Source organism: Hippopotamus amphibius, chromosome 4 (assembly GCF_030028045.1).
Source record: "Hippopotamus amphibius kiboko isolate mHipAmp2 chromosome 4, mHipAmp2.hap2, whole genome shotgun sequence".
Taxonomy (NCBI): Eukaryota; Metazoa; Chordata; class Mammalia; order Artiodactyla; family Hippopotamidae; genus Hippopotamus; species Hippopotamus amphibius.
In genome coordinates, this window is record NC_080189.1 from 165,056,583 (window position 1) to 165,128,671 (window position 72,089).

Sequence of the window (72,089 nt, forward strand, 5' to 3'; positions counted from 1 at the left end):
CAAAAATATAACCAAGTTGAGTTGAAGGGCAGAGATTGGAAGCTGAGGCAGGTAGAATTTGTGGGGAAGATGGCTAGAAATGAGGAAGAGCTCCAGAAAAATGCAGAAGAGTTGACTCAAGCCTTTGCCTGAGTACTGAGTTGAGGGTAAAACATTCCATGAGTCCAAGCAAAGAACCACCGTAAGCGAAAAAATTCCCAGAGCTCACATAGGGTGCGGCAGGTCAAGTTTTGACCTGCGAAGTGTAGAAACCTTATTGAAGATCCAGGATATTTATTACAGACCTCATAATGATCATGATTTATTTGTAGATGTGAGCTAGACAGGAGCAATAGCTCTCAAAGTGTGGTCTGTGGAATACCAGGGAAACCTGAAACTCTGACAGGAGTCCAAAATATCAAAACTATTTTCTTAATAAGACATCACTTTGCCTTTTTCACCATGTTGACATTTTACATTAAAGGTGCAAAAGCAATTTTGGGTAAAGTTATTGATAATTTAGCATTAATCAAGGCAGTAACACACACTGTATTAATCAGTCATCATATTCTTCACCTCAATGCATGTGTGGTTTAAAAAAAGAAAAGCAAGTTTCAATTATGAATGTTCTTGATGAAGCTGTAAAAGTAATTAATTTTGTTTAATCTCATCTCTTGTTTACACATATTTTTCTTATGCTAGGTGACAAAATGAGATGTATACATAAAGTACTTCTGCTATATACTGAAGTGTGTTGATTGTCTTAAAGAAAAACATTTGTGCAATTGTTTGAATTACCAGAACAAGTCACTTTTTGCATGTAACTCAAGTAGAGATTTCTTAAAATTTATTTGCAATGTGGCATCTGAAGCCATATCAATGAACTTGTGAATAGTAGGGAACTTTGTCAAACTATAAAAACTACAAAAACCTACAGCCAACATCAGCATCACATTGGATGGTAAAACACTGAAATTTCTTTCCCCTTGAGATCAGAAATAAAGCAAGAGTGCCCACTTTTGTCACTTCTGTTCAACATGATGCTGGAGGGCCTCGCCATTGCAATAATTTTTTTTTAAGGAAAGGCATAAATATAAGAAAAACTAAATTGCCCCAAATTAGAGAAGAAATTATTGCTTACACAGAAAATCACAAGAAATATCCAAAACAACTATTAAAACTAACAAATAATTCTAACAATGTCACAGGATACAAATGTACTATATAAAAATTAATTATATTCTTAAATACTATAAAAATTGGATAGAATATATTTTTAAATTATATGTTATAGTTTCATAAAACATGATACCTAGGAATATATTCAACAAGGGCACTCAAGACCTCTACATTGAAAGCCACACATTATTGAGAAAAATTGAAGGTGACCTAAATAAATGGAGAGATGTGTCACCTTCATGGATTAAGATCCAATATTGTTAAGGTGACAGTTTGCCCCCAAATGACCTATTGTTTTAATGCATTCCCAATAAAAATTCCAACAGGCATTTTTATAGAACCTGCTGAACTGATTCTAACCCTTATGTGGAAATTTAAAAATCCTAGACTAACCAAAGCAGTTTTTTTTTTTCCAAAGCAGTTTTTAAAAGGAACACATTTGGAGGACATAAAATGCCGGATTCCAAGACTTAAATATATAGTTGGTAATCAACACAGTTAAACATTGGTTAAAAAGAGAGAATCATATAGGTCAATAAAACAGACAAGAGTCAAAAATAGAAATCCCACAAATATGAACAATTAAGTTTCAGCAAAGTTGTTAAGACGATTTATGAGAAAAGATTTCAACAAATAATGCTTGACCAACTAAATATTCAAATGATAAAAAAGTGAGTATTGATCCCTATCTCACATGGTGCATAAAAAATTAACTTGATATTGATTATAGATCTAACTGTAAATTCTAAAACTGTAAAACATCTAGAAGAACATGCAGGAGAAGATTTTTGCAGCCTTGTGGTAGGCAAACTTTTTTTAGAAATAAAAAATCATAAACCATAAAACAAAAGTTTAAGTTTAATTAATCAAAATTTAAAACATTTGCTCTTTTAAAGGCACCATTGAGAAAACAAAATGCCAAGCCACAGAATGGCAGAAAATACAACACAAATATTAAACAAAAGACTTGTACAAAGAATTTTCACAACTCAATAATTAGTCAAAAAATCTAATAAAAATATAAGCAAAAAATTTGAGCAGCCACTTCACAAAAGAAGATAATCAAATAGCCAAAATGCATTTGAAAGGCACTTAATATCACTAGCTATCAGAGAGACACAAAATGAAACCACAGTATCAACTAGAACTGACTAAATACTGCTGGAGAAAAGGTAAAATGGTGCAACCACTTTGGAAAACAGTTTGGCAGTGTCTTAAAAAGCTAACTATAACAATTACCATGTGAGTGAGGCATTCCATGTCTAAGTACCGAACAGAAATGGAAATACAGTCACCCAAAGATTGACATACTGATATATACAACAACATGGATAAATCTCAAAATAACTATACTAAGTGAAAGAAGCCTGACAAAAGAGTATGTAAAATGTGATTTTATTCATATAAAATTCTAGAAAATGTGAATTAATTTATAATAGTTGTAGACAGGTCAGTGGTTGCTTAGGGACAGGAGTGGAAGGAGGCATGCATTACAAAGAGGCATGAGGAAACATTTGGGGTGATACAAATATTTGCTATCTCAATTATAGTTTTTCAGGTGTTTGCATATGTCAAAACTGATCAAATTGTACTTTTTAGATACTTGGAATTTATTTTCCTTTAATTATACATCAATAAATTTGTAAAAAATATTTTAAAAAACATTTTCATCTATTTCCACTGCAGCAGCCTAAAAACAATGGCAAACCCAGTAGTGATGAGTGCCACTAGCAATCACTAAGGGAATCAAGCTCCTTGGGAAATATGGTAGGTTCCAGGTCTAGAGTAGGAACTCAACGTTGAGCCTGCAGCATGTTATCATATCAGAGAAGAAGGAAGCTATCAAGGACTATTAAAGTCCTATCAAAAGGAGTCATAACTATGAATTCATCACTACATTAAAAAAACACAAAATCCCTCGAGCCTCCAGATTCACCACCAATGTTTGGGAGATGGAGGGTACAGGCACCTCGGGGATGCAATCAGCCAAATGCAGACTGTAGGAAACAACATGGTTTATCTCATACAGAAACAAAAATTAGTTAACTCTTTCGTTACTTTAGTGAAAGAGAGATAAAATAGCAACTATATATTTATTCCTTTTTTTCATGTCATGAATGTGATTCATTCATTCTTTTTTTTTTTTTGGCTGTGTTGGGTCTTCGTTGTTGTATGTGGGGTTTCTGTCGTTGTGGCAAGTGGGGGCTACTCTTCCTTGTGGTGAAGGGGATTCTCAGTGCGGTGGCTTCTCTTGTTGTGGAGCACGATCTCTAGGTGCATGGGCTTCAGTAGTTGCAACACATGGGCTCAGTAGTTCCAGCATGCAGGCTCTAGAGTGAGCGCAGGTTCAGTAGTTGTGGCATAGGGACATGTGGGATCTTCCCAGACCAGGGACTGAACCCATGTCCCCTGCATTGGCAAGCAGATTCTTAACCACTGTGCCACCAGAGAAGTCCCTCATTCATTTTTTGACGATTGAAATTTCAATATATTTAAAGTACACAACCGGATAATTTGATACATGTACTATACTCTGTGAAAGAATTCCCACCATTGAGTTAATTAACACATCTGTCACTTCACATATTTCTTTTGCTGTTGTTGTTGTTTTCTAGTGAGAACACAAGTTCTACTCTCTTAGCAAATTAATTTCAAGTATACAATACAGTATTATCAACCATAGCCACCATGTTGTATATTAGATCCTCAGACCTTGTTCATCTTATAAATGAAAGTTTGTATTGTATACCAATCTATTTCCCACACAATCCAGCCCCGGCAACCACTTTTTCACTCTCTGTTTCTATGAATTTGCTTTTTATTTAAGATTCCACATATAAGTGATATGATGCAGTGTCTTTCTCTGATTTATTTCACTTGACATAATGCCCTCCAGATTCATCCATGTTGTCACAAATGGCAGGATTTCCTTCTGTTTTGAGGTTAACATTCCACCTGTTTATCTATTATCATCTATCTATCTACCTATTTAATTTTCTTTATCTATTCCTCAATCGAGGAATACTGTTTCCATAACTTGCCTATTGTGAATAGTGCTGCAATAAACATGGGAATACAGATATCTCCTCTTGATAATGATTTTGTTTCCTTTAGATATATACCCAGAAATGGGATTGCTGGATCATGTGGTAGTTCTATTTTTAACTTCATGCTCTTTTCTGTAGTGCCTGTACCAGTTTACATTCCCACCAAAATGTACAAAGGTTGTCTTTTCTTCACATCCATGCCAGCATTTTTTATTTCTTGTCTTTTTAATTTTATAATGGACATTCTAACAGATGGGAGATGATATCTTGTGGTCTTTGCTTTGCATTTCCCCGATGATTAGTGATGTCATGATCCTTTTCATGTACCTGTTGGCCATTTGTAAGTCTTCTTTAGACAAATGTCTATATAGGTTCTTTGCCCATTTTTTAATTGGGTTGTGTTTCTGCTATTGAGTTGTATAAATTTCTTCAATATTTTGGATAATAATTCCTTATTAGATTTGTGGTTTGCAAATATTTTCTTCTATTCCATAGGTAGCTTTTCCATTTTGTTGATTTTTCTTTGCTGTGCAGAAGCTTTTTAATTTGATGTAGCAGCCCCACCCCCCATTTGTTTTTGCTTTAGTTACTCTCGCTTTTGGTGTCAAATCCAAAATTTTATTGCCAAAGTCAATGTCAAGGAGCTTACTCTCCCATGTTTTCTTCTAGCAGTTTTCTAGTTTCAGATATTGCATTCAAGTCTTTACTCCATTTTGTATTGATTTTTGTGTATGGTGTAAGACAGGGATTCAGTTTCACTTTTTTGCATGTGGTTATCCAGTTTTCACAACACTTTTTTATTAAAGAGACTATCATTTCTCCATTGTATGTTCTTGGCTCCTTTGTGAAAATATAGGTGACAATATATTCATGGGTTTATATCTGGGTTCTCCAGTCTTTTCCATTGTTCTATGTGTCTGTTTTTATGCCAATACCATACTGATTTGATTACTATAGCTTCTTAAATATAGTTTGAAATCAGGAAGTGTATGATGCCTCAAACTTTGTTATTCTTTCTCAAGATTACTTTGGCTATTCAGGATCTTCTCTGCTTCCATGTGAATTTTAGGTTTCTTTTTTCTATTTTGGTGAAAACTGCCATTGGAATTTTGATAGGGATTGCTTTGAATCTATAAATTGCTTTGGGTAGCACAGACATTTTAACAATGTTAATTCTTCCAATCTATGAGCACGGAATAACTTTCCATTTATTTGTGTCTTCAATTTTTCATCAATGTTTTATAATTTTCAGTGTACAGATCTTTCATCTCCTTGCTTAAATCTATTTACTATACAGCAACGACCTACTGTATAGCACAGGGAACTCTGCTCAATATTATGCAACAATCTAAATGGGAAAACAATTTGAAAAAGAATAGATACATGTATATGTATAACTGAATCACTTTGCTATACACCTGAAACTAACACAACATTGTTAATCAACTATACTCCAATATAAAATAAAAAGTTTTAAAACATTATTCCTAAGTATTTTATTCTTTTTGATGCTATTGTAAACAGAATTTTCTTAATTTCTCTTTCTGATAATTGCTAATCTTATACATTGTTAATGTGTAGAAACAAAACTAATTTTTGTATACTGATTTTGTATCCTGCAACTTTACTGAATTTGTTTATAAGTTCTAATACTTTTTTTTTATTTATCTAATACTTTTTTGGCAGACTATTTAGGATTTTCTATACATAAAATATGCCATCTGTAATCAGAGAAAATTACACTTCTTCCTTTCTGATTTGGATGCCTTTTATTTGTTTTTCCTGCCTAATTGCTCTGGATAGGACTTTCAGTACTCTGTTGAATAAAAGTGGTAAGAGTGGACATACTTGTTTTGTTCGTAGTTTTAGATAAAAAGCTTTCAGCTTTTCACTGCTGAGTATGATGTTACTTGTGGGCTTGTCATACATGGCCTTTGTTATGTTTAGGTATGTTCCTTCTATACCCAATTTGTTGAGAGTTTTTGTTATGAAAGTATATTGAATTTGGTCAAATACTTTTCTGTATTTATTGAGACGATTATATGATGTTTACCCTTTATTTTGTTAATGTGGTGATAAGACACAGAAAAATTAAGTAAATTGGTCAGAGTCACACAGCTAATAAGGCGTGGTCTTTCCACTACATCACATTGTGAAATTCTCTAGCCTTGATCAGCAAAGCTTTGGCCTCCTGGGCTTTAATGTTTTTTAATTACAATACATCCAGGTGTTCTGTCTTATTTTCTTTTCCTCATTTTTATTATTCTTCTATTTATCACTATTGGTACTAAGAATTTACTTCTTGACTGGATTCGTCATAAAGGAAGCTATAGTTTAAATATACATTAATGGTATTTTGTTCATCTTTTGTTTAGTACTTGAACTTCAAATTTGCAGGACTGCTCTTTCAGAAAATAATACAACTTTCAGAAAGAGGATTTTGTGGTATCCTTTTTAAAAGACATTTACTATCTTCCTAGCTATATAATTTTTTTCAAAAGTAAGTGAGTTGTTTAGTAAGTACTTCATATCAGCCAATTCCCTTAATAATCTCAGGTGTCTGTCTGGCTGATTTATAAATGTGCAAATTTTCCAAGTTCTGTATTCCCTCACCTGATTGTTGCCAATAGCTATTTGGCAAGGTTTTCATTATATCCTAATAGTCCAAATTTGTTTGCTTCATTTTTCCTGTTAAAACTAGATTCAAAGAATGAGTTCAGTCTCTCAGCCCCTTTAGAATCGTCATCAATTCCATACCCATCCTCACTGTTTAGCAGCCTTAATTTCCTCCGTCCCTCTACTTCCCTGGGCATATTTATAAAAGCCTTCTTTTGTACTCCACAACCTGTGTTAGCAGTAGTCATTTCACTACCTTTATCTTTTCCTACCAAGTTTTAACTGATGTGGAGTATTTTTACTCCATGTTCTCCTCTTTAGTCATGTCAAGCAAGAATTTTGCTCTCTCATCAGCCTACTGTGATACTACTTTGAGCGTGTCAGGCAGTTAGCATTGCTGTTTTTCAGAAGAATTGAAGCACTATCCTGATAATTTGGGCTCGAGCTCCACTTCTGCCTGAAGTGTCTAGATAATTGCAGCATATGTGGGTGTTGTGGAGTTTCTTTCTGCTTGAATTATCCAAATTGTTGCTTTACTTCTCCACTTTGCTTTACATATAGAGACACAAACACAAAGAAAGCAGATCTAGAAAATGGAGGAAACAAGGGAATTTTTTATGGGATCTTTATTCTGCTAAAGGCTATGGTCTTATTGCTGAACGGAAGTGTGTGCCTTGGGTCACCACAGTGCACTTGCCTGGTATCCTTCTGTGTTGAGTAGTCCTTGCGGTGTGAACCACTGCTCAGCTGGCTGGGGCTCAAAGGGTCTCTCATAATCCAGAATTTTTTTTTTATTATCTTTAACATGTATCTTTGATGGATCATAATATCCAATAATGTCCAAGATAAAAGGAGCCCAGAATATCAACCTCCCTCCACTGCCACCACCATTTTACGGATGTAGTAACTGAGACCTAAAGGGACAGAGTAACTACATACTTTTTCATATAAATTCAGTGCAGAGGCAGACCAAACACAAGTTATAAGTCAACTGTGGATCAAAACAAAACACAACCCAAAACAAGACAAAACAAAAACCCTAAACTGGTTTACTTAATGACCTTTTCTCTAAGTGCTTATGAAATGAAACACCAGTTGAGTCATGTATAAAATGTGATTTAGGGAAAACTGAGATATGGTACCAGAGGTCCACCACCTCCTATACTCTTCCACCTTTTGCTGAGTAATTCAAGATAGAAAGAAGAAAAGAGTGACCTAGGTACATATTTCCTCCAGAAAGTGCATGGCACAAGGTGGCAAGAGCTATGTTCCCATGCTCTTCCTCATCTTCTGTAAGGCTGTGCAAGAAGCCAGCTCTCAACCACCAGCTAAAACTCTGGAGCCAGCCCTACTCCAACTTTGGAAACAACAGTATCTAAATTTAGATAGGACACCCGTGAGGAAGATGAGTCCTTTCTGTGGCTACTTCCAATAGTTAGGGAAAGAGGAAGGTGAGTGTAGACATGAGAAGTCTAAGGCTCTGAATATGGCATTCCTCTCTCCTCTCACACCTTTCTCTAGTTTCTACAGAAGACTCCGTCTTTCTGTCCCCATTCTCTTTTCCTGCCCAAAGAAAGCTGCTCTCCTTCCTTATCCTTCTCCCCCAAGCTTGTTGCGTGTTTGTGTGTGTGTGTGTGTGTTTGCACACCCTTCCATTGTAACCCAGCTCTAGGTGTCCAAGCAAATGCTTGGATTTTTCCATCTTGCCCTTCAACTTGGAATCCAGGCAGAAGGAATTGCTGACAGTGAACACTGCCCACCACTAGAGAGCAGCCAAAGCCAACATTTTCCTGGGCAAAAATCTCTGTTTAATAAGTTATTTTCAAAGGAGCCAGCTTCTTTTGGTCTTCTCTTCCTCTTTTTCACCTTCTATCTTTCTTTGAGCAAAGTACCCCACCAGTCTCCTTCACAAGGGAACATTCTGTATACCTATGCAGATGTTATGGGAACAGTGAAAACTCTGCTCAGAACATTTGTTCTTGAAATCACACTTTTACTCCATCTGCACAATCAAGCTGACCTATGTGAATCATAAAATGTTGAAGATGGAAATAATTTTGCAGTCAAAAAAAAAATGAGTTAATCCCATAAATTCATGAAGAAACAAAATCAGATCCTGGTAGCTTCTTCCCTAAATCTCTCTAGAGGGACTGATAGCACACAAATCTAAGCAGGGTTCTACGCATGACTTTAGGTGGCATTTATTCCCATGGACAACACGGTTTTTCCAACATTAATAAAGACAGAAATTGTACCTCATATAGGCTGTCATTCAAATTTCAGTAGGTCTATGTCTACATTGGTTAGCTTAATGAACAGTAAAAAGAAAATAATTTTTGGTTAGTTAGGCTGTCATTGTGCAGGAAGAATCCCATGGTTTTCGAGAGTGAAAGGTAAAGAAGGAGAGAAAGGATTTCTGGAAGGTAGTATAACTGAAGATTCAGGATGGTGGACTCTGGATTTGGTTTTAGATTTTTTTAGATTTATATTTAAAATTTGTCTCTACCACTTGCCTGAAGTTGATCTCAGGCAAGTTATTTAAGCTCTCTCTAAACCTGAGTTTCTTCCTCTGTAAGGTACCGGTCATAACTGGTTTTTACAATGGGACCACCATGAAGATTAAAGGAAACAATGTACGCAATGCACTTAAAAGATTAACTATGATTGTTCAAAGGGCTTAGCATGTGCCAGGCTCCCCACTGACATTTTCTGCTTTATTCTGCTACCACTTTATCTCCATATATCCCATTTCAATTTTAACTTTGTTAAATATTCATTTAATATATGTTACATTCCAGGTATAACTCTGATCCTCAAGAGGTTACAATATAGTTTTAAAAAGAGACAAAGAAATATGAAGTGAAATACAAAGAAGACATATCTTACACTATTTGATTCTAAAGGGAACGTATTAGACAGAGTTATACACTATCCAAATTACCTTCAAGATGCACAAGTGCCTGTAAAGTTTAGTGTTGTATACATGAGTTCTTTTTTAACTCTTTATTATCCAGTGTTTCTTTATGGCTTAAATTAATTCTCAATATCACCCTTGATACTGTTATCACCAGCAGATTGCTTGACTGCTTGAACAAGTGGAACATATCTCAGTCATGACAGAGAACTCTGAAATCTGTTCCCACATTCCTTCCGAGGCACTCACCAACAGACAGCGTCGCTTTTGGGTCTGATTGCATTCATCGCCTGTTAATATAGATGATGCAATAGCAGCATTGCCAAACGCCTTGAGTTGGATTCTTTTAACTGATGCCCTGAGCAACGTGACTGTACGCTAAGTGCTAAATGAATGTTCAGTCCACGTCTTGTTAGAGCACAAACTAAAGTTCAAACAATTATTACTGCAGTACTTTAGGGAAGTATAGAAGGATAGAGTTTGACTTGAATGATGAGTTGGATTTTAATAAACAGAGAAAGAGGATGGGGAAGAAAAGGAGGATGTACAAGCCTGAGGGAAGAGAATCATTAAAGGCAGTGAGAAAGAAGAAAAAATAGCATTTATCGATTAACTCCTATGTAAACTAGTTAGACACCTTGATGACTTTAACTTGTTTCATTGTCTTGACAAGTCTGAAAGGTTTACAGGAACAGCTCCATTTTGCAAATTGAGGAAATCATGAGACTGAGGCTACAACCAGTAAACAGCAGAACCAGGATTTGTATTCAGATTGGCAGATTCCAACCTACATGTCCATTACACCACATTGCCAGAGGCATAAAGAAGTATAATCACAGAGGGAGAGAAGCTGAAATAAAAGCAAAAACTATTGCATTGTCTCCTTGAAAGACAATAGACATTTTAACAGGGTTATGAGAAAGGGCTTGCTAAACATTAAAAATGATCACCCAAAATTGCTGCTTTTTCCTCTTGTAACTGTGATTTGCTTGTAGGGGATCACTAACCCTTAGCAACTACGGCTGCTCACGGCGCTAGTAAAGGAAAATAAATCTAAAATTAAATAGACTAAAAGAATCATGAGCTAGTTAGAGAATAATATATGATGAGGGGAAAAGAAACTGTGGATGAGAAAAGAACCTAGCCATTATGAAAATATAAAACGGTCAAATGTTAGTAGAACTCATGAATTCAAAATAAGGGTATTTGTTTCCTAATGCTGCTCTACCATTAATTAAGCTGTCCCAAGTCTAAACTCCCACCCCTTCCTTAAGTAGTTACAAAGATCCCATTTTTATGATCCCAAAGATGTAGCCCAAAAGCCACCTCTTCTTGGAAGCCTTATTTAATCCTTTAGAACTGGAATTAATCTCTCATTTCTTTGAACTCCTAAGAGCACTGTTATTTGGATCTATCTTAGTTAAAATGGCTTAATCTATCCTATTAGACTGTAAGGTCCTGGAAGTTATGGTAAGGGTGATTCATTACTGCGTACCTAAGCTCCACCTTACACATAGTTAAACACTCAAAATATTTGTTAGGTGAATGCTGGAAGTGTTTTGCATGGGTTAGTCATCAGTTTTTCAAATCAAACATCATGCATACATGAATTATTTTCCATTGTTTTTTCATTAGTTGTCACATGGTCACTGTACGAATCATAGATGCTATGACACCCCAGGTGATGGACTGTACTTCTGAACCAATAAACTTGCTGAATCTGGATTTTCAAAGACATAAGTGACTTTAAAAGACTCAGAATTCTGCATATACTTAGTTACAGGCAAAGTACGTATTGTTAATGGTCCAACAGTGGTTGTAGCTTTTGTTGAAGCCACCTAATGAAATTTTTGATCCAAATGGTTCCATAACTTCAAACATCAATATGCTTTTAGCAGTGTCATTAAAAAAGAAAAGAAAAGGAAAGCAACAAGACATGGTTATGGTGAAAAACATGATAAATAACTATATGGACAAAATTCCAAGAAATAGAAAAACATATTTTTGCCTGTAATGAGAACTCAGGATTTCCTCGCTTAATAATTTTCACATACACATGTATATAACACAGAGCTGTTTTAATTATATTTTTCATGTTGTACTTTGTTCTTTTAAGCTCTTTTAACAACTTCACACACACACACACACACACACACACACACACACACACACATATATGCTTTAGCACCACATATATACTTTAGCACCTCAAAAGTAAATAATCCATGGCAGACTTAGGTTTTGAAAAATTTGTACCAGATGGGTACTGAAACAACTCATGGAAGAGCATTAACAGAAGCATTTGGATATCTGCAAACAAAATTTGGACCTATACTCTAAGGAAGGTGAAAGTTTCTTAAAGAGAATCATTACTGGTGATGAGATATGGAGTCATCACTATAAGCCTGAGAGTAAATGGAAGAGTATGGAATGGAAACATCCTCAATCATTGGCCAAGAAAAAGTTCAAAAGTCAACCATCAGCTGGAAAATTGATGCTTACAGTTTTCTGGGATTCTCAAGGACCAGTATCGGAATATTATCAGGAAAGAGTTAAAAAATCAACAGGGATCATTACAGTGAGATGCTTGTTGAAAAGCTGAAGCCTGAACTTTGGATTAAATGCAGAGGACTGCTCTCCAAGGGTGTTGTGATCTTACATGACAATGCACTTCCATACACCTCTGCCCACACTGTCGACACTCTGCAAAACCTTCGTTTTGAGGGGTTAAAGCATCCTCCCTATAGTCCTGATCTTGTTATTCGGACTTTCACCTGTTTGGTCCCCTGAAAGCAGCCCTACAAAAATGAAGATTCACTTCTGATAAAGAAGTGAAGACAGCAGTGCATCTGTGGCTCGCAGCTCAGCCTAAAACATTTTTAAATGAGGGAATACAAAAGCTTGTTGACAGATGGACAAAGTGTTTTGAAAAGCAAGGAGATTATGTCAAAAAATGGTGTATTTATCTTTTCTAAAGGTTAATTAAAATAAATTCTACAGCCAGAGTGCAGATAATTTTTGACTCATTCGTGTGTGTGTGTGTGTGTGTGTGTGTGTGTGTGTAACCAAGAGGTTTTAATTATATTTATTATGTTGTATATTACATCTCTGGTACTCATTTATCTTATAACTTGAAGTTTGTACATTTGACTGTCTTCATCCAATTCCTCCCCCTCATCCCTGTCTCTAGTAACCATAAATCTGATTTCTTTTTCTATGTTTGTTTTCAAACTATAACCGTTTGAGAAAAAGTTTCAGAAATTAGGTCTTTTTACCCCTCAATACTCACATTTTTATAACCATAGTACAATGATAAAAATCAGGAATATAACATTGATATAACACTATTCTATAATCTACAGAAGTTATTTGAAATTTGATCATTGTTTTAATGCTATTCATTATAGCAAATGAAGAAAAAAGCTTCAGGGTCAACATTGCATTTAACTGTCATGTTACTTTCATCTCTTAAATGAGTCTCTTTCTTTTTAAAATTGCCTTTAATGACATCAAAAGTCTTGAAGAGTTCAGGCCAGATATTTTGAAGATGTCTATAACTTATGGTTGCCCGATGTCTCCTCAAAATTAGACTTGTGTTATGCCCTCTAGGCAGGAATAGTATAAAAGTGATATTCCATCATCTTCTGGCTTACATTTTTAAATGAAAAGTTTGCTGTGATTCTTATCTTTTTTTTCTCACTAAATAAATGTGGATTTTTTTCTCTTGCTTCTGTTAAGATTTATCACTTTAGTTGTCATTGGTTTTCATGAATTTAATTGCCATGTTTCTTGGTGTGGTTTTCACTGTGAGTGAGTTTATCCTGCATAGGGTTCATTTTGCTTCATGAAAATGTGATTTTATACTTTTCATCAATCTTAAATTTTTTATGCCAGTATTGTTTCAAGTATTTTTCCGGTTTTCCCTTTCTCTGTCATTTCCTTCTTATATTCCAATTATGTATACACTAAATTGCTTGATATTTTCTCCCAGGTTAATGAGTCTCCTCATGTTTTTAATATTCTTTTTCTATCCTCTGTTCAGTTAGGATAGTTTCTATAACTATATACTTAAGTTCACTAATCATTACTTCTGCAGTGTCTGTTCTGTTGTATGTTTTATTACAATAGATGTTTTATTTCAGATATTGTGTTTCCATAACTAGATGATTCTTTCAGTATTCAATACATTTTCTATTTCTCACTTCTATCCTCTTTGTGTTCATATTTTTCTTTAAATCCTTGAGCATGTTATGTATAATATCTATTTAAAAATCCTTTTCTGACAGTTCCATTTTCTCATTTCTGTGTTCGTTCTCTTTACTTGTTTTTCTTCTCATTATGATCTACATTTCCCTGATTCTTATGTCTTGTAATTTTTAACTAGATATTGTACCTTGCAATTTATAAGTTTTTGAGTGCCTGGATTTTATTGTCTTCCTTTAAAGTTTGTTGGGATGTGCTCTGGTAGAGAATCAATTCACTTCAGGTCAGCTGGATCATTTTGAGGCTTAGTTTTAAGCGTTGTTAGGGCTGGTCTGCAATAGCATTTCCTCTCAGGGTTATTTAGTCCAGCTACTAAATGTGACCCATCTAGGGTCTCTGTTGGTTGTTCAGGTGATTAGTGAAAACTCCTAACTCTGTGTATTGGAGCTTGAACAATTCTTCACCTTCTGTGTGCTCTGGGAATATTTCAGTTTATAGCTCCATGGAAGTTTTTCTCTGTTCAGCTTATGGAATTTCATCTTATAAATGTATGGCTTAATAATCAATAAAGGCCCAAGATTACACTTATGTGTGAGTGTAGTAGTAGTTGTAGTAGTAGTAGTAGTAGTAGTAGTAGTAGTAGTAGTAGTAGTAGCAGCTCTGTTTTCCCTAAAACTAATATACCAGCCCTAAGACTTCTGCCTCCTTGACCTCTGATTATTTCCCTTAACTCAGTGAAATTGCCATGTTCTTCTTCGAACTCCTTTCCCTTGCTGTGGTCTAGAATGTGCCTCCAGTTAGAGAATCAGGTCAATCATAGGACCCACTTTATTTCCTGCTCTCAGGGTCCCCGTCTTATGCTGTCAATTGTCCAATATCTGTAAACAATCGGGTAATATACTTTTGTTCAGTTTCCTAGTTTGTTTACCATGGGAGAGTAACTTTATGCCCTGTTAAATTTTCGTGTCCAGAACTAGAAATCTGCCCCTTCTTCTTTAGTCTCCAAGAAGCATTGCATGTCTAAGACAATTTTTTAGGGCTCCACATTTTTTTTATGTCAGTGCTCTGATCTACCAGTTCAGTTTCTCAGTATTTTTGCACTTAGGGTAAACTTTGTCTTTCTGAGTGTGGTTTTACTTTAATCTTCTTTTTTCTGCACACTTTTGCTCTTTTTTTCTTGTTCTCTACAAAGATTCATTGTGGGAGATCAAGAATCAGCTTTCCTCAAAATTACTGTTTATTTTTCTACTTACAGGTAATTTGGGGTTTGTAATGTTTTTCTGTTTTATAATTATGATGAAGTTTGTGATGTGTGTGGTTTTATTTATTCTTCTTGATATTTTTATAGTTATTTTTAGGATATGTAGGAAAGGTGGCTATCACTATCATGGCTTCCTGGAAATTGTGGCTATAGCTTTAAAAATAAGGTATTATTAACAAATTGAAGAATAAAAATCATATGATCATCTCAATAGAGGCAGAAAAAGCTTTTGACAAAATTCAACATCCATTTATGATAAAAATTCTTCAGAAAGTGGGCATATAGGGAACATACTTCAGCATAATAAAGAGTACAAACCCAGAGGTAACATCATACTCAATGGTGAAAGATGAAAGTATTTCCTCTAAAATCAGGAACAAGACAAAGATGCCCACTCAAGATAGTTTTGTAAGTCCTAGCCACAGCAATCAGAGAAGGGAAAAAAAATAAAATGAATCCAAATTGGAAAAGAAAAAGTAAAGCTGTCACTGTTTGCAGATGACATACTATACATAGAAAACCCTAAAGATGCTGCCAGAAAACTACTAGAGCTCATCAATGAATTCCATAAAGTTGCTGGATACAAAATTAATATACAGAAATATGTTGCATTTCTATACACTAACAACAAAATATCAGAAAGTAAGGCAATGATCCCATTTACCATCACATCAAAAAGAACAAAATATCTAGGAATAAACCTGTACTCTGAAAATTATGATGAAAGAATTTGAAGACAACAAAAACAGATGGAAAGATATACTATGTTCTTGGATTGGAAGAATCAATAGTATTATATGACCATACTACCCAAGGCAATCTACAGATTCAATGCAAATCTCTATCAAATCCCAATGGCATTTTTCACAGAACTAGAACAAAAGATTATAAAATTTGTAAAGAAACACAAAAGACCTTGAATAGCCGAAACAATCTTGAGAAAAAAGAACAAAGCTGGAGAAATCAGGCTCCCTGACTTCAGACTAAACTACAAAGCTACAGTAATGAAAACAGTATGGTACTGGCACAAAAACAGACACATAGATCAGTGGAACAGGATAGAAAGCCCAGAAGTAAACCCATGCTCTTTTGGTCAATTAATCTACGAGAAAGGAGGCAAGAGTTTACAATGGAGAAAAGAGAGTCTTTTCAATAAGTGGTGCCACAAAAACTGGACAGCTAACATAAAAGAATGAAATAAAAACATTCTCTAATATCATATACAAAAATAAACTCAAAGACCTAAATTAAAGACCTAAATGTAAGACTGGATACTATAAAACTCCTAGAGAAAAACAGGCAGGACACTCTTTGACATAAATCATGGCAATATTTTTTTGGATTGGTTCCTAGAGTAATGGAAATAAGAACAAATATAAACAAAAGGGACCTAATTAAATTTAAAAGCTTTTGCACAGCAAAGTAAACCATTGACAAAATGAAAAGACAACCAACAGAATGGGAGAAAATATTTGCAAATGATTCTACTGACAAGAGATTAATTTCCAAAATATACAAACAGCTTAATATAAAAAAAAAGCCCAATCAAAAAATGGGTAGAAGACTTAAATAGACATTTCTCTAAAGAAGACATAGAGATGGCCAGCAGGCACATGAGAAGATGTTCAACAACATTAATTGGTAGAGAAATCAAATTAAAACTACAATGAGATATGACCTCACACCAGTCAGAATGGCCATCACTAAAAAGTCTATAAATAATAAATGCTGGAGAGAGCACAGAGCAAAAGGAACTCTCCTAGACTGTTGGTGAGAATGTAAATTAGTACAGCCACTCTGGAGATTAGTATGGAGATTCCTTAAAAAACTAAAAGTAGAGTTACCACATGATCCTATCATCCCACTCCTGGGCACGTATCTGGAGAGAACTATAATTTGAAAAGATACATGAACCCCAATATTCTTAGCAACACTATTTACAATAGCCACGACATGGAAGCAACCTAAATGTCCATCAGCAGGTGAATGGATAAAGAAAAAATATATATATATATATATAAATGATGGAATATTATCAGCCATTTGCAGCAACATGCATGGACCTAGATATTATCATATTCTGTGAATTAAATCAGACAGAGAAAGAAAAATATCATATGATATTATTTATATGTGAAATCTAAAAATTGATACAAAAGAACTTACTTACAAAACAGAAATAGACTCACATACATAGACAACAAATTTATGGTTATCAATGGGGATAGCAGGATGGAAGGGGGCGGGGAGATAAATTAGGAGTTTGGGATTAACATATACACTACAATATATAAAGTAGGTAGACAATAAGGACCTACTGTATAGCACAGGGAATTATATTCAATATCTTGTAATAACCTATAATGGAAAAGATGCTGAAAAATGTTATATGTATATATAACTGAATCACTTTGCTGTACATCTGAAACTAACACAACATTGCAAATTAACTATATTTCAATTTTTAAAATGGTTACTTTTTTTAATTAAAAAAATTACAAAATAAAAACTCACCACTCCTCCACCCCCCCCCCACCCAAGTGTTATCCTAGGACATAGAAGGACAATGTAAAAGCTGCAAAATTGAAATGATTGTTAATTAGCTCTGTATTAACTTCAACATCATCAGAGAGCAGGAGTACCTAAATTCCATTATTAAGACCTGGATCTTGTCTTTAGATCTTTGGGGTTCTAGGTAGAGACTATTAAAGAATTCCAAATCTATATACATGAAGGAGTGGAGGGAACTTTCAAACAAAAGAATGACAGCCAACAAAATCAATAATCAAAACACAAGTTATCTCCTACACACAAAATAATTAATTTCTAGTACTGATTAAGAAAGGCTATATGTTTTAAGGTGCTCAAAGTAATAAAAAGAGAAACAATTCACATTAAAAGTGATTATAAGAAATATGAAACAAAAATAGGAGAAACATAACAATGCAGGAAGAAAAAGAATTAGAAATTTTGGAGATAAAAAACACCCACGGAATCTAGGCTGGATACTGTTGAAATCTACCATGCAGAAACTATCAGCGAATTATTAACATACCCACAGTCATATAATTAGAAACACATATACACCCAAACAAAGATAGGTTTATTTAGCTTACTACAGCAAGGGAGAGCGCACCATGGAAGAACTGCAGTAAAGGTAATGGACGGTGTGTTTGTGTATTGCCTGGATTATTCAAAAGAGGGGTTAGGGAAGTGGGGAAGACTTCTGAATTGGATATCATTAAGAAGGAAGAGAGTCTAGCAATTCAGCATTTGGGTATATTAGTAATTTATTGGCTTATAAGGTGGCGGAAGCTAAGTAGAACTGGGCTATCATTGGTAAGGAAACAACAATAACAGAAGAAACACTTGTCACTTGTCATTACAGCTATAGTATGACCTTGTATAGAAAAGGTTCTTGCTTGCCATTGCCACATGGTAATGAAAATACTGTTTACAGTTTGTTACTAGCATTTCTGATTTTCACCCTCTCTGTCAATTAGTGAATTAGAATATATAGTTTAAAAGAATTCACTCAGGGGACTTCCCTGGTTGCACAGTGGTTAAGAATCCACCTGCCAATGCAGGAGACACGGGTTCCATCCCTGGTCCAGGAAGATCCCACGTGCCGCAGAGCAACCAAGCCCTCGAGCCACAACTACTGAGCCCGTGCTCTGCAACAAGAGAAGCTACAACACTGCAATGAAGCGTGGCCGGGCTCTCCACAACTAGAGAAAAGCCTGCGCGCACCAACAGAGACCCAACAGAGCCAAAAATAAAAAATAAATTTAAATTAGATAAAAAGAATTCACTCAGAATTTAAGATGAAGAGTCAAAGATATACACATAAAGACAGAGGGACAAGGAAGCTTGATCAAGTGTCTCCAAAGAAATGATTAAGAAGTAACATTTGAAGAGATCAGAACTTTTTCCAGAGAATTTTCTGGAATTGAGTAAAACATTATTCCTCAGATTAAAGCTCACTCCAGTACTGAGTAGTAGTAAATAAAAACAACAACACACTAGATGTTAATAACAAGATGAAAAAAGGATATTTCATGTAATTTTAGAGTATTAAGTTTCTGTGTCTTTAGCTTTGTTAGAACAAATTATACAAACCTGTATGTGAAAATTAAGATAATATCTAATATAATACAAACATTATAACTCCTAAATGTGCAGAGAAAAATTAAGGGAATATTTTTAAAATTATCATTCAAAGAGAAAACCAGGACACAGAAGAATAAAAGCCAATGAAAAGAAGAATAAACAGTAAACTTGAGTTAAAATAGTAGAAGTAATCACAAATATGTCAGTGATTATGGTATATGTTAATTTACAGGTCAGAAGACAGTATCCAAATGGACTTTTTACAAAATATATCTCAACAATCTTTATTTTAAAAAAGTCACACAGGTAAGTTAAACATCACAGGGATATTAAAAGGTATATCAGGCAAGTGCTAATCAAAAAAAAAGCTGCTGTAGCCATAATAATATCAGACAAATTAGAATTTAAGATAAAAATCAGTGTAGTGATAGAAGGAAAATACACCAAGAAGGTTTAAAGACCATGAATTTGTATGTATTTAACAATTAAAAATGAAATATACAAAGCAAAAATTGACATAATTACAAAGAGAAATTGACAAATCCACAATGGAGTGGGGAATTATACCACGGTTCGTGGGGAATTATACCACGGTTCTCTCAGAAACCAGTATAAGAAGCCAACAAAGATTAGTAAATACAGTAAATTTGAATAAGATTAACAAGATCAATCTAATAGATTTTAAATACAACTTTATATCCAATAAATAAAATATATATTATTTTCAGGTACTCATGGAATATTTACAGAAATCACCTACAAATGAGGTTTGGCAAATTCCAAGAAAAAATATTATAGATCATATTCTCTAATCACAATTTGATTAGATTAAATAAATGATTAAAATAGCACCTTCATTAAAACAAACAGCAAATATCCAAAAAGTTTGGAAACTTTAAAGTGCACTCATAAAATCCACCTAGTTCAAGATAAACTGCAAACTAAACTCAAATCACTCCCTACCCACTTCACTTCTACCAATGCATGTAATTGATACACTTGATAGTCATAAGACCAGGAACTCTGCTGTTTCATATTACAAAATGAGTTGCAGAAATCAAAGGGCTGTGTTAAAATATGGAGAAATAATGTACTTGCTAATTTCTAGAATCAAAGAAGTTTTGAAAGAACTAAGATTACCTTTGAGAAATGTGGTAGAAATAAAAAAGCCCTCTATTAATAAAAAAAAATGTTTTTTAACATGCTCGCAACATTTTGGTAAATGAGTGCTTTAAAGTACATACCATGGTGTCTTTTAATATTAAGTACTGAAATAATAGTTTAAGTAGTGAAGTTCCTGGATTATTTTGATCTCTGTCCACTTACATAATTACATTTACCCAGTTATAGCTTCAGCCCTCAGAATATTGTAACTTTTCCAAACTGCTGGTCAATTGAACGTTTAGGAATAGCCAACTATTGTTTTTATTAATCATGCCCATGACCATTGTCTTTGTTGAGGTTATCGTGTTGCTAACAAAAAAATTTTTAAAGGCCATATCTTCATTTCCCATGTTGGGATTTTAGGAGATTTTGTTGGGGATTTTTAGATAAGTTAAGAAGTGCATAAGTCAAGTAGTTGGAGATCAAAACATCCCCTTTGTTACTGATAAAGTTATTGGAGAACATGGCTCAAATGTGGATCAGGGATGGGCTTCCTAATATAGCATCCTAGCATTACTCAAACTTTCCCAATCAGAGCCACTGGCAGCAATGAACAAAGATGGGCATCTCAGTTAACAAAGGAGTAAAGCAGAACGTGGGCAGTCTATAGACAGACAGATTCCAAAGTGGGGGCACAGGAAGATTAAGGGGCATGGTAACATGTTTATTTCATTCTTCTAAATTGATCAGTTAGAGAAGAGACTTTGTCTACAGGCAGGAATGAAGAAAGGATGAGAGAGTTAGGAGTGGTATCTGATGAAGCTTTTCTGGTTAGAATGGATCAAAATATTGAAGATGGAAAAAGAAACATCTCACTTTTTCCATTTTCTTTGGTAATCAGTAAGTATTAATTTGTGTGTAAACTCTCATTCCGAGAGTGTTTTTTTGTTTCATCCCCCAAACAAGGTAAAAGTATCCAAAATCCCTCTTAACGACTCAGGCTCAAAGACACTGGGCCTGTCTAGAGTTTCAGAAGGCAAAGTTGGGCATGGTGTGGAGACGGACCAGATGGCATCAAGTGTAAGATCCCAGTTGAGGTTGGACTTAGGAAGCAAAATAGTTGAAAAATTGCATAGGTCAGTGAGAAACTAAGAGTAAAATATAAAAAGAAAATGTTACAGTAAACACAATAGAGAGTTCCTGAAGCATGACTACACAGAGTGGATCTTTTGTGCAGCTACCCCTTAAAATGGGACTATTTAAGGTGCAAAGTCAGTTGGAAAAATATGAAAGACAAAACTGGCTAAAGAGTTAAGTGTCTGGAATTCTAGTGACAGTCAGTTGAGGAGCTTTGGGAAATTATTTCCTTCTCAAGATAATTTCTCAAGGAAGTCATTTCCTTCCAGTTTCCTCATTTATTCAATAAGGAATTCATCATAGATTGGCTTCCAGTTATAGAATTTTCATGGAATAGTCCATTATACAAAGACCACAATGAAAACTAAAAACAGAATTTTGAACTTTTACCAGAAAGATTATTGAAATATGCTTGCAGGAAGGATTCCATTGAAAGAAATATTATTTTATTTTAGTGTTTTCCATAGCTATGTATTCCTCAGGGCCAAGAATTTGCCAGAAAATGTTAAAGTGTTTTTCTTGTGCTCTGGAACGATGTTTTCAGGAAGGTATGAATGTGATCAGATAGACTGCTAAATCTTAACCAGAGGGAAGACACCTTCTTGAAGAGAGTATCAGCATTTCTAAGGTGCCTTTATAATTTGAAAAATTATTTCAAGATGTATTTTTATATTTTAACTTGATTTATATTTTGAAAACAAAAATAAGCCCTACAGTTTTCATAATACAAAATACTGTCAGTGAGCTTTAATGAAATCTTGACTGATACGGTAGGATAGACTGAATAAACATTGACTCTCAAATAGAAATGTTTATTTCAGGTGGGGGCACGAGACAGATTTGGAGGGGCAGACTGGGATATTAAAAAAAGAGGTCAAAAATATATATGCCTTAGCTTGGATTTCCCTGAAAGTTAAACTTGAGGGAGTATGCAGTAAGTTTATTTAGGATTAGTCCCAGGAATTAGGAGCAAGCAAGAGGGAAGAATGAGAAGAGAAAGCAGAAAAAGCCAATATCAGGATGCTTTCTGCAACTGGGGTTCAGTTCTGATGGGACCTTCCAATCAGATTATGAAATACCTTCTAAAGTATGAGAGGCTGAAACATTTATCCATGGACCCTTATCCCCGTTGGATGAGGATTGTCCCATGGGCAATAACTCCCCTTACTTCCGGTGTATGTTCCCATGATGTTGTAAAAGGCCCTCAAAGAGAAAAAAGAAAGCATATGACGTACATTTAAGGTAAGCTAAGTGACCATGAGGTGAAACTGAGCTCACATAGAACTGACCACCACAGCCACAGCACCAGAAGCACTTACTACTATAGGTATTCCTGGCCAATATTTAGAACTTTTCTTTGTTAAGTGAAATGACTTATTATAGAGTCTGATTATCTGGGTAAATGGCTTAAATCTATGCAGGGGCAAACATTCAATATGTTTTCTTTTACCACAACTAAGCTCTAATTCACTTTCCCAATTGACTCTTCCATTCCCAGGTCTATCTTTTATACTATCCCAACAATTTAGAATATTCATTTACATATTTCTATGATCCTCTTTTTCCATTTCATGTATCTCTTCACTCATTCAACAAACATTTATTTGTTTCCTATTATATGCCAGGAAGTGCTTAGGCACAGTGCTAAGCACTTCACCTAAATAATCTTATTTAATATCCTCAACAATCCTATGAAAGAGATATCATTACTGTCCCCATTTTACAGGTGAGAATATTCAGATAGAAAGATGTAAAGTAACTTGCCCAAGGCCACATGGCTACTAAGTGCCTGAGGCAGCCCTATATCCTAGGAACAGAGCATAGCCTCTGTGCTCAGGCTGATTTGGGAAAAACAGTGTAGAAGTTTACACTATTGCTCCAAGTACTTCACCACTTGTATATGTATACCCTCTCTTGTGTGACGTTGCTGATCCTCAGAGTAGAGGCAAGGTATATTTCTTCATCCTGTGAGTATTGGGCCTGACCATGTGATTTGCATTGACCGATGGAATGTTTACAAACACGATATAAGCAAAAATTTTAATTGATTGCACAGTTAAGCTAGTGCTCTTAGACATTCTGCATGCATGTATGCAGACTTAGCACTGAAAGAAAGGTAGGTATTCTCTGAGATTTGCCACAGCTAGAATATAGGGCTGCACAGAAGAAATGATAACTAGGGTGACCAACTACCCCAATCTGTCTGGAGCTGAGGGATTTCCTAGAATATGGAACTTTTAATGCTGTCACTGTGATATCCCTAGGAAAACCAGCATGGTTGGTCACCTTAGGCTGAAAAAATAATATCATGACCAAGTAGGCAGATGGTTTTTCTTTTCACTTAATTGCTTTATCATTCCACATAAAGTAAAATTAAGGAGAAATGAGTGGAACCTAGGTAATCCTGAGTACATAAAGGAAAATACTTGATATGTACATACCTTGCTAACCAGATCTATGTAAAAATGTACCCTTTTAAAAATATCTCTTCTGGAGTTGTAACTTCACACATACGATTGCACATTTTGCTCACTTGAACACACATTTTAAGTATAGGAAACACCTCAGTCAGTAAGAATGGATCATACTGGCAATGGTTCCAAAAGGGGAGAGCGGCATATAAGAATCTAGAGAGAGGCTGGATTCTGATATAGCAGAATAAAAAGTTCAGTAAATTTTCTCCCCATGAGAATACTATAAAACTGGAAGAAATTCAGGGTTATGGAAATTGACTAAAATAATACACCAAATTGAGACGTGTGTATTCTTTTAAAAAATAAAAAGAAAACTGAGTTTTTTATAATAACAGTGATACTACCAATGCAGGGAAATACATAAAACAAGCAGCTTTGTTTCTGGAGGGGATGCCTCAATTTGGATCAGAACACAACCAGTGGCATCATCTAATAAAAATAATGACAAATGGCATATGAATTGGGAAGCAACTGAATTTAAGTGGCAATGAATTGGGAAAGACAAGAGATTCAGTTAGCCTTAGGTTACAGTTCTGGTTAGGACAAACAATGGAATAGCAAACTAGCCAGAAATTTTATAGAGATATATTGAAAGTAAGGCATCCATAGAGTGCCTTGATAAACCCTCCACACATCTGCACAGGAAAGACTGCCCAGGCTATCCACACATTCATGGCTGATCTTGATACTGCATAAAACTGTACAGGGGACATGAGAGAGCTAAGGGAAAAATAAAATCTGGGCAGATTTAAAAATTGCCTGAACTTTAAATGCACTCCTCAGCACCAAAACATCTCCACCAGTATAGGGTGAAAACTTTTTTGACTTGAAGCATTTAAGCACAACTTCTGACCAACCAATGGCTGACTGCTGAGCTATGTGAAAACAGATGTGACTTCTAGGTAGTCAGGCTTAAAAGCAAAAACAAGAATTAAAAAATAATACTGAACAAAGATATCAGTAGCCACACAACATAGGGAAACAAATTCCATAAATATAGTTCAGGTAAGTTACTAAACAAATAAGCAAGAGCAACAACAAACTTTGATTGGGATTACAATCCAGAGTTGCTGCAATATGTTATCAAAAATGTCGTTTCCAACAACAGCAAAAAATTGTAAGATGTGGAAAGAAACAAAAAGCACATCCCATTTTCAGGAAAAAGAAATAAAAAGAAACTGTCTCTGAGGAGGCCCCACATTTTGGATTTACCAAGTAAAGACTTCCAAGGAACTGTTAAATACATGTTCAAAGAGCTAAAAAATTCTGCTTAGATAATTAAAAGATAGTATGATGGCAATAAGTCAACAAATAAGGAATTATGACAAAAGGATGGAAATTTTTAAAAATGGAAATTTGAGAATGGAAAAGTAAAACAATAGAAAATGAAATTTTGGTAGGGGTGCTAAATAGCAAATTTGGAATAACAGAGGAATCAATGAACTTGAAGATATATTAAAAGCATTTATCCAGTTTTGAAGAACAGAGAAAAAAATGAAGAAAATTGAACAGATCCTAAGAGTCCTATGGGGCAATATCAAGCATAACAATATGTGTGCTATGAAAGTCCTAAATGGAGAAGAGAGGGAGAAAAGGGCAGAAAAATTTAAAAAAACAATGATTGAACACTTCCCACATCTGATGAATAACTCAACATAAAGAGACTCAACAAACCTTAAGTAGAATACAAACTACCAAGTTTTATACCTAAACACAATCTAGTAAAACTATTAAAAGCCAAAGAAGAGGGGTTTCCCTGGTTGCGCAGCCGTTAAAAATCCGCCTGCCAACGCAGGGGACACGGGTTTGAGCCCTGGCCCAGAAAAATCCCACATGCCGAGACACAACTAAGCTCATGGGCCACAAATACTGAGTCTGAGTGCCACAACTACTGAAGCCCGCACATCTAGAGCCCATGCTCTGCAACAACAGAAGCCACCGCAATGAGAAGCCTGCACACTACAACGAAAAGTAGCCCCCGCTCACGGCAACTAGAGAAAGCCTGCATGCAGCAGCAAAGACCCAATGCAGCCAAAAATAAAATAAATAAAATTAAAAAAAAAAAAAGTCAAAGAAGAATCTTAAAGGCCTCAAGAGAAAAACAATTCATCACATCCAGGAAATAAAATTACCATTAAATGACTGAATTTTCATAAAAAGTTATGGAGTTGAGAAGACAGTAGTCAAGTACTGAAAAAGTAACTGTCGACTGTGGATTCTATGTTAAGCAATATATAGATATTCTAAGGCAAAGAAAGACTGGGGAAATTTTTTGTTAGGAGGCTTGTCTTATGAGAAATACTAAAGAAATGATACCAGGAGGTAAACTGAATCTACACAAAGACATGCCATACACTGGAAAAGGTAGTATATGTATAAATATTAAAGACTATAAAAAGGAAAAATAGATATATTTATATAAAGATAGACTTAAAATTGCATAAAATGATCACTTTAATACTATAATTTTACTGTTGGATTCATAACATATATGTAGCAATAATAACACAAAGAGGAGGGAGGAAGTAGAACAAAATTGAAGCAAAATTTCTATATTTTACTGGAATTACATTCATATTAACCTGAAGTAGTTTGTAATAACAACATGCATATTGTAATCCCTAGAAAAACCACCAAGGAAAGAACTAAAATAAAACTTGGGGATAAAACCAACAAAATAATTACAATAGTACACCCAAAAGTATCTGTTTAACAAAAAAGAATACATAAAGAAGAACAAGGAAAATAGACATGAGACATATAGAAGACAAATAGCAAAATGCCAAAAGTAAATACAACTCTATCAATAGCTATATTAAGTGTTAGTGGACTAAACATGGCAACTATAAGACAGAGATTGTCAGAACATATTAATCAGAAAAGATACAGCTATTTTCTGTCTATAAGAGGAACAAATAGTTTCTCTTTAGTTTCAGAGACTAAATAGTTTGAAAATAAAAAGATTAAAAAAGGTAAAACATGAAACCATAATCCTAAGAAAGCTGGAGTGGCTATCTTAACAAAATAGACTTTAACACATAAAAAAACTCCCTCCAAAGACAAATATTTAATAATAATAGAAATAATCACAAGGAAAATAAGCAGTTAAAAATATAAATGCACCTAACAATAGAACCTCAATATACAAGAAGTAATAATTGACAGGACTGAAAGGAGAAATAGACAATTCAAAAAAATTGGAAACTTAAATACCCCATTTTCCATAATTGATAAAACAGAAAATTAGCAACAACAGAGAAGACTTGAATAACACTATCAACTAAATTGGCTTAACTAACATTTATAGAAAATCCCACCAAACAACAGCAGAATAGACATTCTTTTCAGGCACATGTGGAACATTCTCTAAGATCTCTAAGATAAATCATATGCTAGGCTATTGAGACTTGAAAAGTCTCAGTGAATCTTAAACTATTACAAAATATGTAATCCAATGACAATGGAAATTACATTAGAAATTAGCAATAGAAAAAATGTTGGAGATCCTTAAACATATGGAAATTAAACAAAATACTTTTAAATGATACATGAGTCAAAGAGAAAAAAACCATAAGGGGAAACAGGATGATTTTGAATAATTAAAATGAAAACACTACTAAATTTATTGAATACAATAAAGAAGTGCTTAGAAGAGTATTTATAGCTGTGGGTTTGTTTTGTTTTGTTTTGTTTTTGAGACAAAGAATGACAACTTTATTTGGAGAGCCAGACAACCAAGAAGGTGTCAGACTAGGGTCCCCAAAAAACCATCTTAGTATTTATAATTTTAAACACATAAGTTGAAAAGAATAAAGGTTTTAAACCAGTAACTTAAGATTGCAACTTACAAAACTAGAAAGAATAGAGCAAAGTATACCCAAAACAAGTAGAAAGAAGGAAATAATAAAGATAAAAGCAGAAATCATGGCATAGAAGGAGTAAAGTTATAGAGAAAATAACCAAAACGAAAGGCTGGTTGTTTGAAAAGGTCAACAAAACTGACAAACCTTCAGATAGACTGACCAAGAAAAAAAAAAGACAGACTGACAAAATCAGGACTGAAAGAGGAGACATCGCCACCAACACTACAGATATTAACATGATTGAAAGGACTACTATGAACAACTTTATACTAACAAATTAGTCAACTTAGATGAAAAGGAAATATTTCTAAAAAGATACAAATAACCACAACTGACTAATAAGAAAATAGATAGGTATATAAAAAAAGAAATTGAATCAGTTAAAAATCTTCCTGGAACAGTCACCACCTACCTAGAATATTGCCAACTGCTGAGGCAGAGGGAGAGAGAGTCCTACATAGGACTGGCAAATCCACTTTAAAAAAAAACAAAAAACAACAACAAAAAACTTTCCACAAGGAAAAGTCCAAGCCCAGGTGGCTTTCACTGGTGATTTCTAGTAAATATTTTAAGGAGAAATAATACCAAAAATTCACAAATTCTTTTGAAAAATAAAGGAAAGTACAATTTCTAACTCATTCTGTGAGGCTAGTATTATCCTGGTATCAATGCCGAACAATTCACACAGAAAGAAAAGTACAGGCCAATATCCCTCATGAACAGAGATGAAAAATCCTTTTCAAAAAATTATCAAATTGAATCCAGCAACATATTAAAAAAAATTATCCACCATGACCAAGTGGGATTTATCTCAGTAATGCAAAATTAGTTTAACTTTCAAAAATCAGTTATTGTGATAAATGATACTAACAGAATAAAGCAAAAATGATCATCTCAGTGGATGAATAAAAAAGCACTTGACAGAATTCAACCACTATTCATGATAAAGACTCTCGGCAAACTATTAAAAAAAGGAACTTCTTCAACCTGATAAAGCTAGGAGTGGAAAGAGACTGCATACAGACAAGGGAGAACTTATTTGGATGATGCAAATGTTCTAAAACTATATCGTGGTTCTGACTGCACAACTTTATAAATTTATAAAAACTTGCCTTGTACACTTAAAACGTATGCATTCGCATTATGTAAATGTTATTTCAATAAAGCTGTAAAAATTAATATCCAGTAAGGGGTAGATATTGGGGAGGTTTAAATGAAACAAGTTAGGGAACATATTGATAATTGTTGAAGCTACGTTACAGACAATGGCAAGTTACTATACTTGTCCCCTTACTTGTGTGTGTGTTTGAAACCTGTCATAATAAAAAAAAAATGCTTTTTAAAAAAATTAAAATGTTGGGGAAAGACAATAACTAGGAGCTTTGGAGGGAGCAAGTGTAATGTGAAAACACCCCTTAGGTCACGCTGATGTTCTTCTGGTCCTTTGGGAACATGTTCTTAACTTTCTAGATGTTTTACATAGTTTTTTCTTTGGTTAGTGCATTTGATCCTAATATTTGAAGAGAAGTGGATAGACAGAATTATTTTTGCTATGTAGATGAAGAAATCACAGTTTAAGGTGACAAAAATAGAAAGGGGTGGAGCTAAGGACAAAATCTGGATGCCCAGTGCTCTGTCCACTGTACTGTGATGCCCCTTGCACTAGGCCTAGGACAAGGCTGGACCCAAGCTAAGTTGTGTAGTAGGTAAGAATTGTCTTCTGTGTCCTCACAATTTCCCACCTCTCTGAGAACTCCTTTCTCCTCACTTGGCCTCACTGAGGTCTCTTAACCTAGGCCTACAGTCCCCGTCCCCTAAAATACATATATGCATTCTATTTTGATACTCTTTGAAAGGTAGTCCTTTTCAGTTTAGTACTCCATACTCTACTTTTCCTCCATCTTGCCTTCCCTACTCTATCAGCATCTTTTCTTTCAATTCTTGGTTGAAAATACTCAATAAAATATTTATGCCAAAGGATTACTAGATTAACGCTAATTTTACCAGAAGTATGTATATTTTAACAGAGGCCAAAAAAAAAAAAATCACAAAGGAATATTTGTCTCACTGAAAAACTTTAAGGTTCTATAGAATGTTAATAGGGAGAATACTTGAAGGTAAGGAAGAAACTTCTTGGGCCTTGTATATTACCTTTCAGCCTATATATTAAGACAAATTTATACCAAGTTATCATTAATAAACATTGAGGATGATAAATAAGCATCAGTACAGTAAACCAAGCTTCTGTTTATTCATGATGGAAAATGATCTTCCATTGTCTAAAGAATATGAAAGTACTGCGGCAAGTCAGCTATAAATGGAGCTAGTGTGGACCTAAAAGGGCAGCAGGTTGTGTACAGTGTTTGGAATTTGTCTAGGGGCCTCCTCCTTCCTTTAATGTGGGGATGTTCAACAACCTTAAAGATCACTCTGACCTTCAAATGTGTCTCAGTGAATAACAGAATTAGATATTTGGTTTAAGATGGGTATTTTTATCAGAATTATCCCCACAGTTCTTTCCAGTTGAGTCTCTATTCTTTGATCCACTCTCTTGAACACTTTGTTCATTGAGGTTACCATGTTGCATTGAATATGTGCATATTTATTTATTCATCCGACAAATATTTTTGAGCACCTGCTATGTGTCAACACAATTCTGGGTGAATGAAAAATCAGCAGTAATCAAAATAAAGGAAGATCTTGCCCTTGTGGAGCGAAGCAAAGTTGAAGGAGACAGACAATAATACTATAAAAAGATACATGATGTAGGATGTTAGGAGCTGGTAGTCACTAGGAAAGATTAACAGTGCATTTGACCTAACATTGCAGGATGCATATGGTGTTTGAGGAGCTATAAAGAGGTCAGTGTGGCTGGAGAAGCCTGAATGGGATGGAGATGGGTGGGGAAGAGGAGTAGAAGATAAGGTTTGTGATAGACTATATGGGGCGTGGTAGACCTCTGAAAGGTCTGACCCTTCCTCTGAGTGTAATGAGGAGCCATTGCAGGTTTTGAGCAGAGGAGTGGAATCATTTTTTTTTTAAGATTTATTTTATTATTTACTTTATTTGGCTGCATTGAATCTTTGTTGCTGTGCACTGGCTTTCTCTAGTTGTGGCAAGCGGGGGCTACTCTTCATTGAGGTGCAAGGGTTTCTCATTATGGTGGCTTCTCTTGTGGAGCACGGACTCTAGGCGCTCAGGATTCAGTAGTTGTGGATCGCGGGCTCTAGAGCACAGGCTCAGTAGTTGTGGCGCACAGGCTTAGTTGCTAGGCAGCATGTGGGATCTTCCCAGACCAGGGCTCAAACCCATGTCCCCTGCATTGGCAGGTGGATTCTTAACCACTGCACCACCAGGGAAGCCCCAGGAGTGGAATCATTTTATTTATATTTTGCAAAAATCACTTTTGTTGCTATGTAGAGAATAAGGAGAAATGTAAAAAGAGAGAGACTAATCATAAGGCAATTGGAAGAAACTAGGTGAGAAGGGATGGTCCAGAGTGGTAGTAGTAGAGACAAGGAGGTGTATTCTTATTCTGGTTGTAGTAAATATAGATTCAAGACAATTTTCTTCACTCAGGAATAGGTCTATCTCCCTCACTAAACTAGAATCTGGGCATTTCCGGAAACACTGTGTTCAATAAAGGTGTGATTAATGCATTAAGAAATGAATGAATGAATATTGGGTATTATGATCAATCTGAAACAGGGAAAGTAAAGCTATTTCAAGACAGCATGGCCACAATAAACATTATCTGTGGGCTGATAATTGTTATAGAGAACAGCTATAATCATCTTTGGAAACAAAGGCCACTGGTAATTTTCACTTGGAAATATCTGAAATAGATATTTCCAGAATAAAATTGCAAAGTTTTCTGCCTGAGAGTTGTCCTCAGTAGATGCATAAAAAGAACCTTCCTTCATTCAGCAGCTGTTATTAAGGAAGTGTGTGCAAGCAACATACAATTCTAAACTGCTATTAAGTTCCTAAAATATGGTGAGTGGTTGACAGGCCACAGCAATAGCCTTCTAACTCTTATCCTACCTCTGGTTTCCCTTGTTTCCGTAGACCTCCTGTACTACTCCCAGGGTATCCTTTCTAATGCACACTTCTGCTTGAGACCTTTCAACAACCTTTCATTGTCTTCTCACTTGGGAATAATTTTCTCAGCCTTGGCATCCAAGGCACTTCAAAATATTTAACTTTACATTTCCAACCATTGCCTAAACTCAGGACATGTATACTTACTGTTGAGAGGAACTTAATGCTGTGCTAAGGGGACAGGTTCTGAAAATGAGCTTCCTGGGTTCAAATCTCAACTGAGCACAAGAATTAACCTCTCTAGTCTCAGTGTCAGCCTTTGGCAAAATGAAATAGTACTAGTTCTCACTTTATGCCTTGCAAAGATTTATTTAGATAACAAATGTAAATCCTACTAGACTGTAAGCTCCGTGAGGGCAAAACCCAAATTTATTGTATTCCACACTGAACCCCAATGCCATGTATGTAGCAGACACTGAATTTATAACCAGTGAATAATTTTATAATTGAGTATGTACCATCTGCCTGGTACTTTTCTAAAATCTGAGGACATTATAGTCATTCTTCCCATGAATTTCACTTTCTGGTTAAGGAAGACAAACAATAAACACATATTCAAATAAATAGATTGAATTTTATATATTGATAAATGCCATTTAAAAAAGTAAAATGGGGTAATACACAGGAGTGCCTGGTTTTATGGCCATGGAAGAACTCCCTGAGGAAGTCACATATGAACTGAGATCTAATATTGGGAAACAAAAGTCATGCAAAACTAGGGGAAATGAGAACATTACAGGTGGAAGGAATCTCAAGTGAATAGGTTCTGAGGCAGGTGTGTTCAATGACCAAAGACCAACATAGCTACATCATCGAGTCAGCGGTCATGGTGAGAATAATACAAACTGAGTTGAAACAGGTAGAAAGGGCCCTTTGGCTAAGATAAGAAGATGAAATTGTATTTTTAGTGTAATAGGAAGCCACTGGAATTTTTTAAGCAGAGGAATGGTCACAGTTCCTAGGCAGTTGTGTAGAAAATGGATTTAGGAAGACAAGAGTAAAGGCAGGGAATTAGTTAAGAGCTCATATTGTAATCTATATAAGAGACTGTGGTGGTTTGTCTTTGTCTGATGCAATGAGAAAAGAAAGATTTAGAATATAGTTTGAATGAGAGGAGTCAAAGATGGTTTCATTCAGGGCCATATTATGTCATTTGTGGGCCCTTCCACCATGAAAATAATATTTAAAAATACATTTTATGACTATATTGGCATAAAGACAAATATAATCCAAGCTGGGTTATATTATTTTTTCTTTCTGGTTGTAAAAGAAAACATTTTCAAGGACCCCTAAAAGTATTGTGGGCCTGTGTGCTCATAGATAAATTGTGCTCTGTGCTCATAGATAAACTGACTCTGGTTCCATTTTTTAAAAATAAGTTTCAGATGTATAGCATTATAGTTCAACGTCTGTATACACTATAGAGTGACCACCACCACAATCTAGTTACCCCACCATACAATTGGCTCCCTTTACCCATTTCACCCATCCCCAACCACCTTCCCCTTTGGTAATCACTAATCTGTTCTCTGTATCTGTGATTTGTTATTTTGTTTTATTTTGTTTGTTAAGGGGATTTTTTGTTTTGTTTTGTTTTTCTTCATTTTAATATTTCACATTTAAGTGAAATCACATGTTATTTGTCTTTCTCCATCTGACTTATTTCACTTAGGTCTATCCACGCTGTCTCAAATGGCAGGATTGTATCCCTTTTTTATGACTGAGTAATATTCCTCTGTGTGTGTGTGTGTGTGTGTGTGTGTGTGTATCACATCTTCTTTATCTATTTATCCATTGATGGACATTTAAGTTATCTCCATACTGTAAATAATGCTGCAATGAACATAGAGGTGCATGTATCTTTTCTAATTACTGTTTTCCTGTTCTTTGGAAAAATACTCAGAAGTAGAATAGTGGGATCATATGGCAGCACTGCTCTCAATTTTTTGACGAATCTCCATACTGTTTTCCACAATGGCTACACCAATTTGCAGTCTCACCAATAGTGCACAAAGGTTCCCTTTTCCCCTCATCTTCTTCAACATTTGTTTTCCTTGTCTTTTTATAACAGCCAGTCTAAGAGATGTGAGATGATATCTCATTGTGGTTTTGAAATTGCATTTTCCTGATAATGACTGATGTTAAACATATTTTCATGTCCCTGTGGGCCATCTGTGTGTCTTCTTTAGAAAAATGTCTATTCAGATCCTCTGCCCATACCCTGGTTCCATTTTCAATGTAAGAGAATACAAAGTTTAGTAGAATACATTTGATAGCAGTAAGACATTCATGCATATTAACTATCACTTTATTATTACTATTATTATATATGGGACATGTACTATGCTTCCTAATCTCTGTGAATTTGCTCATTGTGCTTCTTAAATTCCTCTTTACCTGTCAAAAACTCATTCATCCTTCAATGCCCAAACCAAATGCCAGCTCTTACGTTAAGTCTTTCCTGAATCCTCAACTGGACTTGGTTTTTCTCCTCTCTGACCCCACAAGTCCATACCAATACCTCTCTCATGGCTCTAATTAGAACCTGCTCTTAACTTATGTACTTCTCTCCCTTTTAAGCTTTTTAGCTTTTTTTAATGCTTGGCAATATATTTTACACCACTGCTCTATCTCTTACTGTGCCTAGCCAAGTGTCTTGCATAGAGTAAAGCCTCAATAAATATTTGTTGACTTGAATATCAAAGAAAACAGCCAGTCGGCCAAGTACTCTCACCAAAGTCTGTTGGGGCAAAACAGGTCTCCAGTATTGCTGCCCAGACCCTGGCACATAATTACTTTGAGACCATCTACTAAGCAACAAAATGCTAAAAAATCTAAAAATTTAAAAAAAAAAGGAATGCCAATTGTGACTCCCCACTTTGCAAATGACGCTGCCAGGCTTCTAAATAACAACTTCATGGTGCATCCATCCAAAATACCATCTGGAGTGCAGACAGAGATTTGTACCTTGTTGACTCCCAGAACCATAAATCTAGAGCCTTGGCTAATCTCCATCATAGTTAATGATGACTGTGATCTATGGCACCTGAAAGATAAGGCTTCTGATTATACATAGAAAGGAAATTAGATCCTGAGTAAATGGAAACATTATTCATTTAAATCACATTTCTCCAGTACTTATTTTATATTAGGCACTATGTTTGGTTTTGCGGAAAACACAAAGAGAAGGAAGATCCAGTTCTTGTCCTCAATGGGGCTTTTCTACAGCAGAGGATAGAGCTGGGAGGTGAAAGATACTGGTGGGGTGACAAATGTGAAGATGGCTTTGTGTCCTCAATGAGGAGAAGGTACTATATTTAGCTCTAGCATGGAAATTGTTGTGTGACCTTGGATAAATCAGCCCAAATTCCTAAACTTCAATTTTTCTCTCTGGAAAAAAGCTACTTGTTTGTCTACCAGGAATGCTGTCTGGTTTCATTACTTAGTAAACAAAATAATTTCTGTGCTTCTTAATAACTTAGAGGTTTTTATTGCTCAGTTTTCAGTTAAATACATGAATTGCATTTAAATGTGCAAGCTACTATTTTGGGGAAGGAGAGAAGGAGTAACACCTCAGTAAATTAACAAACAACCACAACTGAAATAATTAATTCATATATTTACCAACAATTACTTATTAAGCATCAACTAACAGCAAGGCATTTTGTTCAGCGTGAATCAGCAGATCTCAGATAGTGGCTATTTCGTTCCTTAGGGAACATTTGACAATGTCTAGAGATATTTCTTGTTGTTTATTATGTCTTATGCTTTCTGACAAATAGGGGTTTTTTTCCATATAGTTCCCTTCTCTTGGAAGATCGTTCTTAGCATCTCCTTTCAACCAACGTTTTCCTATGGAAATAACCAAGATGATTACAATTGACCCTCGAATAACATGAATTTAAACTGCACTGGTTCACTTATGTGCAGATCTTTTTCTATAAATATGTACGACAGTATTACAGGATCCAAGGTTGGTTAAATCAGACAATGCAGAATCAAGGATACAGAGGGCCAACTGTAAAATTATACACGGATTTTCAAATATGAAGAAGGTTAGTGCCCCTAACCTCTGCGTTGCTCAAGGATCAACAGTAATTTTCAACTAGGGGTATGAAGAGAGGAGTCATGTATTGATAATTTTAGGCCAGATAAGCCTTTGTTGTAGAGGGCTGTCCTGGGCACTAAAAGATGTTTAATAGCATCCCTCACCTCTACCCACTAGATGCCAAGTAGCACTTCCCTAGTTGTGGAAAACGGAATGTCTCCAGACTTGTCAAACAACCCCTGGGAGGGAGGGGGCATGAGCACATCTAGGTGAGGACCACTGGTATAGGGGAATTAGAAAGAACTAAGAGGTGTGGTGAAGTTTTGTAGAAACAGACCCTTGTATATACTGCTATGGGAACTAAAGCCATTTTTCAATCTTTGTCAAAAGCCTTAAAAAATGCTCATAACCTTGGAGCTGTTAATCCTATGTCTAGGGATTATCATAAAGAAATAATCCTAAAAAGATATTTTTAAGTGCCTAAATGTCTAATTTTCCTTGAGGAAACAGGTAAGTAAATTCTAGAATTGCTACATTATGGAATATTATGCAAACACTAGAAAATATGTTTAAGAAGAGATTTCTCTGATGTTGAATGAATAAAAAGCTGGTTGTTAAACCACAACCATATAAGCCATACTCAGTAAAAAGCAAAACAAAGCAAAAAATGTCAAAAATTTTTAATAGTACTGTTTTTAGATACAGGACAAATATGGTTATTTTATCCTTTTTATTGCATATTTTAATTCTTTTTATAAATATGATCAATTGTTTTTTTTCTTATTTTTATAAGTCTGAGTCAGTGTGAAATACTTATGGTGTATCATTGGTAATATCTCTCTGTAATGATGGATTGAGCATTACAATGCTTTCTTCAAGCTTCTTATTGTTCTGATGAAAAGGTATTGGTTCTATTGTTGGCATCCTGCTTATTGGTAGAAAAGAGCAAACTATCAGTAGTTAGTTCTCCTTTTGCTCCAAAATTTGGCATTCAAGACAAACCACTGATGAAATGCATTTGCATTTGAATTATGTCCACCCCAGAGCCAATCCCAGGTCTCTTCCAAAAGCTTTTTATGTGTGATGTGAGTTCTTGTTCAGTTTGTTCCAGTAGTGAGGCTCTCTTCAGAAAAATGACTTGCGGTTTAGCTGAGTGAGGATAAGGCCTGCCAGGAGAAAGCCATCCCTTTACAAATATGAAAACTCCATAAAAGAGACAGTTTCAGTAACTCAGTCCTCAAAGGAGATGTTGCTAGTGCCAGAAATTAGAGTGCAAAGGTGTAGCTTCTAATGCCTACTGTAAACACTGTTTTATAAAACATGTAACTGTATATATTTGTTGTCATCAAACATTCTGCTTTCTAGATGCTTATTTATGAACAACTTGGAATCAAGCAAGATGTTTAAAAACATAGTATTAATGTGTAGGAGTTGTTTTTATAATCCATTGAAATTTTTTCCCAATATCAAATTAAATGGTAGGGAAAAAGGCTTGAAAAGGACACACACGTGCACATACATACACACACACATATACACACATACACACATCATATGTGGCTGCTTCAACAGTTACACTTGAAAACATAATTAGTTCCTTTCTTTGTAATCATACCTCATTTACTCAATGCAGCAATAGTTTGAAAACTGATCTTTTCCTTAGCTATGCTGAGTTTGCATGTAACCAGACACATCAAAATATCCATGTTTTTCTTACATGCCATGGGAAAGTGACAACATCCTCTCTTTGTGGTTTTGGTTAACATTTACACACCCTTCCCAAAACACCACTGATGGGAATGCAATGATATGCTTCACATATGAGATGCTCTACTAAGGATGCCGCCCAAGAAGATCAGAAAGCTACTGTGCAAGCAGAGTAAGTTGTTTTCAATATGAAATTGCAGCCAATGCTTGGATTCATCCCCCCTCAGACACAGTGTGCAATGATTCATCCTTTTCTACTCTTAAGGAGATCCTGTCAGATGTGCAACTGGCTAAGCAGTAAGAAGGAATGCTCTGCAGATGCATGGTTACCCAGCCTGGGCACAGTGATGGTTTTAGTGCACGTCCCAATCCCCTTTTCACCTAACATTTCACATTCATGACTGCCTCTCCTTTTTCACACATATCTTCTTTTGAGTCCCATCCTTCTATCCAAAGACGTGAAATGAGATGTATTTCAGGGAACTCCGCATAGGAATGAAGGTAAAAGATTTGTTATTTTGGACGAGTCATGATAAGCATTACACACCCACCATTCATCGGGCTCTTGCACGTAAAGTGATAAGCACATTGCGGTCTGATGTTTTCTGCTTTTTAATCCTTGAAACAAAATCCTTACAAAATTGACCCTATTAGCCTCATTTTACATATTTAGAAACTATGGCACAGAGACTCTCAAGTTCTCATAGCTGCAATAAATGGGATAAGCTGGGATTTTAAGAAGAGTTTGTTGGGTCTCTAGAGAAATAGTTTAACTTTTCTGTGTTTCAGTAACAAAGTTCTGAAATAATCTAGAGTTTATAGCTATCTGTCCCTCCAAAGCACCATTCTCTTCAGGTCAATTGAGCAAGGCCTCTCCTGCACTTGGCTTTGTATCCAAATGCTCTTTAGCTTTCCTGAAAAAATCCAACAGTGAGCCTCCAAAGATGTGGATACATACCAGGGTTGTAATTATGTTTATTACATACTAAGGATGTGCCTCCAAGAGGGTTTTTCAGAAACAAAGGGGTCAGAGATGTAGCTGAGGTTACACTGAAGACAGACCTACATCAGAAGATGAAAATATATAAATCCAAAGTAGTGACTGAAATCTCAGATACTGTAGATATCATGATAGTTTCTTTGACTCTGAAGCATGGTTCCTAAGATTTATTTACAGAGCAGACTTTATCAAAATATGAAGTATAGGTATAACTGGAGCCATCCATCCTTGTCTCTTCTTTCTGTATTAGTATTTTCCAATTTTCCTTCTTCCCAAATTATTACCAGGACATGGGGCTTCAATGATGTATCACTTATATAAATATTTGCATTAAAAATGGGCCATGTGATAAAGCAATTTTGAAACAAAGGAATACATTCTGGCAGCAAGACTTTGGGCATCTGGCTGGTATGTTGGGGACGAGGAATTTCCCAGGACCGTACAAATTACTACCTACTCAGAAAATGCAGGAGAAAGTCTAGAGGCCACTAGACTTTCTATATTCTCTTTTCTCCCAAAACTGTCCTTAAGAAAGTTCTTGGCACACAAAAAATAATCAGCCAGCATATCTTCATCTCCAGCCTTCAAACTCCCCTGAGTTCCTGCTTTATGTGTTTAACTTCCACTACAAGCCCTCACCTCAGTATTATATAGACATCTCAAATGCATGTACACAACTGAATGCAAGGCTTCTGCCCCTAAACCTGACCTTCTTCTTGTTTCTCATTTTCTGACCATGCCACACAAGAGTCTACAACTCTTCTTGTGCCCTTGGAAGGTTCAAACTGATGTTTGAAGTTCTACTCCTGAAACATATCCTATACACCATTGTACAACCTTCATTGTCCAGTCTCTGATTTAAGCCTTTCTCATCTTTTCCTTGAATCTCTAAAAAGCTTCCTATGTGACGTGCTGCCGAAGTCCCTGTCCTTCAATCCACATCCCACCTTGCTACTAGAAATACAGTCGACCCTTGGACAATACAGGGGTTAAGTGTGTTGACCATCTTAGAAGCCGAAACTCCATAGATAAAATTTATAATCAGCTCTCCATGGACGCAATTCCTCCACATCCATATTTCCTCATTCACAGATTCAACCAAAACAAACTGTGTAGTACTATAGTATTTCCTATTGAAAAAAATCTGTGTATAAGTGGACCTGTGCAACTCAAATCTGTGTTGTTCAAGGGTCAAGTGTACTTACAAAATAGAACCAATGATGTTAATCTTCTGCTTGAAACTATTTATCTATAGGCCACACACAGTCCAGACTTTCCTGTGAGTCAAAGCTGTTTAAAATCTGCCCTCATTTACTTCTTTGTCTCAAATAGGCATACTCTTTACTATCTCAGCAGCCCACAAAAACCACGTGTGAAAAACTCTAAGTTTTCTTTTTTTTCCTAAAAGCAACAAATGGTCTCAAGTGACCATTTCCACACTGCACTAAATCTTGAAATTTCAGAGTAAACTCATTTACTTCTGGATTTTCCCCTATTCCAGTCCAGTAATTTCCTAGTCTATCCTAGTTTAAACCTTAATATAATTTGGTATTTTCTCACTCCTCAGTCCCTTCCAAGTGTTCTCTGCTTCTCCCGCTTCTTGGCCTTGATTCTGAGCCTCTGGGTGGTTCAACAATCCCTTTTATGTTACTACAGAATAAGCAGCACACGTTTTGGCCTCTGTTATCATGCTAGCATCTGTAGCTAAAGTCCTCATTCTGTTTCCAAGCTTAGATGATACCCAGTGCTCGTTTGGCAGGTGGCAACTTATCCATCTGACACTTCTCCGTTAACTCCTATGCAGCTTTCTACCGTCTACATTCCAACAAAGATACAGCTACATCTTCATTCACTCCCTGTAGGTGATCCAGGCCCTCACTTTGTATTGTAATCTTCTGATTGGCATTTTAGCTTTCCCTCCCACCTAATACCTAGGTTTTATTCATGGCTTCAGAAGACATGAAATATTCTCAAAGTCACTTGGGAACCATAGGAAATTGAGAAAGAGTGTCCCAGGTAGATATCCATGCCATTAAGTTTTCTACCCTTCATATATTGGGTTCTTCAATGAAGCTGCTGCATTCAAAACCTTCCAGACAGGGAACAGGTTACAAATGTTCCCAAATCTAGAATCTCGATCGTATAGGCAAGTTTATTCCAGGTATGAGTATAGAGAACGAGGCCTCTTCATGGTTTATCATCTCTTCAAACTCCTTCTTTCTCCCTCCTCCTCAGATCAGAGTCCTTCATGTAGTTAAATAACATGAGAAAGGCAAGAAAGATAAATCCCATCTGTTTTCATCTTCTTACCAGTCTATCGGGGTGTGCCACACTGAGAAGATAGAAGAAAAAATCTAGCATCTTTTATTTAAGATCCCTATATTGAAAACTAAAAAACAAAAACAAAACAACAATAACAAAACCATTATCAAAGGAAATGAAATAATGTTTATATAAATGAAAGGATATACCATGTTCTTGGATTGGAAAACATCTAGTAGTGTAATTCTTTCAACTGTGTTCTTTAAGATTGTTTGTCTTGGCTCTTTGATTTTCATATAAATACTACAATTAACTGATTAACTTGTAAAAAGGAATCCTGCTATTTTTTTGAAATTGCATTAATTTATAGATCAATTTAGTGAAAATTGACATATTTATAACATTAAATCTTCGGTAATGTTTAGTGAAAGAAGACAGACACAAGAGTACATAATGTATGACCCATTTATATAAGGTTTAAAAATAGCATACTTGTTTATTCACCATTTCCTAAGCATATCAAGCCCTTCCATGCTTCTAAGCTTTGTACACGCTGTCTCACTCCTCCATCTTATGACAATCTACTCATCTTTCAAGGCCCACTGTAAATGTCACTTCCTTTGTGGAGTAAAGAACCAGATAGCTGTAAAAGCCTCTGAGGTTAATTGGTTGCATCAGTGACTCCAATTCTTCATAGATTCCTGGGTATTCATCCTTTGCCAGGTAACCTTGTAGTGTGCTTCTGACTCTGGATCAGGCCATGAGGTCTGCCTAAGCCAATGAGATGTTAGCAGACCTGAATTGAAAAGAGGCTTGAAAAGCACCTACATAATTGGCCTTCTCCTCTCTTGATTGCAGCCACTGCCATAAGAACATATCTGGCTAATCTGCTGAAACAGAAAGCCATGTGGATCAGAGCCATATAGTCTAGCTGTCTCAGATGAGGCCTCCTTAGATCAGCTATATGCCAGCAGACATTCAGGCTGTTGCGAATGAGCCCAGCCAAGATCAGCAGAGCCATCTAGAAGAGCTGCAGCTGAGTACAAATGAAAGAGCCAGCCTATCTGAGATTATCATTTTACTCCAGATCAGTAGGACCCTGTAGACTCAAGAACTAAATGTTTATTATTGTATACTAAAGAACATCTTGGCAGTAGAATATTATTATAACCTAGAACTCTTTCTGTCTAGCCAGTATTGAAATACCATAAATATGGTTTGTTTTCTTGGGTATTCATGCATTGTTCCTTTAAAATGTGAATCCCCATTGTTTGCATCATACAGGGTCTCAGAAGAAAATATGGCACAATAAAATTAGGATAATTTCATGATGGTTTAGTAAACAGATTATCTATAAGGGGGCAGGTAGAGTATTTTTAAAAACACAAGAGATAATGCAGTATCTCAAGACAATTACTATCCTTTGACCCAAAGGATCTAGGAGAGAGAGCAGTTATTAGACCCTAGAAGGTAAAAGTTATGTGAAAAGGGCACCTTGAGTGGAGTTGTGACTTTCATTGAAAGAGGGCAGCAAGCCTGAGGCACCCTGCAGAGGGATACCAGGTGACTTAATATCTTGGCTTCATTTTTCTCCCTTCCCCCTATCTTTTGCCAGGGATTGCTGTTGGCCTAACCAAACCTAAACCCAGAGAGTTAGAGAGCTCTTTGACGTAATTAACATATGTCATTGTCTGGGGCAGAGTGCATGGTAAAAAATAGTTAAGAGAGAATATGCAGGGGCAAGCAGGAAATATCCAGCAAAAACAGTCACACATGTATGTACAGTGTATGTATGAACTTGTCAATGCCTTCTCGGGAGCCTATTTCATATTGGGGAGGATATTGCCAGAATTAGGCCCCATAAAATAGGGAAAATAAGGTGTGCAGAAAGCAGAGGCAAAGGGGAATGTGTTTAAACTTTTCCCATCTCACAATGCACTTGAGAATGGTCCTTCCCAGAATATGCTACCCGCTCAGTGAGTAGTAAATAAATAATTGCTAAATTTACTTTATCTGAACTAACACAGAAAATCTAATACATGTATATATTATTGGTCTCTTGGCATCAATGGTATAGGGAGTCTTCACATGAGTCTATTTTGTTTTGGCTGTGAAAATGGTATTGGGGATACAATAAAATATTGCCCTCTGTTGTATTGTTATTCCATAGTGTAATTTTCCTATTTCCCTACGTACTTTGAGGCAAAATTTATAAGATTAATATTTCTCTCTTAAGACATAGTTCTGTTTATTAAAGAGGGGTGCTTGAATAGCAGAGCCCTGTTCTGTAGGAGGCAAGAACCAAGCTTTCATTAGTAGACCTTCCAGAGGACAGTCATTATTCTGAGGTTGATCTCAGCAAAGATTAAAAGATGTGAATCAAATTGCTTCTGGAATATTTTTGTTTTGCTTTTAGTCTCAACTTAATTTGAAAAGATAATTGAGGTGAGTCAATTTGGCAGAAAATATCCTGAAAGCGTAAACGCTCTAATCTTAGAAAAAGACCTGGGTTCAAACTCAGGCTATGCTCTGTTACCTCAGGCTAGTGCCAATGAAATGACAACACTCCCACCTCTATCACAAGGCTGTTGTCACTGTTAGGGGACCTACAGTCTCATCCAAGGAGGTATCTTTGATATCCCTCTTGTCACATAGCCAAAACAGGCTGCATGTCCAGGCTCAACAGAAGAAACCAAAGGAATATAGTAGAATCTTGGTACAAACCACCACACTAAGTACTTTTAAGGATCAAGTCCTGTCTCAGTTGCTAGCACAGGACTATATTATTCACCAGTTAGCCTGTCTTAGTCTGACTGGGCTGCTATAACATAAAGCCATAGATTGGGTGGCTTACAAACAACATGCAGTCATTTCTCACAGGTCTGGATTCAGGGAAGTCCAAGATCTAGGTACTGGCAGATTTGATGCCTGGTGAAGGCCCACTTTCTGGCTCCTGGCTGATAGATGTCTGCCTTTTCACCATAGCATCATGTGGCAGAAGAGCTGAGGGAGGTCTCTGGGGTCTCTTGTATAAGGCCACTAATCCCATTCAGGAGGGCCCCACCCTTAGAACTCAATCACCTCCCAAAGGATCCACCTCCAAACACCATCACATTGAGGATTAAGCTTCAACATATGAATTTGGGGGGAATACAAACATTCAGTTTATACCACTACCTTTTATTCAGTGTTGGCCACGAGTCAGAACTGTGGCTCCAGGTATCCCTGAAATAAGCACAGAATTACAACAGACCAACTGAGATGAATTCTGTACCTATACAATCCAACCTCTGAACCTTGGCTAAACTTTCTTATTAAAATTTTCTCATTATCATTTTTTCTCTCTACATCCTTTACAGTATTTATAAGCAAACATGGTAAAGCCATAGTAATTGAATAAATATTATTTGAATGCTGTTGAATGACATGTTCAATGAGAAATCTGGCTAATGGTTGGGTTTGTGTCTTCCTACAACCTGCTTTTAGTCATCTTTGGTTTGCTGCCCCATTCTTTCAGAGTGATCACTTATTTGACAGTGATATTATGATTAATGACACAGAGGCGACAGTTGAGAAGCTTGTCCATAAGTCCTTCATCCTTATTTGAGGTGTGTGTGAAACTATCATCAGGAACAATGTTCAGTGGCAACCAGAGTGTTGCCTATCACAAGCAAAGGCCTATGATTCTTGCCCCAGAACTCTAAGCTGGACTTTTGAGTACACTGAGCCATTTTGGGGAAAAGTCTAGTATAATTAACTTTTTTCCTCTGAAATGATTCTGCAAAATCAGTTGAGTTCTTAATGATGGTGTATGTGAGTGCATGCATGGATGTATGTATTGGTGTGTTTGTGTGTGTGTGTGTGTTTGTGTATTGACCCTTTGTAATACAAAGACAAGCTCTTATCAGCCTGGCCTTTCCCACACGTGTTTATAGAATCTTTTTAATATAAGATATGATTTCAGAAGTTAATTTGAACAAATGTTTCACCCAAGGAAAGACATTATGCAATTCTGTGGCTCCCCTCAGTTATCCCATCATAAAGAGATTATGTAAAGGCTGGGAGATGGCTGCTCATTTCAGTAGTTTTTGTGTAAGTTATTAAGGTTCTTTATACTTAATGTCAGACCTCTGTTCATTGTAATTTTCCATCGGCTGTAAAGCATATTATTTATAAAATTGAAAGTATTTTATTTATAAAATTGGGGGGAGGGGTAGATAACTGCTCTTAATTTTATTAATAAAAAAATTTTAAAGTGCTCCCTGTTTCTTAAAAACAGAGAAATGTGGAAGAATATGGGTTTTAATTTTGTGTTAATGCCTTATTCTTTTTTTATTTTTAGTTAATTAATTAATTTATTTATTGGTTGGGTTGAGTCTTCTTTGCTGTGTGCAGGCTTTCTCTAGTTGCAGGGAGCAGGGGCTACTGTTCCTTGCAGTGTGTGGGCTTATCATTGAGATGGCTTCTTTTCTTGTGGAGCATGGGCTCTAGGCACATAGGCTTCAGTAATTGTGGCTCATGGGCTCTAGAGTGCAAGCTCAGTAGTTGTGGGACACAGGCTTAGTTGCTCTGCGGCATGTGGGATCTTCTGGGACCAGGGATCGACCCATGTTCCCTGCCTTGGCAGGTGGATGCTTGACTACTGTGCCACCAGGGAAGTTCTAATGTCTTATTCTTCAAGAGTAGATTGCATTGTCATTGAGAACGAAATCATTGAGGCCTTGATGTTGTGGTGTTTTGTATTAACACATATCTTAAATATTTCAAGAGATGAGTGAGTGGTAAGAAAAAGTGGTTTACATTCATTGTAAAGGACTAGAACAGACTCAGAATTCAGGAACTGCTTTTCATTCCTGAGAGTGCCCAAATACTTTAAAGTCGTGAGTCAATGTCACCAAATGTCTTTTTCTGTTAGGTGATGAAGAGACTCAGCACTGGTGGCTTTGATGGAAGTACAGCATAGCAGAAATTGAGTAGCCCCAGGAAGGCTTGAAGCAATCGCTTTGTTTTTGGAATGGGTGCCTCATGGAATGCACATATTTTATCCTGAATGTGATAAATACCAGTGGCACTTATGCAGTAACCTAAGAAAATGACAGTGAAAGTTTCTGAGTTCATCTGTTTTCTTCCTCCTTTGCTTAACCTGGATACTTGAAGTGTTGAGTCAGTGTAGGAGTTTTTTTGTTTGTTTGTTGTTGTTGTTTTAACTTTTATTGAGATACAGTTAACAGACAATAAACATCATATATTTAGAGCGTACAATTTGGTATCCTAATCTCCCAATTCATTCTCCCCCAACCCTCCCTGCTTTCCCCACTTGGTGTCCATATGTTTGTTCTCTACATCTATGTCTCTATTTCTGCCTTGCATTTCCTCTTTCATAGTTGTTAGCTTTTGCCTTATATATTGAGGTGCTCCTATATTGGGTGCATATATATTTATAATTGTTATCTCTTCTTTTTTGGATTGATCCCTTGATGTTTATGTAATGTCCTTTCTTGTCTCTTGTAACATTTTTTATTTTAATGTCTATTTTATCTGATATGAGTATTGTTACTCCAGCTTTCTTTTGATTTTCATTTGCATGGAATATCTTTTTCCATCCCCTCACTGTCAGTCCGTATGTGTCCCTAGGTCTGAAGTGGGTCTCTTGTAGACAGCATATATATGGGTCTTGTTTTTGTATCCATTCAGCCAGTCTGTGTCTTTTGGTTGGTGCATTTAGTCCATTTACATTCAAGGTAATTACTGATATGTATGTTCCTATTACCATTTTCTTAATTGTTTTGTTTTTGTTTTTGTTTTTGTAGGTCCTTTTCTTCTATTTCCCACTTAGAGACATTCCTTTAGCATTTGTTGTAGGGCTGGTTTGGTGGTGCTGAATTCTCTTAGCTGTTGCTTGTCTGGAAAGCTTTTGATTTCTCTGTCGAATCTGAATGAGATCCTTGCTGGGTAGAGCATTCTTGGTTGCAGGTTCTTCCCTTTCATCACTTGAAATATATTGTGCCATTCCCTTCTGGCTTGCAGAGTTTCTGCTGAGAAATCAGCTGTTAACCTTATGGGAGTTCCATTGTATGTTATCTGTCATTTTTCCCGTGTTGCTTTTAATAATTTTTCCTCTGTCTTTAATTTTTGTCAGTTTGACTACTATATGTCTTGGCGTGTTTCTCCTTGGGTTTATCCTGCCTGGGACTCTCTGTGCTTCTTGGACTTGGGTGGCTATTTCCTTTTCCATGTTAGGGAAGCTTTCGACTATAATCTCTTCCAATATTTTCTCAGGTCCTTTCTCTCTCTCTTCTCTTTCTGGGACCCCTATAATGCGAATGTTGGTGCATTTAACATTGTCCCAGAGGTCTCTTATGCTGTCTTCAGTTCTTTCCATTCTTTTTTCTTTATTCTTTTCTGCATCAGTGATTATCACCATTCTGTCTTCCAGGTCACTTATTCACCCTCCTGCCTCAGTTAATCTGCTATTGGTTCCTTCTAGTGTATTTTTCATTTCAGTTATTGTGTTGCATATCTCTCTTTGTTTGTTCTTTAATTTCTCTAGGTCTTTGGTAAACTTTTCGATCTTTGCATCCAGTCTTTTTTTCAAAGTCCTGGATCATCTTCACCATCATTACTCTGAATTCTTTTTCTGTACAGGTGCCTATCTCCTCTTCATTTAGTTGTTTTTCTGGGGTTTTATCCTATCCCTTCATCTGGTACAAAGTCCTGTGCTTTTTCATTTTCTCTGTCTTTCTGTGGCTGTGGTTTTCAGTTCCACAAGACAAAATACTGTTGATACTGCTTGATATTGCTCAGTGTAGGAGTTCTTGAAGTTTTTCTACAAGTCCGTGAGATAGATCTTAGAGCATAACTGAAATAACAGTATCACACCTGGAAATCAGAATTTCCCATTAAGTCCTGGAGAGCTTCAATAACATCAGGAATATTTACCTGAAGCTCTTTAAATCAGTGTTCTCCTTAATGGGTGACATTTGTTTTCTTGTCTGTAGCAGTATCCACACTGATGATCAGGCAATGGTAGCTTGGGCAAAATAAAATTCTGGAAAGATTTTTCTATCCACTAGGGATAGCAAGTTGCTGGAGGAGGTGAGTGTGGAACACAGGCTCTAGCTATAGTACATGTCTTGGTCAGCTTGGGCTGCCATGATATAGTACCATAGACTGGGTGGCTTAAAGAACAGGTACTTATTTTTTCACAGTTCTTAAAGAAAGAAGTCCAAGATAAAGGTGCCAGCATGGTTGGGTTCTGGTGAGAGCCCTCTTCCTGGCTTAGAGACATACCTTCATGTCTTACGTGGCAGAGAGAGAGAACACTCTGTTCTCTTTCTCTAAAAGCCTCACCTCCAAATATCATCACTTTGGAGGTTAGGGCTTCAACATATGAATTTTGGGGAAACACGAATATTTAGTCCATAACAGCATCTTATCTGAAGTGACCCCTGAATTGAAGTTTGAAGGATGGATAGGTAAAGTATGGGCAGTAGAAAGAAAAGCATATTCTAGGTAAATGAGTTATTGATAAACAGCAGGATTGAGGATGTGTACTGGTGGCCAGAGGAAGGAGAGGAAGAGAAGAGATGCACATTAAAACTGCCTGTGTTGCTTGTTCATACATGTACATCCCCACCTGCTCCTTCAGTCTTGTCTTAGGAAGAGGGGGGTGGGCTGACTCATATGTAAGCTGGAAACAGCTCTTCTAGAGGACATTTGCTGTTTTTTTCCTGCCAAGCATCTATTCTCTCTTCTTCTGATACTAGCACCCTGGCATTCCTCCACTCTGAATTTATGCCATTAGAGCTAACCCATCCCTGTTTTAATGGAAGACCCATGAACCAGGCTTGCCCTCACAGACATCACATTTCCTGCCACATGACCCAAACCAGGCCAATGAAAATAAATCTCAGGATTTTGGTTGAAACTATTAGGAAAAAAAGGGACTTGCTTTAGCTGATATCACTTAATTGGAAGATTACAAGGCTGAGAGCTGCTGTTGTTCATCTTTATACTACAGAGGGAGAGCTCGTCTAAGAATGCCCAGAGATCTGACATAACATATTTCTGACAAGATATATGAGGATTTGGGCCCAGCTATGACAACCGGTTCTCCCAGACTCTTTAGTTATATGAACAAATTAATCCTTTCCTTTTCCATAAGGGAAGTTGAGCTTTCTGTCCCTTGGAACCAAGAGAAACAGTGTAATACATTTCCTTAGAAGATTCAGATATGTCCTCCCCGACTTAAACACTGTTGCTCTGAAGAGCTTATAGAAAGTTTTTGGCCTAGGGGTCAAGTAACCTGGATTCTGGGCCCAACTCTGCTATTCCCCATTTGCAGGATGGTTGGCAAGTCAGACAAATTTCAGACATTTCAATCTCCTCATCTAAAAGAATGTGACTAACAGAATACTCAGTGTCTATTTCAGAAGGTTGCCATGAGGCTTTAAATAAGGTGATGAATGAGAAAGCGCTTAATATAAGTAGCAGGCACTGAGGCACGATTCGCCAAGCAGTCAGGGGACAATTAATGGTCAGATTGCAACAATAGGTATATTAGTGCTGAACTGGATTAAAGATTTACTTGCGAGCACTTTTCATGGGGTCACAGCCAAAAAAAAGTCCTACACTTCCTATGAATTCTGGCCAAGTGTGTTTTTTTTTTTTTAATCCAATTTTTGGGAGCAAAGAACAGAAGAAAGATAGGAAACTGTCCACAGCCCCTGGTGCACGTGACCTCCTCTTATTATTTTAATTCCCACCATGGGATTTTGCTCTGTTTAGGTTCACAGATCTATTTGCTCAAAAATCCTATTTCCCCTTAGAACAACACTGATCTCATTACCTAGAAGCTATTCCAGGAAGTAAGAGATTAAACAAGCTTTTCTGTGTATTTTGCTGGATATTTTTGGATTTCTTATGAAGGTGTTCACTTACTTCAGCAGTGTCTGTCATCTCCAGTGGGTCACAAATATATGGCATTGACATAGTTGGGGAAAGAGGGAGGAACTCTTTCCACTTTCAAAACCCTTCCCTTTGTAAGGAATCCACTGGCACAGGGGACTACAGAAAACATTAAATCAAGAACAGCCCAATTGTCCTAAACAGACAACCGTTCAAAGTTTTCATGAAAGCCCTTGTGGCTCTTTCCTGAGACACTATTATTCTCTTTTATATACATAATATTGAGTATTGGGAGGCTTGGGTTTCCTTATTAAGTCAGGCGTGTGTCAAATTTAGCTCCCAGGGGACAAGAATAAACATATTTTCATTCTTTTTCCTCAACCAAATTCCATAGTTCCTCCCCTCCCATACTTCTCTGTTTGTCTGAGGAAGTGACTTTTCGCCCACACTGCCCACTTCCCAAAGAGGTAACTATGTTTTTTATGTTAGCTGACACCCACTGCTATAAGAGAGACAGAAAGCAGGAATATGGAGAGAACAGCCAGGCCCGCCAAAGGCCATCATGAAGACAGTCAAAAATATGACCAGGGCTGAAACTGTGCAAACAGTGGGTCACCACTGCTCTCAAGATGGGTAACATTAGAATCCCCAAAGAGTATTTGGTGACTGCAAAAAGTCTATCCTTGAGTTCATGATTCTTGGCCCAATTGCAACATTCCCCTTCAAAGTCTTCTTATTTTTAGACTGCACCTCCTCCCAGTGGCCTGAAAAAGGTCTACCTTATTTCTTATCCAGAGTGGGAGGAGTAGATTTTACTATTCAAGTCTATATGTGCTTTAGGTCCACGAGATGCCAGTCTCTTAGTGTTTTAGTCTCTTCCTCCTCCTATATACACATACCCCACTGGTGGTGATAGCTAATCACTGAGACACCTTCCTTGGAAATTAACTTTGTGTTTGTGAAAATATGGGAAATAAGATGGATCTTTTCTATACATAGCACAGCTACTTTTTTTTCTCTGATCCACTAATACATCAAAGACGTGAACTGTGAATGGACACCTGCAACAGAGTCCTGCTGCATCCTCTCCCAACATGACAGACTCACAGGACCTCTTTGGATTTCCAATTTGGAGTTGTTTGTTTTGGTTTTTTTTCCAACCTCAATTCCGCACTGAGGAAGAGCAAACTTCTTAGAAAATAAGTCACCATGTCATCTACTCTTGACTTCAATGTCTATTCCCAAATCAGGAATATAAAATGTGACTTTCAAGCTAAAGGTAAAGGTAAAGGTCAAGTTCATGTAGCTGCCTACTGGAAGCGAGAATAACTCTGAACCAATTAACCTATTTGATTAAGGAGGCATCAGTATTAGTCAGACTGAAAATTTTAGTCCACAGAAGAAGGCAAAACCAAACGACCAAGTTATCCCCCTGGGAAGCTGGATTCTGGGTGTCAAAAGTACATATGTAAACTGCAGCAATCTAGAAACAACAGCCAAAATAAAAAGCAGCAAGTGACTTATGAATATAAAGTTTTCTGTTGTGAATTTTAAAACATTTCATACCAATTTTTTTATTTTTTTGCTTTTATGGCTTTCAAGAACCAGCTTTCTTAGAGGGTTGATTTATCCCTCTCCCTGGTTAAAAAAAAAAAAAAAACACATAATCCTAAATTAGGTTTTAAAAAAAATAAAGTAGTCTTACAGTTTCTGAGAAGAAAAGAGTACCAGGCTTCGGCACGTGAGACCCACTGGGAGGGCTTGGCTGGTGTGGTCCCATTTGGTCCGCAGGTGGCAGGAGGAGTCCTTTTGCCTCCACTTTGCTCATACCTGGGCACATAAAGCTGTTCCCAAGAATGGAGATGGCCACCATCCTTCCAGAAAGCGTTGAGAGATATACCTTCCATAGACAACCTCCCAGGAGTCTGCTGGGCTAGAAGATCCCCCTAGGGGGATTTGGTCACATAATCCACATGACTAGTAATTGAAAGAAATATTGGGTATCATTTTTTCTTTTTTCAGGTACAGGGATTGAGGCTCAGTAGAGAACCTTGCCCGGGCTCACACAGCTCTAGTTCCAAAGGGTCACCTATGAATGTTGTGAATGGTACACAGCACAGGATGTGGGATCTAGGGCACTCATAGGAAGCCTGCCCCGTTGCTATTTTAATCATGCCACAGCTGGGCAATAAAGGAAGAGGAAAAGAGTAAGAAGGTTATTAAGGGAATGTTGCCAATAGTTAATTAGATTACTCTATTAACATGCAAATTTTCCTCTCTCATTTGAGCCAAGGTACCAGTATGTGGACATTGAGAAGAGTATCTACAGAAGACAGTGGATTTTTTAAATTACAAAACAACGTGTTGGCCAACAAGGAGAAATCTGTGTGCTACTGTGGGAGAAGAGCTCCCTTGTCGCAGGTCGGGCAGGCAAGCAGCTGCTAGAACTTGGGCTTATGTAAGGCACTGCTCTCAGCCCTTGGGCCCTGGTGCCCGGTTTCCAGCCAGGATCCAAGGGGTCAGCGTGCCAGGTGAATGAAATCCTGCCTTTGTTTGACTGCTCCAGCGTCTCTTGCTCTGGGACGTTCCGTGCAACAGAAACCCAGACACACTTATTATACAGAAACCCGGGAGGGGAAGAGGAAGGAGGCTTCTAGGTGCCAAAGGCAGTGGCAAAAACTGAATAGGCAAGAACTTTCTCCCAGCCAAGTCAGCAGAGTGTCCCAAAGTCTCAGAGATTCCACAGTCTATGAGGATGGGAGAGAGCGTTCTGTAAAAGCAATCCAACTACTGTAACAGCACAGCCATCAAAAATAGCACTGTATACAGAGAATTGTTAAGTGTTTTGAAAATGTATTTTGATACAGGTTTTTAATGGTGTGTTAACTAGATTGAAAGTCGTTGGATCCCTACGAAACAGACTATGTAACACAATAATGACATCATTGATCCATTAAATTCAAGAAGAGACATAATTCAATTTAGGTGATGTCACACAAACTGTGTAATTATGTTTATTATAAAAGGGGTAGAGAAGTAGAAAATAAGGAAAGTATTATTTACCATATCACTAACCTAGCCCAATCACCAGTATATGCAGAAAGTTTCAGTGAGGTCTTAACCTCATATTTGAATTGTCTGTTCTCAGTCTTGGCTCTTAAGGAGCCAACAACAGAAAAGAGACGCTCTACAAACACTCACACAAATGTAAACATGACAAATGGCACAGTGAAAATTTCAATCCAGCAAAATATCAGATGTTTATTGAAACCCTACTGTGTGACTGACACAGCATTATTATCATTGATAGTATTATTTTTGCACGTCAAAACATCTGTGGCTCCTATCTTCAAACATAAACAGTATAATAAATGCATATTTGCAAGACTTCCCTGTTTTAGTTGTTTCTTTGATATGTGGTGGAATGCCTGAAGACACATAGCCTTACCTCAAGGTTATAGTTTCACAGGATGCAGTAGAGCTTTAACATGAGATATAAAAGAATAATTAGCCTCAAAAGTCAGGAAGGCAGTCAATAATACTTACCAAGTACCCACCCCATGCGCAGCTGGGGCCTGCAAGAAAAAAGCTAGTTAACAAGCAGTTTCTGACCATCTACTCAGTATGCAATAGACTAAGTGCTGTGAGAAATAAAAGAGAAGGACATTGAAAATCCATGTTCTTGAAGCATTTTCTTCTAAACACAAAATCCACACATGGGAATTGACTTGGGGACACTTACAAAGAAACATGAGATATTAGCAGACTTCAAACTGATTTTAGAAAATACACATAGAACATGTACTAGACGGGCCATCAAGTTTAGGCAGGGTTTGTCCCACATCTCTCAGAGAGAGGGGAGGTGTAGAGGCTTGCTCATTTCATTGGCAAGTCACGTGTTTCACTCTGCACTTTATTTCTGTAATTCAAAGGTTTTACTTTTGTTTAATTGCCAAGTTAAAAATTTAATCTGAGAGCACTATTCTCTGACATACCGTTTGGAGATGAAGCTCTGCACGAACACCTGGAGAGAAATCTTAAGTAACTTGGCACTGCTGGCAGGGGGCTGTAACTCCTTCTAAGCAGTTCCAGAGCTACTCTCTAGGAGGCCTGTCTAGCCATGATTGGTGGCACAGGAAAAGAATGATGGGACTTGAAAGTGCTAAAAAGTCCTCTTTTTTTCCCTTCTGGGATAGCTGTTTTAAATTAAATTACAAATTTGTCGGTGGTTTCAGCTTTAATTTGTCAAATATGTATTGAATGGGTACTGTGGGCTCTGGAGGAGACAGTCTGTGATCCATCCCCACTCTGTGAAATGGAAGAACCTCTGGTAAGCAAAACCAGGCACATCACAGAGGCAGGGGTCTATGGTATCTATGGTCTTCGTGGAACTGTCTGCAGAGAAGCTCCCCTTTCCCGTGCAAAATGAGAGAGTACAATAGAGCCTTTCCCAGATAGCTGAGAGGAGAGACCCGTGGGGTCAGGAAGGACTGCCTGAGGCCAAGGGTCAGAACAGACTGGCTGTGAAGAGCACCAGGGAGGGGCCATGGAGACACACTAGTCTATGAAAACTATGTAGCCCAGAGTTAGTAAGGCAGCACCACCAGTGATGTCACTGGTCCTGGAATTTTGCAAACAAATATCAGAGACCTAACAATAGAGATTCTCAGCAGGCTTTTCTTTTTTGTTGTTTATTATAAGACAAATAATAGATTTCCACGAGTATATTCAAGATATGCACATACCAGCTATAACCCCATTTTTTTTCCCCTGTGTTCAAAAGGATATTCCAGAAAATGCATGAGAATGATTTTCTTATATGGATATTCTTGAATCTGCTTTGGTTTAATATTGTAATTGAGATTAGTTTTCAAAGACACAAATCAAACATTATTACATATAGGTTACTTATAACGATTATGTTCATAGTATATAAAATGTGACTCAGTTGTTAAAGTATTCTACATTTTTAAGTAGGTAGTCAATCATACAGAAAAAAACCACCTTTATATAATAAATTCACTTATGTAAAAATAAACTTGGAAAAAACATTTAAAGAGTTTATTTATATTTATTAAAATATCAAGAATATTATCTTCATCCCTTCTGAAAGGTATTTATGATGTTTTTAAACACCAAAGGCCAGTAACTGTTAAAGTCAGAGAAGGAGAGAAAAACACTGAAAGACTATGCGCATTTTCTTCTTCTAAAACCTCTAAAATATCACATGCACCATTGTTTCCAGCTTATCTTGTCTAACTCCAAAATTATGATCTCTCTTCCCTAATAAGGATTGTATTGGTGAACTGCAAATTCCGTTTCTTCTTCTCTGATAAGAAATGCACTTCTCTTCTTTGTACCTAATTTCACATTCTGTTTTAGACTTCTCTCATTTGTATTTTTAAAAGGGAATTATTTACAATTCTTGGTACTTTATCCATTAGCAATTAGAGTTGCTAATAGCTCATAAATAACAGCAGTACACTGAGAACCACTGTTTCAGAGGACTGTGCTGCTCAGTCCTGTACTGAAGGGCAGAAAGCCAGAGAGAAAGGGCAGCATTGAGAAGCAATGCTAAAGACAGCTTAGGTTAGCCCATTTCAGGAGCTAGGAAAACGCAGATGATCCCAATGTCCTGAAAGGGCAGCAGGAAATATATAGGTTGTCCTATTAGAAAAGAGAAGCAACACCTTTTTAGCTAATGAATGCAATGCCCGGCATGCGTATGCACATGGGAACAGAAACAAACCTAAGGCAAGAGAGTAGTAACCAACATTAAGACAGCACATTGTGGATACGGAGCGGAACATAAATTAGCGTTAGCTAGTTACGTCTAAACCAATATCTAGAGATATGAACCCAACGAAAGAAGACTAAAAACACATAGAGTCAGCAGGGAACAAAGGTAGCCGGATTGGTGTTGAAAATATGTTCCTAGGGAGTTCAATATTTCCTTAGTGAAGAAAGATCCACGATTAAACAAAAATCACAATCCTATTATTCTAGCTACAATCAGTTACATGAGTTTATATCACATGCTGTTTTTTTTAAAATCCAAGATAAGGTTTCCTTAACTTATCTAAATCAAGAATCTTATTTCCAAAGTCCTAATATTTAAGGATTGTAAAAACAGAAACTCTTGAATTTAGGTGAGCCTAAATAATCAAGGTCATGATTTTGGTGCTCAAACAAGATCTACAGTGATTGAGTTTTTCTTAATGGGTGTATATATTTATTTATTCCAAGATATTTTGTGGCACTTACATGATCAAGGCATGATTCTAGACTCTAGGGATGTAGCAGTGAGCAAGGTAGGTAAAATGTGCCCTTATCTGAGACCCAAACAGAAATATTCCTCTATGTGGTTATACCAAATCAGCTTGCATTCGATTCATCTTGCAACCTTCTGCAGTTGCCTTGAGTTGCAACTATCTTAGAAACTTTTTGGCATGTGTTAAACCAGATTTCCAATACAGACTTTAAGCCAGGGTGCAGTGATTTTCTTCTTATGTTATGGTTTGAGAAGAGAGCTACATTGGAGATATGAGAATAAAGACTTTCTACCCTCCATGAACAAGGAGTTACTCAACACCCAAGAAATAATTAGGCTAATTAGTTCCTTCTGCTCTGGCTGGATAATTTGTGTCTGTGTCTGTGTGTGTGACCTTAGAGTGAAAACTAGGAAGCCAGAAGAAAAGGAGCAATGCTTATTGGACATCCCCAAGCCAATCTCCTAAATGTCATTATTTTGGTTTTTTTTTTTTTTTATTGTTTTAAACTCAAATCAGCAAAGGCAAACACGTAAGCAAGAAATGTCAAAAAGAAAAAATTGGGGCTGATAAAAAATACCAGATTTTTATAATAAAATACTTTTCCACTTATTAACCTATCCACAATTTCCTCATATGAAACATTCCCATGGTTGCATGATAGTCTAGATTCTGCTCTAAATTGTGGACAAATGACCTTTCAAGGAACAAATCCTAGTGACACATAATTTGGGCAGCATTCGCCTTATCACACAATTGTGATGGGAATTGTCTTCATGTGTTGTTTTCTCTGGCAACTGGATTTCTTTCTTTGTTATAAGCCTCAGACTGAAGGCAACAAAAAGGGTAATTGTTTGCAATTTTTGTTTATATAATATATGTATGTTGAGTGTGGCTCTGGAATGATATAATGGCAAATCTCTAGAAACGAAAGTGCTGGGTACTGAAATATATATATTTTAGAGTTGTTACTGAGCCATAAGAAGTAATCTCTTACAGACACTGTATAAAAAACAGATTTCGTGACCCACATATAATCTAAAACCAAATAGGCAAATGAAAAGTAGAGCACTTTTTCCTGGTATCATCTCAATAAATAATTGATCATCAACACCTGGAGTTGCTCCAATCTTTGTACTACTTATCAGACGTCAACAATTATATTAAAGTATCCTTAGGCTGAAATCCAATCCCCTTCCCTCATAAACAGATTGTTCTCTCTCTCTGTTACCAAACCAGGGGCAATAAATTCAGGATTGGCTTGCCTCCACCTTCCCATACCACACCCCTGACAGCAGGAAAGGATGCTGTGATTGATTAGAGATGTGCAAGCTATAACTCTTTGAAAGCATTCTCCACATAGCCCTCCAGGCAGCCATGACCACTGGACTAGCCACAGAGGTGAAATCCCTTTGCCATCAAACAACAAACCAAATTGAGAGGATGAGTTTCAATGAATGAGGTTAGCAAATGCTTCCACCAGGAATAGCCAAATAATTATAAAGTTCGATTAATTATTTGCTGAAACATTTAGAAAATCCATAGCACTTTGCTAGGAAAGGCAAGAAATTTTTTGAAAAAGTGTATGTCATAGTGTATGTCAAGAGTATCACAACCTAGATGAGGAGCCAGGATTAACATATAAACAGAAAAAAAATGTGTTCACTGCATAGGTACAGAAAAATCCTAAAGAAATTCAAAACAGATTGAAATCAGCGAGGTCTAGTTATGAGTAAAATTTTCACAGATGAAACTTGAAATGGAATTTAAGCTGAATAAGTTTTAACTAGAAAAGGGGGAATTAGAACAGCATTCCAAGCTACAAGGGGAAAAAAACCTAATAAAAGGCAAGGATTTGGGAAGAGGTATGGAATAGTCTTCAGAAAACAAAAAGACGAATCATTAGGAAGGAAGAAACATGGCAGGAAATCAAACAATAAGTGGGAAATAAGATAAAATAGGTCTAACAATGCAAGACCAGAAACACCGACAGGCATATTTAAAGTTGGATACAGGAAGCAAGGGGCACCTGAGAATGTTTTCCATTTCAAATCAACTCGATAAGTTTTAAATAGGTAAAACCCTGGTATGTGAATTGGAATCCTGGTTCTCCCACTTATTAGCTCAAACATTAACCACTCTGCCTCAGTTTCTTTATCTGTAGAACAGGGATTACATTATCACCACAAGGTAGAGGTAAGGAATATATGAGTTAATATTTGTAAAATTTAAAGCACAGTGCTGGACAAATGGTAGGTACTATATGGATGTGTTTTAAATGCTTGGAAAGTATGATATAGTCTTCAGAAACAAGAATAGATTCTGAGGTGTACAGAGCAGAGCCTCGCCTGTAGTGAACTGTCTTTTCTCTAATTTTTTTTTTCCTACTCTTCTTAAAGTAGTATCAAGAAAGTGACCTCTGGCTGATAGTACATGACTCCTGGATGTGAACACATAAATCAGGCTCCTATAAGCAATTTGGAGTGCTGAGAAATGAAACACACCCATGATTTCAAAGGACACTTTATTTTATGTTCCTGGAGATGAAGGGGAGGCTTAAGCAAACAAACAACCAAAATGACCTTGAATTTCACTGAATGTGGAAATGAATTCTCACATATGTTCTCTCAGTTTCACACTCTCCGTGAGATACTATCATGCCAACCACAGAAGCTCAAGAGGTCAAAAACTCTGTTTATATGGAATCTTACAGTTTGTTTGCATAAACTTGCTTCCAGGATAACCCCTGAATCCCTGAGAGGTGAGTGAGAGGGATTCTCTTGTCCTATTTTACAGAAAAAACAAAAAACTACAAGTCACAGGCAAGGGGTCAGTTCTGCCATCTCCTACTCCAAAGCTCTTATACTTAGCCATTCTATTCCTTAAACCTAGTTCTTCCCAATGTCTTAAATATTGTGTTCTACTTTCTCTTATTCCCAAAGAAATTATCTTGGGGACCCCACTGCCCATCTTGGAGATGTCTTCCTATTTTGTCATCCACCTAAATGAGGCAGCTCAATCTTGCAATAAGTATTTCCATTTTGGCAGTTTCCAGATGGAAACTATTTCAGCACTCTTCATCAGACACCTGAATCAAATAGATATGTTAGTCATATTGGGTGGATGAACTCTGTGACTAGTTGTCATAAAACTAGTCTAGGTCAGATGGGGACCCACTTCAGAAAGCTGAAGACAGGGTAGTGTAGTGACTAAGCATAGGCTTCAGATAGATGTGAGCTTGAATTCAGTCTGCAGCTCTAACATTTAGCTCTGTATTAGCTGTGTGACCTTGGCCAAATTACTTTACCTCTCTGAGCCTTAGTTTTCAACAACACCTAACTTATGGGACAATAGGGAGGAATAAGTAGACAAATACATGTATATATTTTATACATATTTACAGAAACATGGTATGTGCTAAATAAATAGCAACTCCTATTTTCATTACTCTAAAGCTTACTGTTTGCACAAGCAAAATGAAAGATGGTAGATTGCCATCTGCGGAAGGTACTAAGTCTATTTCAGCCTCCCCTCTTAGGGCTCAGTTGCTGGATACCTGGGGTCAGAGTGACATGGTGGTCATAATTCAAGTTCCCTCCGTCCTCCTCTGCACTGGAAACTACTGCGGGGCCCAAACTGCTGGGTCTGATGCCCCTCTGCCACTCGCTGTGAGATCTTGGAGGAACTCCCTACACTCCTCCTAACTTTTAACAACAAACAAAAAAATTCATAGAGTAGAGAGTGGAGGAGAGGTATAGGAGTGATGGGCAGTGCATATAGAACCTGCCCTGCCTACTTCACAGGTGCTACTGAAGGTGAAATGTGATAATGTATGTGAAACTGGCATATTAACTTCAGGAAGGCATGTAAATGCCAGGAATTATTACAGGTAGTTTTGAATATGTCTTCTATTGGCTCTTTGTTGCATGCACTTTTTATAAGGATGTGTTTTCTCTTTAAAAGGAGTAGCAATCATTTGATCAAACTTCACAAACACCTTTGCTAGTAACTCCCTTCCTAGCACATGCTTGATTTTTCTCCCTATCAGCACTCTCCTACCATTTGTGGAGGTGGTCATCTGACCTGCCTAAGAACTGTTCCCTTTGCTCAACTATCAAACTGACCTCAAGGAAACTCTTCCACTACTCCCTATTTTGCTGACCATTAAAGGAACACTGCAAAGAACATCAAGGTGATCCCATCTCCATATTCACTTCAAGCTGTAAAGTCTGGGGCAAAGTACCCAGAAGTGAATGAAAAACTCCATGTCCATCTAGAACCTTGGCAACTTGCTTAGTTGTGGAGGATCTGATGCAGGGAAAACGGGCTCACCCTGCCCAGACATGGTGAGATCAATTAGACTCAGAAAGGTAGTTTATATTTTACCAAAGAGAAATCACTCTTTCTGGTGATGAAATCAATTTGAGAATCCCAAGTTTAACAGATATGTATTGAGTACCTAATATGCACAAAGCACAATGAATACTACAAAGACATCACCCCTGCTTTTAAGAAGGCTGCAACCACATATGGTATATAAAACACTTATGTCATAGATTAGCTTTCGCTGGAATGTAGGATCCTGATAAAGAAAATAATAGGGCATAAGTTTAGAGTCACACTGTAGAACGCTTGGGATACAGACAGCTACTGTTTTTTGAGTACATATTACTTAGTATCTAGTATCTCACTTAGTATTTCCAAAAGTCCTAAGAAATGGTTATCTCATAGATGAAAACTGCATTTATGAGATATGATATAGCTTTCCCCAAATCACCCAGCTACAAATAGGCTGAGCTCAGATCTGAACCCAGGTCTTTCTGATGCCAAAGCTAATGGAATTTCCACACTTCACTTCCTCCCCAAATGCCTGCATAAGACACTTTTATTAAAGTCTATGCAATTAGGAGTCGTTAAAAATTATTGAGCAGGGAAGTAAAAGAATAGATTTAGGTTTTGAAAGATCAATTTGACATTAATTAGTAAAATGGATTAGAAACGGGAAAAATAATGTGGGAGATGGCTCAAAAGCTGTTTTAATTGTCTGGCTAAAGGAAATGAAGGTCTGATCTAGATCAGTGGCAACAAGATGGAAGGAAGGGGGCAGAAACAAGAGACACTGTAAAGTTTAATTTACTAGATGGCAGTAAATGTCTAGCTGTGGAGAAAACCAGACTAAAATGAGATGGGTCACTGCTGGCTGAAGTGAGTACTTCTACGACAGATGCCTTAGAAGGGTACACTGCCTTGTGCTTCACCTCCCAATGAGATAAACTCCTTTTTAACTGCAACATTCCATGATTTTATGTAGGGTTTCAATAGGGCCTATTGTGTTGAAAAACTGTTGAGATGAACCAGAGTCACTCGCAGTTGGCCTGAATTCATGGTCCACCTCTCCAAAAAGATATTAAAAGAATAGAACTTGGTCCCATATGTCCATTGACTTCAACTAAGGATATGTAGTAAATGGTTGTCTTGTCACAAAAGGGTCTACCTTGTCAAGTGACCAGGAGTTCTGGTCCATTATGAGCTAAAGTTCAGCCTCTAAACTCGTAAGAAAACTTTCAAAGCATTTTAACTTACATTTTTTTTCAAACAGAATAAAGGGGAAGGAGAAATAAGAAGAGCTGAATTCCAAAAGATGCTGTTTTCCAAGATAATGTGCAATTAGAAAGCTTCGTCGACAGTCATTTTAGGTGATACTTATCTCTTTTTAAATTAATGAAACTTGGTAGCTCCAAGAATCCCTCTGGTCACCCAGGATTTATTCCACAGGTGGTTAGCAAGTGGTAACATATAAAAGACAAGATCTAATATTCAAAATGCTTGTAATAGCAAAGTCCTTCCTGCCAGTTTAATAGCATTAAAATGATTGCACACGTCTAGTAAATCTGCTGCCTTTCAACAACTGGAATCAGACCAGATTCACCTTCTGTCTGCTGCATGAAGCCAGAACTCTGAAGACAAGAAAAAAAATTAGTGCTGGTATTAACTGTGACCTCCTGATCTTCTATTACCCCCATTAGACTCAACTCATGAAGCCCAACTTTTCTATCTTTCTAAAAAGGGACAGCTGACAGCAGAGCACAAGGGTACCCAAAGTCTTGTAAAATTACTGAGATGAAATTGCAGAGACGAATAAATGAGGCAGATGTCTCCTTTCTTATGTACGTGAAAAAGAAATCAAACTTCATCAAAAGTAATACATTCAGAACTGAGACAGATGTCGGAAGGGCCTTCCAGTGTGCTAGGATGGAAACAAAAATTATCTAGAATGGTCTAGAATTGTGGTGAACACCAAAGAGAGAAGACTGGAATGATAGTGAGCACCGAAGTAAGAACCAAGATAAAAAAGAGAGAACTGAAAAGATGGCGGCAGAGTAGAGGGACGTGGAATGCATCCCTCTCCACAGATGCATTGGGAATGCACGGAAGGACGCAATAATTCCCACAGAGAACCAGCTGAACACCAGCAGACGGCCTCAGACACAGAAAGGACCGCAAGGAGCCCAACATAACTGGTAGGGAGGCATCTAGGACGGCTCAAAGAGGGTGAAGCGCGGAGCTGTGGCAGACGGGAGGGAGTGAGAAACATACGGAGGGTCCGCAGCGCAGCTCAGCTTTCCCGGACCGAGACATCGATCCACAGCTGAACAGAGGGTCCGGGAGCGGGAGCCTGGGAACCGGAGAGCTGGTTCAGGGTAAGAAACATTGTTGCCAGTAAGGTGACCGACCGAGAGGACAGGAGGGAAGAGGTCCACGGCGAGGAGTGCCCGTCCCTGAGAGCTGCCCGGCCATGATGGCGGCTGGAGGCTGCAGGCTCACGGGCGGTGGGGAGGAGCCACGCGCATAGCCTCTCTCTCTCTTTAGGCGCCTCTGCAACAGGCAGTGGAGAGATGCCCGTGGGCCACCTAAGGCACTCAGGGATAACAAGCACCCTCAGGCACTCAGGCGGGGCTAGATTAAAACCCCTTGGGGAGGCTGCTGAGAAAAACAAAACAAAACAAAACAACAACAACAACAAAAACCCGAGAGAGGCCCAACTCTAAGACTTTCTGTTTACACCTGAGCCACCAGCATCCCTCTGCAACAGGCACCTCCAAGCCCGACTGAAACAACAGTGCACCACTGCTCACTCACTCCCAGGGAAAGGAGCCACTATTGTACCCTCTCCCTCCCACACACCAACGCTTACAGTCGAACAATAAAGGAAGCTCTGCTGGCCACAGAATAATGCAAAAAAACCCAAGGAGAAGGACACTTACAGCTGACACTCTAAGGAAACAGAAATATTAGTATCAATTCCTATTGAACTGGTCCATTCTGGGATCAGTTCTGGATTTTTTTTTTTTCTTTTTCTCTCTCTCTTTTTGTTTTTTTTCTTCTTTATTAAATATGATCTTAGCCCTAACGGATCTACAAGTTTTATAACATAATTTTTGAATGATATTTTTTATTCTTTTTTTTTCTTTTTTGCCTTTTTATATACTTCTATATCTAGTTAAGTTTTTGGTAGTATGGACAATATATCTCTCATACTTTCCTTTCATCCCTATCTTTTATACATTTCTATTCCTTTCTTTTTATTTGCATATTTCCAATCACATTACGCTCTTCCGTTCCCCTTTCTTCCAGCCATTTTAAGTTTATTTTATCTTAACATACTTATAAGCAACACTATCGATCTGCTCAGACTCCTTGCTCTATTATCCAGATGACACACCGCCTTGGTATTTAATATTAGGTTTTTGTCTTTATCTTAGTTCTTAGTACAGTTGTCTAATTTCATTCTGAGAATCTCCATTCTGTCTGGTGGTACTCTGGCTCTTTTCTATATTTGATCCTAGCTTATAAAATCTCCCTGGATTAATGGCTGTATGTGTAAGGTGTTATTTGTTTGTTTGCTGGCTTTTGCTTTTGTCTCTGATTTGTTCTGTTTCAGTTGTCAGTTTCTGTTGGGTTTCTCTTTGAATATCTGATAGCACACTGGGGTTCTGTCAGGTCTTTCTAGAGCCTTATGTCCTAATGGATTCAGTAATTGTGTGTTTTATACATGTATGTGTTTCCTAGACTTAATATTCGTTTAATCCAATACTTGGACATTAGTCTGAGGCTTGGGCAGTCTTCTATAAACACCGCTATCGCCAGGACAAGCAACCCCAAAAGTTTGGACAACCATGAGGAAACAAAGAAACACCATGCAGGCAAAGGAGCAGGAAACAAACCCACAAGACCAAATAAATGAGGAGGAAATAGGGGAAATGCCTGAACAAGAATTTTGAGTAATGATAGTAAAAATGATACAAAATCTCGATAACAAAATAGAGAAAGTACAAGAAACAGTTCATAAGAACTCAGAAAAACAAACAGCAATGCATAACAAAATAACTGAAATTAAAAATACTCTAGATGCTCTAACCAGCAGAATGACTGAGGCAGAACAAATAAGTGAGTTGGAAGATAGAATGGGGGAAATAAACGCCACAGAGCAGGAAAAAGAAAAAAGAATAAAAAGAATAGAAGACAGTCTCAGAGACCTCAGTGATAACATTAAGTGTACCAACATTCGAATTATAGGCATCCCAGAAGAAGAAGAAAACAAGAAAGGGTCTGAGAAAATATTTGAAGAGGTTGTAGTGGAAAACTTCCCCAACATGGGAAAGGAAATAATTCACCAAGTCCAAGAAGCACAGAGAGTCCCATACAGAATAAACCCAAGGAGAAATACACCAAGACACATATTAATCAAACTAACGACAATTAAACACAAAGAAAAAATATTAAAAGCAGCAAGAGAAAAGCAACAAACAACATATAAGGGAAAACCCATCAGGATAACAGCGGACCTTTCTACAGAAACTCTGCAGGCCAGAAGGGAATGGCAGGATATAATGAAAGTCCTGAAAGAGAGAAACCTACAGCCAAGAATACTCTACCCAGCAAGAATCTCATTCAGATTTGATGGAGAAATCAAAAGCTTTCCAGACAAGCAAAAGTTAAGAGAATTCAGCACCACCAAACCAGCCTTACAACAAGTGCTAAAGGAACTTCTCTAAGTAGGAAACACAAGAAAAGGAAAACACCTACAAATACAAACCCAAAACAATTAAGAAAATGGGAATTGGAACACACATGTCAATAATCACTTTAAATGTAAATGGATTAAATGCTCCAACCAAAAGACACAGACTGGCTGAATGGATACAAAAACAAGACCCTTCTATATGCTGCCTACAAGAAACCCACTTCAGACCAAGGGATACATATAGACTGAAAGGAAAGGGATGGAAAAAGATATTCCATGCAAATGGAAGTCAAAAGAAAGCTGGAGTAGCAATACTCATATCAGACAAATTAGACTTGAAAGTAAAGACTATTACAAGAGACAAGGAAGGACACTACATAATGATCAAGGGATCCATTCAAGAAGAACATATCACAATGGTAAATATCTATGCCCCAACATAGGAGCACCTCAATACATAAGGCAAATGCTAACAGCTATAAAAGGGGACATCGACAGTAACACAATAATAGTGAAAGACTTGAACACCCCACTTACATCAATGGACAGATCATCCAAACAGAAAATAAAGACACACAAGCTTTAAATGACACATTAGACCACCTCGACTTAATTGATATTTATAGGACATTCCATCCAAAAACGGCAGACTACACTTTCTTCTCAAGTGCACACGGAACATTTTCCAGGATAGATCACATCTTGGGTCACAAATCAAACCTCAGCAAATTCAAGAAAATTGAAATCATATCAAGCATCTTCTCAGACCACAACGCCATGAGACTAGATATCAATTACAGGAAAAAAACTGCAAAAAAGACAAACACATGGAGGCTAAAAAATTCACTCTTAAACAACCAAGGAATCACTAAAGAAATCAAAGAGGAAATCAAAAAATATCTAGAAACAAATGACAACGAAAACACAACAACCCAAAACCTATGGGATGCAGCAAAAGCAGTTCTAAGAGGGAAGTTTATAGCAATACAGTCCTACCTTAAGAAACAAGAAAATGATCGAACAAACAACCTAACCTTACACCTCAAACAACTAGAGAAAGAAGAACAAAGAAACCCCAAAGTGAGCAGAAGGAAAGAAATCATAAAAATCAGAGCAGAAATAAATGAAAAAGAAAGGAAGGAAACCATAGCAAAAATTAATAAAACTAAAAGCTGGTTCTTTGAGAAGATTAACAAAATTGATAAACCATTAGCCAGACTCATCAAGAAAAAAAGGGAGAAGATGCAAATCAACAGAATTAGAAATGAAAAAGAAGTAACAACAGACACCTCAGAAATACAAAAGATCATGAGAGACTACTACAAGCAACTATATGCCAATCAATTGGATAACCTGGAAGAAATGGATACATTCTTAGAAAAATACAATCTTCCAAGACTGAACCAGGAAGAAATAGAAACCATGAACAGACCAATCACAAGTACGGAAATTGAGGCAGTGATTAAAAATCTCCCAACACACAGAAGCCCAGGACCAGATGGGTTCATGGGCGAATTCTATCAAACATTTCAAGAAGAGCTAACACCTATCCTTCTCAAACTCTTCCAAAATATAGCAGAAGGCGGAACACTCCCAAACTCAATCTATGAGGCTACCATCACCCTGATACCAAAACCAGGCAAAGATGTCACAAAAAAAGAAAACTACAGACCAATATCACTGACGAATATAGATGCAAAAATCCTCAACAAAATACTAGCTAACAGACTCCAACAGCACATTAAAAAAATCATACACCATGATCAAGTGGGGTTTATCCCTGGGACGCAAGGATTCTTCAATATATGCAAATCAATCAATGTGATACATCATATCAACAAATTGAAGGATAAAAACCATGTGATCATCTCAATAGATGCAGAAAAAGCTTTTGACAAAGTTCAACATCCATTTAGGATAAAAGCTCTCCAGAAAATGGGCATAGAAGGAAATTCCCTCAACATAATAAAAGCCATATATGAAAAACCAAAAGCCAACATCGTTCTCAATGGGGAAAAACTGAAAGAATTCCCTCTAAGAACAGGAACAAGACAAGGGTGTCCACTCTCACCATTATTCTTCAACATAGTTTTGGAAGTTTTAGCCACAGCAATCAGAGAAGAAAACGAAATCAAAGGAATCCAAATTGGAAAAGAAGTAAAATTGTCACTCTTTGCAGATGACATGATATTATATATAGAAAACCCTAAAGACTCTACCAGAAAACTGCTAGCACTCATTGATGAGTTTAGTAAAGTAGCAGGATACAAAATTAATGCACAGAAATCTCTTGCATTCCTATACACTAACAACGGAAGAGCAGAAAGAGAAATTAAGGAAACTCTCCCATTCACCATTGCAACCAAAAGAATCAAATACCTAGGAATAAATCTGCCTAAGGAGGCAAAAGATCTGTATGCAGAAAACTTTAAGACATTGATGAAAGAAATCAAAGACGACACAAACAGATGGAGGGACATACCATGTTCCTGGAGTGGAAGAATCAACATCGTGAAAATGACTGTACTACCCAAAGCAATTTACAGATTCAATGCAATCCCGATCAAATTACCAATGGCATTCTTCACAGAACTAGAGCAAGAAATCTTACGATTTGTATGGAAACGCAAAAGACCCCGAATAGCCCAAGCAATCTTGAGAAGGAAACATGGAGTTGGTGGAATCAGGCTTCCTGACTTCAAACTATACTACAAGGCCATAGTGATCAAGACAGTATGGTACTGGCACAAAAATAGAAAGGACGATCAATGGAATAGAATAGAGAACTCAGAAGTAAGCCCAAACACATATGGGCACCTTATCTTTGACAAAGGAGGCACGAGTATACAATGGGAAAAAGACAGCCTCTTCAATAAGTGGTGCTGGGAAAATTGGACAGCAACATGGAAAAGAATGAAATTAGAACACTTCCTAACACCATACACAAAAATAAACTCCAAATGGATTAAAGACCTACATGTAAGGCCAGACACTATAAAACTCCTAGAGGAAAACATAGGCAGAACACTCTATGACATCCATCAAAGCAACATCCTTTTTGACCCTCCTCCTAGAATCATGGAAATAAAATCAAGAATAAACAAATGGGACCTCATGAAACTTAGAAGCTTTTGCACAGCGAAAGAAACCATAAACAAGACTAAAAGGCAACCCTCAGAATGGGAAAAAAATAATTGCCTATGAAACAACGGACAAAGGATTAACCTCCAAAATATACAAGCAGCTCATGAAGCTTAATACCAAAAAAGAAAATAACCCAATCCACAAATGGGCAGAAGACCTAAATAGACATTTCTCCAAAGAAGACATACAGATGGCCAACAAACACATGAAAAGATGCTCAACATCACTCATCATCAGAGAAATGCAAGTCAAAGCCACAATGAGGTATCACCACACACCGATCAGAATGGCCATCATCACAAAATCTGGAAACAACAAATGTTGGAGAGGGTGTGGAGAAAAGGGAACTCTCCTGCACTGTTGCTGGGACTGTAAGTTGGTACAGCCACTATGGAAAACAATTTGGAGGTTCCTTAAAAAACTACAAATAGAGCTACCATATGATCCAGTAATCCCACTCCTGGGCATATACCCAAAGAAAACCATAATCCCAAAAGAAACTTGTACCATAATGTTTATTGCAGCACTATTTACAATAGCCAGGACAAGGAAGCAACCTAAATGCCCATCAACAAATGAATGGATAAAGAAGATGTGGCATATATATACAATTGAATATTACTCAGCTATAAAAAGGGATGAGATGGAGCTATATGTCATGAGGTGGATAGAACTACAGTCTGTCATACAGAGTGAAGTAAGTTAGAAAGAGAAAGACAAATATTGTATGCTAACTCACATATAGGGAATCTAAAAATGGTACTGATGAACTCAGTGACAAGAACAAGGACGCAGATACAGAGAATGGACTGGAGAACTCGAGGTTTGGGAGGGGGTGGGGGGTGAAGGGGAAGCTGAGACAAAGCGAGAGAGTAGCACAGACATATATATACTACCAACTGTAAAATAGATAGTCAGTGGGAAGTTGTTGTATAACAAAGGGAGTCCAACTCGAGGATGGAAGATGCCTTAGAGGACTGGGGTGGGGAAGGTGGGGGGACTCGAGGGGGGGAGTCAAGGAAAGGAGGGAATACGGGGATATGTGTATAAAAACAGATGATTGAATTTGGTGTACCCCCAAAAAAATAATAAATGAAAAAAAAAAAAAAAGATAGAACTTTCTCAAAGAAGAAACTGGTCACGCCGGAGAAGCTCCTTAGTTACTCATCCTTGCTAAGTCCACAGTGAGGAAATCAATGAAAAACAGAGATCTCATCGGAAATACAGTGAACTACACACAGAGGCACCTGGGTGCTCATCCTGATGAAGCTAGTAATTAACCTGAGCAAGTCATTTAAGTTATCTAGCCCTTAGTCCATCAGCTGTAAAGACAGTCCCCCTTCTAACTCTATGGCTTCTTATGCTGAAGATTTAACATCTGTGCATTTCTAATCTAACCTCTAGAAGTTGGAGAATAGGAAGAGCTTTGAAATTGTTGAGTCCAATTCCTATTTCCAAGGACTTAATAAGGCTAATAAAGGGATCATGAAATTTTGAGATTGTATGATTTTCTTTACTTAATCCTATGCCTGGAACATTTTGATAAGTGCAAGTTAATCTAATGAGAGAATTTATCAACATGGATACATAAATTACCTTTAAAATTCCTTTGAACATACCTTAATACCTGAATAAAAATTATACATGCATTTAACTTAGGAAAAATTGATGTGGAAAGTCCAAACTTATAAAACCATTAAGTTAAAGGACAACTCCCTTATTAAGCAATTTACCTTAGTATCTTTTGTGTGGAAATTTTCCTTTCCTGGAGCATTTAAAACATTTAAAAACTGAATTTTGTAAGGCAAAAACAAATTCCAATAGAAAATTTTTTGTGTAATCCTAAATGTCCTCAATAAAACACATTCAGAAAAATAGAGTTTAAAATGTTTTGTACCAGGGTCAAGGTCTGAAATTACAAAAACATATCTGCATTTTGTTATAAATATTTTACTAAAGATCTAATCTCACTGAGAGTAAATGTCAAATTCCGTACAATGACCTGTAGCCCTCCCTCTCTCTCAACCCCACTGGATACCACGTATCTTCATCTCCTACCCACCCCTCCCCCCAGCCCGGCCCTTGCTATTTATTTCTCTCCAGCCACACTGAAATCTTCACTATTCCTGTAACGTACCAGGCATGCTCCTGCTGCAGAGCCTTTGCACCTGCTGTTCCCTCTGATTAGAATGCTCTTCCTGCAGGATATCCAAATAAATTATTCTTTTCCTCTCAGTGGAGTCTTCCCTGGAGGACCTATTTAAAATCGCGAAATGCTTTAATAGTTTTATTTTCTTCCTTTAGAACACATCACTAACACACTAGAAATTTTACTTTTGTGTGTTGGTTGTAAGCTCTAGGAGGCCACGTGTTTTATCTGTTTTGCTGTATCTTAGCACCTTGAGCAGCAGTGGCATAGATAAAGTAGGTACATGATAGATATTTGCTGAATTAATGAATTTTCAAAAAATGTGACATCATGCCCTTTGTTTATTTCTTATTTAAAAAAATACAGAGATGGTGAAAATGACCTCATTCATTTTACAAACTGTCAACAATGAGAGATAGGGCATGGGAGTACTCATTGAAAGGACTGTTGTGAATCACATGATTGGAATGCATATTTGTAGAGTCTGTAGTTTGTTATGAATTACATATATTTAGTCTTAATTCAAAAGAGTTCAAAACAGATTTTATCCATTTTATCCAGACAAATGATATAGTTACAGCCTAGGTGTAACTATGGATAAACTTTCACTAGTCAATATAAATATTAGCATTTGATATGTTGAATTATTCTCAATTATTCTCCAGATGGAGAAACACCTCAATTTAAGCTAGAAATTTCAAGAGTCCTGGGCTTCATATTTGGTTCCATAAAGTTCCTGGACATTGTGGCTTATTAAAGCATGGTTTGCTTTCCTTTGAACCATTTCGCTCAATGATTGACGTAAATCTAGAGGTTTGCCTCCACCAATGGCAGCTGCAAAAACTTATCAGAGTTTGTGAATCTCTCCTGAAAGTGTCTCCATTTCCACCCTCTAAAAATGATTCTATTGAACTCATCCTACTTTCATAACGGAAAATAAGGCCAGCGCAATACTTCCGAGTAAACCTGTAATATTCTTGATCTCCCTTCCTATAGTTTTAAGCTTTTTGTGTTCAGTTGCCTTCAATGTCAATCAGAATGTGTCCAATGGAGAATAATTCTAAAGACTTTTAAATTTTGCTGTACATTGTTGATTTGGCGTAGAAGGAAGGTATTTGTCAAGTTGCTTCTTCATATAAAGTAAAAGCTTATATCTTACTACGTTATCTTAGAAATACCCTGCAGGCTGGTGATCGATAAGATGATGGACATCACGAAAACTCACGATCTTGATCTCTCCATTATATCTTGTAATAAAACTAGTTTCCAAAATTCAGCATACCCTTATGAAGAGTGATGCAAATAGAGCTAGTAAACTAAGTTTCTTTTTGAGTGCAACATTTGCAATTTTCCTTTTTCCTCTTTCATTAGTAAGTGGAATCAATCTTTCCATGCTTGGGCTAAATGTATCAAATTCCTTACTAATGGGGGGTTAGACCACACTGGTTCATGTGTACCAGCTAGTCTGATAAAATCTCTTCTGCTGAATTTTCAAGCATGAAGCACCCTAGGGAAAGGTAAGCTGGATTGGACCTGTGGACTGAGTTTTGGAATAAGCCCTAGATTATGAGGCAGGTGACCTGAGTTCCT